Genomic DNA, 60,948 nt, shown 5'->3' with positions numbered 1-60,948 from the left:
GCTTACAAAGTAGTTTCTGTACTTTTAACATGAGATTTTCAGAGTTACTGTAATTATTTTCACGTTCCGTGAAATTTCCGTGAAATTTGGTGTTGTGAAATTAAGATCCACGTGAAATTTTCCTTTTTTTAGCGTGAAAAAACACTAAGCCTAGTTATTTTTCTTAAAAACGAAAGCATCATTCAATAATCGATTTCATTCATCAATGTTTATAAAACGCACAACCCTTCTACAACAACCAACAGCCAACATCCGTCCGTTTCGCGTCTAAACCCATTCAGGTGCATGCACCTTGTGTTTACGTTGTTCTCCATCCACGACGCTGTCTACACACTGGAAACACGCGCCATCGTTTTCGCCATTCTCGCGTCTACAAAACTTGTCTAGATCAACCCATCGTCTGCGTTTCGTATATTCCACATTTCGAACAGTTTCCTCTCTGTGCTTTCACGAACACTTGCTTACTTTGCGCTGTGTAAGTATCATTCAGACACACTTGTTTACACCCCGCGCAACACCAATACTCCCAGCAAAGAAACATGTCGGTATAACAGTTTTGTTTACCATCGGAACTTCGGCTCACCGGTTTCGAATCGTCGTTTCCATTCAGTCGCACTTCGGACGTGTTCGCGCTAGGATCGATTCTGTCCCAACTCCACGCTCGGTCGGTTTATTCATCCCAAAAGTAGAGTCGTAAAGTCGGTTGTTTGGGCGCGCGTTTCGGGTATCCTTACGGGGAGCAGACTAGGCCTCAGAACTAGAGAGAGTTGGGGGATAAATTTGCAAGTTATTGCGCGTTTTGACAGTCGCCGCAGTGTTCGTCGCCGTTGTCAAGGTAGCGCGGCGCGTGGATGCTGTGTTGGGGCTGAATTTGGATCAATCGCGTGGCGATGCTGCGGTCGTAACCAAGCGACGACCAAGAGAGTTGGGGAGAACAGAAGAAAACGTTGAAGCGTTGAGATGGAGAAAGTGCCGGAGACCGGCTTTTCTGGCTTTGGCGACGGCAGAAGGTGGAGGTAGAAGTGGAGTTGTGAGTGGAGAAGAAGTGCGAAACGGCTTAACGGAGTTGGAGTTTTGAGAAGGGGAAGAATAAGGGAAGCATAAGCGATTCAGGAGAACAGAATCGCATCACAGTGCAGAATTGGTGCAAGGAAGAAGGAGGTGAGAAGGAGAAGGTTTCTGTAGGAGCATTGAAGAGGAAGTGTCGGTAGTTGATGTAGTCGTGTGGAAGTGTCTCGGTGATTTGTGGATGTACCCAGAAGAGGAGAAAGAAGTGAATGCAAAAAGAGCGTTATTGTTTATGGCCCCTCGATTATTGGCCTCTTTTGTGTGTCGGTGAAATGAAGTAATTCGCAGAGCATCGTGTGCGTACGTGTCGGTGTGCACACCTTGTATAATGAAGCTAGTGAAAACAGCAAGTGCAGAAGATAATAACGTCGTGGGTGAAGAAGTACAAGCAGCTACGAAGCGGTGAAGAACCCCCCAAAATGGCAAAGTGGAGTTCCATTGTGTTGGTGGTGTTGAGCTATGCAAATGTCGGATTATCCATACAGGACCAGCAGCAGCTACCCCAGCATGACCCCTACTCCGAAACGTCCGGGCTGGTTCCGGAAGAGTTCCAGCACCACAATCGCTGCGAACCCATCACAATCCCGTTCTGTACGGACATCCAGTACAACAAGACCATCATGCCGAACCTGCTCGGCCACCACAAGCAGGAAGAGGCCGCCCTCGAGGTTCACCAGTTCATCCCCCTCGTCAAGATCGACTGCAGTCCGGACCTCAAGTTCTTCCTCTGTTCCCTGTACGCCCCGGTCTGCACGATCCTCAGCTACCCAATCCCACCCTGTCGATCGCTCTGCGAGTCAGCCCGTGTCTGCGAATCGATCATGCGAACGTTCGACTTCCAGTGGCCGGAGAACCTCGAGTGCTCCAAGTTCCCCCTGGACGGCAAAGAGTTGTGCGTCTCGCAGAACAATTCCTCCGAGACGACGCCGATTCCGCCGGGGGCGCTGCAGACCACCAAGCCGAGGGCGCCTCCACGGAATACGCCACCGGCCGTGCTGAAGCACGACCTGGGCTTTGTCTGTCCGGTGCAGCTGAAGGCACCGGCCATCATGGGATACTCGCTGACGGTGGGAGGAAAGGTGAGTGTGCAAGAAGAGTTCTTGTAGTTCAATCACGTACCACACGTTACAGCCAAGCAGGACAGAACAAACGGACGAGACAGTTTTGTGGAAACGATGACGATGGGACAGTTGATGGGTTTTGAAAAGTGAGCAAGTCTGCAAGTTTGTCAATTGATTCGGGTAGTTTAGTTTAGAAGAGACAACACAAGCGGAAAGATCTGGCTGATTGTAGGGTAGGGTAGTCATCAATGAGACACTTTTGGTTTTCAACTTTCAACGATTTTTCTATTTTTTTCATTAGCATGTTTTAATGAGCTTTTTGTTGCATTTTCTTTCTTTTAATGTGTTCTAACATTGACCAAAATATGAGATCGATCCGACATCTACAGCCAGAGTTATTCAGCTGTCTCATTGTAGACGCACTTGGCAGGAACAATGAGACAGCTGGGGAACAATGAGACACTCTACGAAAATCAACATTTTTCTAGCAAAACATCATGTTTTTGTATTGTTCCATTGCAGGTGACTTGCCTTGAAGATTTTAGAGCAATTTTGCCAACATGAAACTTTTAATAACAATAGTTACACTAAAAAGTATTGAAATTTTGTATAATCCATATATTAATACCAAATAACTTAGTATTTTTGGTTAAATGAAGTTTAAACTCTATAAATATGCCCAAAATCTCTTTTAATTCATGTTTTGAAAGATTTCCATCGATTTTGAAAAGTTTATTGAAGAAAAATTAAAGTGTCTCATTGTTCCCCATGGGCTGAAATGAGTGGGGAACAATGAGACAGTCCTGGATTCTGGGTATATTCTAAATTTTGGCCATATCTAATGAAAGGACATTGTAGCCCAACTTAATCCCTATGGAACGTCGAAAGAAATTTGAAGAAATATAAGTTTTGGTGTAAATGGCAGTCTACGAGCGAAAAAGTATTTTTTGTCCATAATTTACTTTTACACCCCATAATCAAACATTTATGAATTACTTTTCAAGGGATCGTCCATAACCAAAGCCACTAATATGGCAGACGTGTATCCAGTAGACACACCTTTCCCCCAAATATGAGCCTGATTGGTTGAAAGTACGACTTGTGAGAGCCATTTTATCATTGTTCCCCGTGTCTCATTGATGACTACTCTACCCTAACAAATCAAGTGAACGTTTTTAAATTCTCGCCAAAAATTTTATGATTGCAACAAAATGTTTATTTGGGTTTACATAAAAAAAACTGTTTAAACCTATCAAGAATCTTGATTATTCATGTTTCAAAAAATAATTCAAATTCATAATTGTAATTAAAGAATCGGAAGTCCTCTTTTTATGTTTGTTTACTTAAAATTCAAATCATGTTTATTCCTTTATGAAAAAATCCTGGAGTTTTTTTTTGTTTTTTTGTAAAAAATCAATAAACGATTTAGAAAACATTCAACAAGCAAAACATACATAAAATTGTTAATTGGGCTTTTTCTTAAAGTCCAGATTTTTACCTTGAGTTATTGCTTTGAATTTATTTTCCACAAAACGCTCAGATTCAATCGAAATCTGTCAGTATGGATTGTATAATGGCTCTGGTTGTTGTTATATAGCAATTGTCCACCAAAACCGGAAAGATGTTGACACAAAAATTGTACGTAAACATTCGAAAATCTGTAACTTATGAAGGAATTTTCTGATCGCTTTGGTGCCTTCGGCAAAGTTGTAGGTTTTGATGAGAATCATTAAAAAATAGGTAATGTAATTTTTGTCGTTTTTAAAATTTACTTTTTTTGCGAAAAAAATAATTTCCAGAAAAAAGCAGTTTTTTTTTTAATATTCGCGTTTTTGAACCTCTGGTTTCTAAAAAACAAAGAATAAAAAAACACGAAAATTGAATGATCTTTTTGAAAAAAATATTTTGAAAATTTTGGAATTAAGACTAATATTGAATATTTTGCTCATTTGAATAGTTAGTATGTTTGAAAAGGTGTAAAATTTTGCAATATATTTATTTACTTTCAGATTGCAAGTTTAATTTCACATTAAATAAAATAAATCAAGAAAATGAATTTGATCTTGAAAATCCTTTTTTCATCGCAATTTGGTCAAAGATTCTTTGCCTTTTCTAGAATTTTCTGATGAGATTATGTCCTCTTAAACATAAAAAAGAAAACAAGTTTCTTTGAAAATCAGTTTGTAGTGACAAAACATTATTCTGTAAATCAGCAAAAAAAATGTTTTTCTATTTTATGGATTTTTTTAGTGTAGAACACTCGATATTCTAAACTCCTTCAAACTGTAAAGATTTTAGAATTTTCAGATGTCATTTTGTAAGGCTTCTTTGGGCATACGGAAGGCACTCAACAAGTTTCAGTCTGAATAAAAAAATACAAAATTAAAAAAAAATCAAAAAGGCTAAGGTCCGAAAAATTTAATTCTTCCTTTAAAAATGAGTAAATTTACTTCTTTTCCGCTGTGATAATTTTTTTAACAAAAATGGGTGTTATATTACTTTATGAAAGAGGAACAATTTACCCTTTCAAAATTAACACAGTTTTTACTGTCCAAATTAGGTAGATATTAATCATGCTTTAAAAAAAAAATTATATTTTGTCAGAATTTTTGTAAGAAATAAAACAAAAACTTTAAAAACTTATTTTTATTTTTTTTCAATCAAAATAAAAATACGGCGCACTTTTGTTAGAAAATTTGAATAAAAATCCAAATAAATGTTAACATTTCAGAAATCAAAATTCATTTTGAAATATAACAAAAAATTGTGGATTTGTGTTTCACCAATTTCTGATGAATATTACCATCATATTTTTTTTCTGCGTAGATCATTAAATTTTAACTAGTGGAAAAAAATAATTTACTGAACTAATTGAACATTTTCACGTTATTGCAATTTTGCAGTTAATTTATAATTTTATTAAATAGTCTGCTTTTCCATGAATAGTTTTATTTTGCTTTAAATCGATCATTTTTGAACAGCATGAAACCTATTCTTTAAGTTCAAATTTGGTGCAGATTGTTTTTTTCTCCATCCTTCTAGAGATTTAGAGTTCAATAAAAAAAAACAATGCATATTATACAAATGTTTTCAATACTGTGACTGTGACTCAAAAAAAAAAAATCAAACCATCCACAGTAACGACCCCCGGGTCTTTTGTGGTCTCTATTGCAAGTTTCTGCTCGAACCTAGGAGTCCGAAGGCTTGAATGGGGAGAGCACCCAAACCTCTTTTACTCCAAGGAACCTTCCACCCCAGTGTTTGAACTGACGACCTTTGGATTGTGAGTCCAACCGCCGCCAGCGATTCCACCGGAGTAGGCTTGGTTTGGTGTGTTGTTTGTACTCATGGCATGGAGATGACTCCTACACCTGGAATGACTTAACGGCCTAACAACCAAGGCCGGGACCGACATTTTACTTCCTCATCCGATGGAAGGTGACTGTGTGACTTTGAAAACATTATTACAAAGTAAAAAAATGTGTAAATTTTGAAGCTGTTATTTTCAAAGGTTGAATATTACCTCTTTTAAGATTCTTTAGAACAATGGTAAAATTACACACTTTTCTGACATAAAAGATGTACCCCTTCTGAAATGTTGTATTACTATGATTTTTTTTAATGTGTAGCTTAATAAGGTTTAATTTGTAATGATCCACACAACATAGATTATACACGGAAAAATTCAATGCCGATCTTGGATGTTCTTATTTTTCATTTCTCAGGAAGTAGAGTTCAAAATATTTAAAGGAAAAAGTTTTCAATCTATTTTATCCCGTTTAGAAATAAATAAACATGTACGATTAACAATTTACAAACCATTTAAAAAAAACTGTTCGATTAAATATTTACAAAAAAATCATTTGCATGATTTTCATTTAAAATTGAAGAATTGAATAACAACACTTCTTTTATTATTCAACTATTTTTTCACCATGATATCCAACAAACCATACAATAGAAGAATGACTTGCCCTTAAACAACGATTCTAGCTTCCCCACCAAAAGGTGGGTCTGACGTTCAACCCCCAGTTTCGCGCACCGTATGGTTTGGTGGGCGGACATGTGCTAAAGCCCTCCCTCCCTTTGGCCATAAAACCGACAGACAGCTCAACTTTTTGTTGCAAAAAAAACGGTTACGGATGAGTTCCGAACCTTGGTTGGTTTGACCGGCATGTGGCGTACAGAATGCCGGTGTGTTACCCGCGACTCTGAGTAAAATTGACGTCGCTCAACCCATGAAATGGTGCGGTGAACCAAACAGGTCTGAAGGATATGAGCTTCTGTCAATCAAGAGTGAGGTTAAATGGGGGTTGGACTGACTTCAGGGAGCTTGCTTGAAGTTCGCTTCAAGTTCTTTAAGAATTTCTTAAAAACACTAAACAGCAAAACAGTGTCAAACAAATTGATTTACAGTCCAAATTGGGCAATAAATTTTAACCTTAACGACCCTTCGCAGTAATCCACTCCCAACACTTAACTCAGTTACCCCTGAAAAAAAATCCTTTCAAAACAACAAAAAGGCACTAAATTTTCACCTGTTCAAGCTTCCAGCTAGACCTAGTGCCCTATAACACTACTCGACAAAACAAAACTTGTGTCAAGGGATTGACGATATCTCATCGGTTCCTCAGAGAAAAGGCATCCCCGAATCCGATGCAATCGACAGAATTTGATTTTATGTCCACGCGGACTGACGAGAAGCTGGTAAATTTTTTAACATAAAAAAATCGAACAATTTAAAAAAAAACTTGCGTCTCCTCCCAACTATATGAGCCATCTACAAAAATATGGAGGCGCCTGGTGCATAGCCATTTCCTTTAAGCACAACGGAAACAACCAATACAAATGTATAAAAAAGTTGTCAAGTTCGGGGGGTCCACAGCTAGCATTTTTTGTACGATTATAAAAATAAATATTAAAAGTTTAAAATTAAAATATTTGAAAAACATTTTTTTTTAATATATTTGTTTACTAAAATTTTATGTTTCTCAAAGGTCTATGGGTACTTCGGGATGTCCATGGTCATCCAAGGACTCCCTGGAGTTAAGATCTACGAGTCTACCGCCGTAACAAGCAAGAGGTCGTCGGATTTTGACCCCGGATCATGTGCGTATAGCACCAGTGGATATGGTAGACTACTATATGAATGTAATGGGATGTCCATGGTCATCCAAGGACTCCCTGGAGTTAAGATCTACGAGTCTACCGCCGTAACAAGCAAGAGGTCGTCGGATTTTGACCCCGGATCATGTGCGTATAGCATCAGTGGATATGGTAGACTACTATATGAATGTAATGGGATGTCCATGGTCATCCAAGGACTCCCTGGAGTTAAGATCTACGAGTCTACCGCCGTAACAAGCAAGAGGTCGTCGGATTTTGACCCCGGATCATGTGCGTATAGCATCAGTGGATATGGTAGACTACTATATGAATGTAATGGGATGTACATGGTCATCCAAGGACTCCCTGGAGTTAAGATCTACGAGTCTACCGCCGTAACAAGCAAGAGGTCGTCGGATTTTGACCCCGGATCATGTGCGTATAGCATCAGTGGATATGGTAGACTACTATATGAATGTAATGGGATGTACATGGTCATCCAAGGACTCCCTGGAGTTAAGATCTACGAGTCTACCGCCGTAACAAGCAAGAGGTCGTCGGATTTTGACCCCGGATCATGTGCGTATAGCATCAGTGGATATGGTAGACTACTATATGAATGTAATGGGATGTACATGGTCATCCAAGGACTCCCTGGAGTTAAGATCTACGAGTCTACCGCCGTAACAAGCAAGAGGTCGTCGGATTTTGACCCCGGATCATGTGCGTATAGCATCAGTGGATATGGTAGACTACTATATGAATATAATGGGATGTCCATGGTCATCCAAGGACTCCCTGGAGTTAAGATCTACGAGTCTAGCGCCGTAACAAGCAAGAGGTCGTCGGATTTTGACCCCGGATCATGTGCGTATAGCACCAGTGGATATGGTAGACTACTATATGAATGTAATGGGATGTCCATGGTCATCTAAGCACTCCCTGGAGTTAAGATCTACGAGTCTACCGCCGTAACAAGCAAGAGGTCGTCGGATTTTGACCCCGGATTATGTGCGTATAGCATCAGTGGATATGGTAGACTACTATATGAATGTAATGGGATGTACATGGTCATCCAAGGACTCCCTGGAGTTAAGATCTACGAGTCTACCGCCGTAACAAGCAAGAGGTCGTCGGATTTTGACCCCGGATCATGTGCGTATAGCACCAGTGGATATGGTAGACTACTATATGAATGTAATGGGATGTCCATGGTCATCCAAGGACTCCCTGGAGTTAAGATCTACGAGTCTATCGCCGTAACAAGCAAGAGGTCGTCGGATTTTGACCCCGGATCATGTGCGTATAGCATCAGTGGATATGGTAGACTACTATATGAATGTAATGGAATGTCCATGGTCATCCAAGGACTCCCTGGAGTTAAGATCTACGAGTCTACCGCCGTAACAAGCAAGAGGTCGTCGGATTTTGACCCCGGATCATGTGCTTATAGCACCAGTGGATATGGTAGACTACTATATGAATGTAATGGGATGTACATGGTCATCCAAGGACTCCCTGGAGTTAAGATCTACGAGTCTACCGCCGTAACAAGCAAGAGGTCGTCGGATTTTGACCCCGGATCATGTGCGTATAGCACCAGTGGATATGGTAGACGACGACCTCTTGCTTGTTACGGCGGTAGACTCGTAGATCTTAACTCCAGGAAGTCCTTGGATGACCATGGACATCCCATTACATTCATATAGTAGTCTACCATATCCACTGGTGCTATACGCACATGATCCGGGGTCAAAATCCGACGACCTCTTGCTTGTTACGGCGCTAGACTCGTAGATCTTAACTCCAGGGAGTCCTTGGATGACCATGGACATCCCATTATATTCATATAGTAGTCTACCATATCCACTGGTGCTATACGCACATGATCCGGGGTCAAAATCCGACGACCTCTTGCTTGTTACGGCGGTAGACTCGTAGATCTTAACTCCAGGGAGTCCTTGGATGACCATGGACATTCCATTACATTCATATAGTAGTCTACCATATCCACTGATGCTATACGCACATGATCCGGGGTCAAAATCCGACGACCTCTTGCTTGTTACGGCGATAGACTCGTAGATCTTAACTCCAGGGAGTCCTTGGATGACCATGGACATCCCATTACATTCATATAGTAGTCTACCATATCCACTGGTGCTATACGCACATGATCCGGGGTCAAAATCCGACGACCTCTTGCTTGTTACGGCGGTAGACTCGTAGATCTTAACTCCAGGGAGTCCTTGGATGACCATGTACATCCCATTACATTCATATAGTAGTCTACCATATCCACTGATGCTATACGCACATAATCCGGGGTCAAAATCCGACGACCTCTTGCTTGTTACGGCGGTAGACTCGTAGATCTTAACTCCAGGGAGTGCTTAGATGACCATGTACATCCCATTACATTCATATAGTAGTCTACCATATCCACTGGTGCTATACGCACATGATCCGGGGTCAAAATCCGACGACCTCTTGCTTGTTACGGCGCTAGACTCGTAGATCTTAACTCCAGGGAGTCCTTGGATGACCATGGACATCCCATTATATTCATATAGTAGTCTACCATATCCACTGATGCTATACGCACATGATCCGGGGTCAAAATCCGACGACCTCTTGCTTGTTACGGCGGTAGACTCGTAGATCTTAACTCCAGGGAGTCCTTGGATGACCATGGACATCCCATTACATTCATATAGTAGTCTACCATATCCACTGGTGCTATACGCACATGATCCGGGGTCAAAATCCGACGACCTCTTGCTTGTTACGGCGCTAGACTCGTAGATCTTAACTCCAGGGAGTCCTTAGATGACCATGTACATCCCATTACATTCATATAGTAGTCTACCATATCCACTGCTGCTATACGCACATGATCCGGGGTCAAAAGCCGATGACCTCTTGTTTGTTACGGCGGTAGACTCGTAGATCTTAACTCCAGGGAGTCCTTGGATGACCATGGACATCCCATTACATTCATATAGTAGTCTACCATATCCACTGGTGCTATACGCACATGATCCGGGGTCAAAATCCGACGACCTCTTGCTTGTTACGGCGCTAGACTCGTAGATCTTAACTCCAGGGAGTCCTTGGATGACCATGGACATCCCATTATATTCATATAGTAGTCTACCATATCCACTGGTGCTATACGCACATGATCCGGGGTCAAAATCCGACGACCTCTTGCTTGTTACGGCGGTAGACTCGTAGATCTTAACTCCAGGGAGTCCTTGGATGACCATGGACATCCCATTACATTCATATAGTAGTCTACCATATCCACTGATGCTATACGCACATGATCCGGGGTCAAAATCCGACGACCTCTTGCTTGTTACGGCGATAGACTCGTAGATCTTAACTCCAGGGAGTCCTTGGATGACCATGGACATCCCGAAGTACCCATAGACCTTTGAGAAACATAAAATTTTAGTAAACAAATATATTAAAAAAAAATGTTTTTCAAATATTTTAATTTTAAACTTTTAATATTTATTTTTATAATCGTACAAAAAATGCTAGCTGTGGACCCCCCGAACTTGACAACTTTTTTATACATTTGTATTGGTTGTTTCCGTTGTGCTTAAAAGAAATGGCTATGCACCAGGCGCCTCCATATTTTTGTAGATGGCTCATATAGTTGGGAGGAGACGCAAGTTTTTTTTAAATTGTTCGATTTTTTTATGTTAAAAAATTTACCAGCTTCTTGTCAGTCCGCGTGGACATAAAATCAAATTCTGTCGATTGCATCGGATTCGGGGATGCCTTTTCTCTGAGGAACCGATGAGATATCGTCAATCCCTTGACACAAGTTTTGTTTTGTCGAGTAGTGTAATCAACCATTTTGACCATGTCGTAAATATGGTCTAGAATTCGCACTAGGATTGCCCCCAATTTAGAGCGAAGGTTGTTAGCCCAGGCAGGAACCCGGGAAATTAATTGCCATAATTTATGGAAGGGATGCTCTGGCAAGACGGAGGAAGAAGTAGAAACGAGCGTAGAATTGGGACCCTAATCAATCCTACCTCAAAAAATGGGATCAACGGATGTTACCTGGATTGTGGAAAGGTTTCTGGTTGCTGTCTAGAAATAATTGGAAATTGGAGTCCTTCAGCTTTGGAATTCTGAAATATATGGCATTTCAAATGATGCTTCTCGATTTTAATGGGATCTCCTGAATTGATTTTGGGTTTAATTTTGTTTTACGATTTAAAAAAAAAAATTATAAGTTTATCAAAAAAATCTCAAAACTTAACTAAAACAACCATCTTTATCATTTCACTCTCTTTCGACCCCGTTGAAACGAGACCGCCTCGCCAAATCGAGCTGCAACAACATAACATTTAAATCGAACTGCGTCGAACTATTGGTAGGCGTGAGCGCTAGTTTTATATGTCAATTAAACGAGGCCAATAAAACAATTACCAACAACAGACTGGTTTTCGCGATGAATGAACGCCTCCGCACGTAGGCCCGTGTACGAACCTATATTTAACTCGAGTGTTTTTTTTTCTTGTTTGGTTTTGCCGCAGTGGAGCACTTTTCAGTTCATTGATCGACCTACTCACTCGAAATAGAAATGAGTGTGTGTTTGTACTAAATTAAGCTATTTGCATTTGAAAGTGAAACTTATGTCGTTGATTAGTTGATGATGATTTTGATTCTGAATTATATCATGGAAAGAGATTATCTAGTTTATCACGATTAAAAGTAGACCCACTTTACTCATGGTGCCGCCTGTCCGGTCCTGGTAGAATTGGTTTTAATTCCCTTTAATCAATTTATAAGCAACCTGGGCTGGACAATCATCACACATGCATGACGAAATCCAGTCTGCAACCCGCTAAGATCACCATCTCCATGCGAATGCGAATGCGAATGCGAATTAAAAGTAGACCCACTTTACTTAAATTCTAGTTTGTAATTGCTTTTTTATTCATATTTAATATCAAACGCATGTATAAAGTTAAAGCTTGCTTGTACCGTAAACCGGAAGACGCATTTTTTGCGTCAAATTGCTAAAATTGCTGCTATATTTTTTAGGAAAAAAAAATGTTTTTATTTAGTCAACTAAGTTTATGAGCTTTTTCATCAAAATGTATTTAAATGTATAGTAAAATTAAGTTAGAATTTACCAAACAATCTTTAAATCTAGTTTATCGATTAAAAATGTTTTTTTTTAATGAATTCGAAGAAAGAATCAAAAGTTTTCACATGTTGTATGAAATTTGTTTTACCGAAACTGTCTACAAATCAGAATATTTTTTTTATAATGTGTAAAAAATGTGTGTTTGTGTGTGTGTGTGTGTGTGTGTGTGTGTGTGTGTGTGTGTGTGTGTGTGTGTGTGTGTGTGTGTGTGTGTGTGTGTGTGTGTGTGTGTGTGTGTGTGTGTGTGTGTGTGTGTGTGTGTGTGTGTGTGTGTGTGTGTGTGTGTGTGTGTGAAACCAACCAAACGGGACCACGCGGCCGCTTCTTACGAATTGAGTTGTTTCCATGTATTTTTGGATCTACACACAAAAAAATATTTCCGAATGTTACATCATTTATGATGTAACACTTTTGCACGTCATTAAACATTCAAATTTAAGTGCAATTTTATGTAAATTTGCAACAAATTATACGTAAAAACATGATTTTACGTGTGATTCAACCGTTTACGTCGAATCTCAAGTTTACATCAACTGAGTTTACATGTGATTCATTTTTTCCGTGTCGAGTAAATTCACATATTTTTTTCTGTGTACATTCTATACATGCAAATAACTCGCATAGGCATTTGGAAGGTGTGAGCTCTGCCGAGCTTCGGTGACCCATTTCTAAGCTGGCTAGCCGAGCGCGAGGTTCTTCAGCTTTATCGACAAGCCCCGCCCTGAAGAACGTTTGGACCAATCGGATTCAAATGTTATTTTGAACTTCCGAACCCTTGTCAAATGGACAAGGACCCAGCGCGTATATAGTTGATAGTAACAGTATTATTCCTAATTCCAGTCATAGTAAGCCACGGCCGTTCCTATTTTATAATGTGTAAAAAAATACATCAAAATTATTTTTTTAAGACTAATTCAAGAAGTCCAAAGTCCAAAAATGCATTCCGTTTGTTGATTCCAACACATTTTCGTTGAGAAAATCATCACAATTATAGAATATGAAAATAATTCTAGGAATCAACTTTTTCTTTAGGTTTAAGATTTTTCTGGCAATTGAAGAGTATTAGTGATATACAGTTCAGACACGATTATCCGAACTTTCATTTAACCGAAGTTCGATTAGTTGTGTATGGGGCTTCGGATAATCGAATCAAGAACAATTTGTGTTTCCTATTTTTTTTTTCTTTGTTTTAACATAAAATTCGAGTTCTGCGATCCTATTTTTGTCAAATTTGAATGGCTGACTATTAAATTTAAAAATGCATTTTTTCAATACAGTTCAGACTCGATTATACGAAACCTCGATTATCCGAAATTCGATTATCTGAAGGTTTGTATGTTTAACATATGGGTAATTCTCTACCAACTCACACGAAATCGGGAAAAGTTGCCCCGACCCCTCTTCGATTTGCGTGAAACTTTGTCCTAAAGGGTAACTTTTGTCCCTGATCACGAATCTGAGGTCCGTTTTTTGATATCTCGTGAAGGAGGGGCGGTACGACCCCTTCCATTTTTTAACATGCGAAAAAAGGGGCGTTTTTCAATAATTTGCAGCCTGAAACGGTGACGAGATAAAAATTTGGTGTCAAAGAGAATTTTATGTAAAATTAGACGCTCGATTTGATGGCGTACTCAGAGTTCCGAAAAAACGTATTTTTCATCGAAAAAAAACACAAAAAAAGTTTTAAAAATTCTCTCATTTTCCGTTACTTGACTGTAAAAAATTTGGAACATGTCATTTTATGGGAAATTTAATGTACTTTTCGAATCTACATTGTCCCAGAAGGGTCATTTTTTCATTTAGAACAAAATTTTTCATTTTAAAATTTCGTGTTTTTTCTAAGTTTGCAGGGCTATTTTTTAGAGTGTAATAATGTTCTACAAAGTTGTAGAGCAGACAATTACAAAAATTTTGATATATAGACATAAGGGGTTTGCTTGTAAACATCACGAGTGATCGCGATTTTACGAAAAAAAAGTTTTGAAAAAGTTACTTTTTGTGTTTCTGTTTGTTTCGTCGTCCGTGTCTGTCGCGGTGACCATGAACGGCCATGATCGATGACGACCAACTAAAAAAATGATTCTTCAACGAATTTCCACAATAATATTATCAAAGTTAAATAAAAAATGTAATGAAAATCATTTGTTTAGTGTATTTTAGATACTTTCCCAAGATTTTTTTTAAATTTAAAACATTGCTAAATAAACTCGTATTTTGAATATTTCAGCCCAAAAGCTGACAACTTGTCCACTAACACATGTTTTAAAAGTGAGAATAGAAATTGATTAAGAATTGATTGATGTTTGACAATGTTATAAAATTCGATAAAAATATGAATCAAAATAGGGGTACATTTTTTTTACATTAGATCATATCATAAAATTTAGACATAGATACCAAATCCCCCAAAAAGAAAACCTTGGGCAAGTTGTAAATTTCTGAATTATTCCATAATTTTTATTTCGGTGGCAAACCTTAAAATTTAAATGAATATAACATAATGCAATATATCTTTATAAGAAATTAGGAGTTGATTAACATCCTTGCTTATTCAAAAACATTTTTGTGAAATTTCAATTTATGTTACGGATTTGAATTAAGAAAAAGTCAAAGATTTTGTAAATGGAGAAATTGGATTTTATGATGTCAAATTGTTTGAAATACATTTGTTTAAATCCAAATCTCGCACTCAAAATTACTTTTCATTGCAAATTTTCAAGAAAAAGCTAATCATTCCTTAAACTTAAACCCAGGCTTAAAAATAAATCGACTGCTTCCATTAACACCGATTTACACCTTCTTTTCGCCAATGGCATTCCGTAAATCAAGAAAAGCAGAGCATCGTCTTCTTTTTTTTTGTGCTTCAAATAACACAAACCGAACAGTGCAAATTTCGTTCGTTCCTTTGCTTGTTCGTTTCATTTTTACAACCGGTCATAAATTATTGCAACCGGGGCTGGCAACAATAAAAGAAGACGAAGTCAGCACCAGAATTCACCCCCGGGTAGAGGGGTTCCCCAGTGAGAATATTCTCTTGGTTGGAAAGGAGAGTATTTTTTAAGGGAAATTAGTTATTTTTTGCAGTAAATGCTTAAAACCAAAAATTCTTGGAAAAAGGACCAACTCTCTACCTCTCAGCAGGGTTCCCAACGCACTTGCTCTGACCGGTTCTAAAAGTAATTAAATTTCTGCTGCATCATCAGAGCTGAATGGAAGAAAAATCTCCCAGCGAGGAGGGAGCGCGTTTCCAAAGTAATTAAAACGTCAACCCTAATTCATTGCCCTGGACGATTATCGCCAAGGACACTCCGCACTGCACTGCTCTGTTTTGGTTGGGAGTTGAAATTTCAAGTTCAAATGATCTGGAAATGAACGAGATTCCATCTTTTGAAGGATAAATGGTGATGATGTTTCTAAATTGTCCCATAAATGTCAAACCAGGGGCTAGTTATTGGTGCACTTCTTCGAAGGGACAGATTTTATCACGATTTTGAGTTTGAAAAATGGAGATCTCAATTGAAAGGGACACAATTTGGAACGGTCATAAAGTGGGAAGTTTATGAGTTTGAAGGTCTGTTTCGATTTTGTTTGACCACCTGCTAGGGAAGTCAATTAAAGAATTCGATTGAAGAGATGATCAAAATGAAGGGCAATGGTTACTTATATTGCTTTTTTTCTGAGCAGATGAAATGCACTATTGCAAGATTTGGTTAAAACAGGATTTTCAGCGATTTTTAAAGTTTGGAGTCAAAAAGGCAAAAGGACCGACTCGATTCGAAATCGTTGAACTACGTCAAGTGAAACCCCTTCCAAGAATTTGCGTTTAAAAAAAACCCCCGATTCCTAACTCACTCTCACTCAATTATTCCGAACCAAGCACGCATTAGTCTCGCCTCCTCCTTCAGAGCCAGCGTCGATTCTCGCATCTTCTAACCTCATCTCGAATAAATCTATTTTCGACGGCGGGTTTCTTCGGTTCTTGCTTGATTTGAAATCGAAACGTCCGCCGTTTATTTTTGCCCATTTCGTGTTTTCCGAACGTTTGCTTTTGAAATATTACCCTCCTCGAGAGAGTCAGGTTCTGACAAAAAATAATTCTGGAGGCGTGTCCCGCCGCCGGAAAGAATGTATCTTCGAAAATTAAGTGAATCGAGTTTTTTTTTTGACTGGAAGTTCCTTGCCTCTTTCGTGCAGACTCGTCGAACTCGACTCAGTCAAAAATGATGACTTCAAGGATTGGTCATGTTTTTTTCGTCAGTTAATTATACGAAGATGAGTTCGTGGTTTGGGAGATGTTCTGTGCCTTGTAACGCTTAAAATTAATTAACCAACTTTTGAATTAGTTTCAAATAATTAAAAGTACCCGTCGGCGGTGACCTCGACGTTCGAGACAAAGTTCTAGTTCAAATATGTTCGTTCGCATCATTAGAAAATATTAACCAAAAGAGAAGACCAGATAATGATGGGAAAGGGGACAAACTTCACCGCAGAAGATGACCGACTTTTTTCCTCCAAACTTGTACGGGCAATCAACTCAAGTGCAGGGAAAACACTCGAAAATGAACCTGGTAACTTTATCCCGAAAAAAAACCGAAGGTAAATTAAATTCCGGGAGCTCTTTCTTGAGGGAGAGAAAAAAAATAACATCATGCGGCAGATTATGTACACCTGCCGGCAATATTTTATGCCTTTTTGAAGAAGACATCGCCGCTGGTTTATGCTTATGTTTCGCTTTTTTTCCTTTCCAACATTTTCGTTCGACATTTTCCTAAGAGTCATCCCCCACAGCTTTGCGAGAAAGCAGAAAAAGCTTGACAAAGGATTCGTTGCTCGATGTTCTTCGAAGCCAGCACCACAGTTGGACAGTTTAGACGCGGCTAAGAAGGTTGAAAAATTGGCCCAGCAATAAAGATAAGGATGTCAGCTCCGGTTAACATGGTTGCTTCATTTCCGAAGAAGTTTACTCACAAACGGCTCAACTTGTTGGAGGAGGAAGAAAAAAGATAAATTTTCCTACTTGTGCCTTCAAGGTGACGGAGCCGTGGGGGACGGTTTAATCCACCCTCGCGAGTGGGGTTAGATTGAGCTTCATTTCAATGCTTCAGGGAAAATTGTAAGGTTTGATTACCGAGAAAAAATAATGGTTCTTTTAAACAAAAAACTAACCTAATCCACCTATGTGGTTGATGCCTTCCTCACTTTCTACCAAAAATGGGTAATATGAGTGGTTTGGACACACATTTCAGCTTTTTTAAGTTCCAGAAAAAAAAAACAGATATAACTTATGTGGTAATAACTCGAGACAGGGTTGCCAGATCTTCAATGTGTTGGACTCATTGGAAAGATTTTTCAATTATCTAACCAACGATGGGTCGGATGATGGATCCGGACATCGTTTACGTGCATATAATTGAGATCCAGATATTTGCGAAAACACGTTTTTATACATAACTTTTGAACTACTTATCGAAACTTCAAACAATTCAATAGCGATGTATGGGACCTTAAACCAAGTCGAATGCAACTGGTTTGATCAAAATCGGTTCAGTCAGTGCTGAAAAAACTCAGTGAGAATTTTGGTCACATACATACATACACACACACACACACACACACACACACACACACACACACGCACACACACACACACACACACACACACACACACACACACACATACACACAGACATTTGTTCAGTTCTCGATTCTGAGTCGATATGTATACATGCAGGCGGGTCTAGGAGCTTTTAATAAAAAGTTCATTTTCAGAGCAAGATTATAGCTTACCTCAGTAAGGAAGGCAAAAATTAAATCTGCTTTTAAAATAAATCAAATAAAAGTAAGAGTATTACAAAAGAAGAAAATTCAATCGTTAGTTGTTCTTAGTTTTAAATTTTGAGACAACATAATGAAACCAAAGCCAAAATCGATTTTCCTTAAAAAAAAACTATTTGAACGTAATAAGAATCAAAAATTTCTAAAAACTCATCACATCCCAAACGCGCGAGCTGTCAGAACTTGTTCAATCTCTCACTCTTTTCCTTCCCCATGGCAGCTGTCATCGTTTGTCTCGACCGAGTCAATCCATTTTTCGTCGACAAACTTTTCGCACAAGCAAAGCCAACTTTGCATGAAATTTGCCATCCTCCCCATCGTCAAATCACTGCCAAACTTGCTCCTTTTGGAATTTCGCAAAAAAAAAAACGTGTCAGAAAAACATCCCGCAAAGAAAAGGAAAAGCAAATTTCCTACATTTTACGCCATTTTTCTTTTCTTTTCAAAAATAATGCTTCCCGCTAAATTGAAGCTCGTTGCAGCGGGCCGCAATTGGCCAGCACCGAGAGTTCATTCACTTCTCGGCTCAATCTTTGAGCAAACATAACATTATGTGCTTCTTTTAAGCAAATTTCCTTCCCTCCCCGACGACTTCAGGCGGCGGTAATTTCCATCGATTCATTTTCAATGTTCCGCAAAGTGTGCATTACACAAAAGATCGAGCGCCCAATCGAGCCCCATCGTGAACCTGCTCGCACAGGCTAATTACTATAGAAAAAAAGCACTTTTCACTGAGTTGAAGAGGGGGAAATGGGGTGGGGGATATGCAAAAAGAAACAGAAAACTTCAAAATGCGCATTTGCACAGTATCAATTTTTGGTTTTCTTCTATAAAAATACAGTTTTTTACTGCTAGTTAAAATGTTTGTTTTAATATAAAATGGTTCTTGATTCAAACTTTTAGAACTTCTGCTCAATTTCTTCACCATACCCGGTTAAAAATGTGTTCTTGAAATCATGAATTTCGATTGATGATTTCGTAAATAATTGGATTCTTGATTTCGCAAAACTTTTCACGATTTCATGAATTTTATTCATGAAATCGTGAATAAAAATTCATGAATTTATGAATGTTATTCATTAATAAAATATTTGTACGAACATTCATGAATTTTCGTTCATGGAATCATGAATATCACTTTTCATGATGTCATGGCTGATTTTCATGAATTTATGACTAAACTTCATGAAAGTAAAATTAATTTCTGATGGGAACATGTTGAGGGAGCCCAACTCTATCATACCTTGATGAAACTGAAGCGTTTACTTACATCAACTTGGGTTGCTAATTGAAAAGGTTTAATTTTCCGATTTATATCGTGAAAATTATTCAAAATTATTTGACGGATCGTACTCTGCAGGTATGTTATCAGAATAGCAAATCTGATCAACTACCTGTACGTGCTGGCGTCCCTCAAGGAAGCATTTTGGGTCCAATTTTATACAATATTTTTACTTCTGACTTGCCTGATTTGCCCCCAGGATGTCAGAAATCACTTTTTGCTGATGACACAAGCATCTCCGCCAAAGGCAGAAGCCTTCGTGCCATCACAAGAAGATTACAAAAAAGCTTGGATATTTTCAATTCTTATTTGAAAGAATGGAAAATTACTCCAAATGCTGCAAAAACTCAACTTATAATTTTCCCTCACAAACCAAGGGCTGATTTTCTTAAACCAAAAAGTCATCACATTATAAAGATGAATGAGGTAAATTTAAAGTGGGAGGATCAAGTGAAATATCTTGGACTTGGTTTTGACAAAAACCTTACTTACAAGGATCACATTGAAAGTATCCAGGTTAAATGTAACAAATATATTAAATGTTTGTATCCACTTATAAACAGGAATTCTAGACTTTGTCTCAAGAATAAACTGTTAATTTATAAACAAATTTTCAGACCTGCCATGCTTTATGCTGTGCCGATCTGGACAAGCTGTTGCTTAACCAGGAAGAAAAAACTTCAGAGGATTCAGAACAAAATTCTGAAAATGATTCTGAAACTTCCTCCCTGGTTCAGCACCAGTGAACTTCATCAATTAGCCGAAGTTTACACTTTGGATGTTATGTCCAATAAGATAATTGATGCATTTCGACAAAAATCATTGCAGTCTTCAGCTTTTCCCTTTTTTACATATTGGACCTCCTACATTTGAAATCATTGAATAGCGAAAGCTACAATATTTCATGAATAAATTAAAGTTGCTAGTATTTAAAATTGAGGTGAAAAGTCATCGTTTGTGATTGGACACTCAATAATATTTTAACTGAATGAATGTACATGGAAAAGAAATTTGAATAAATATATTAAAAAAAAAAAAAAAAAAAACTTGGGTTGCTAAGAAAAGCTCATCGATATTAGTAGGTATTATTCAACTTAATTCAATCAACCAAGCCTCCCCATATATTTCAGCTAAATTGTTCAACTTTTCCCCCCATCTAATCGCAAATCACCTTGTCAAACGTGCCAAAACCTGAACACCATCAATCAACCAGTGCGCGCGGTGTTGTTCATTAGGCTTTCAACGCACCCCTCGCTCCCCTTGCTAGCCTCACTAGCCAGCGACAGATTGGCCCGACTAATAGCCTATCATTAGCATAATACCAACATTCAATTTTTCCTAATTTTCCACACAGCAGCCTCCTCACTGGTGGTGGAAAGCCGACCACACACGACGGTAGTGCGAAAGGTGTCCACCCCTGAAGCCACTCTCCTAAAGGCTCGACTCATTAGCTGGCAGTGGTTGACAGACTTCGGCCCACGCTCAAATTATGGTGAAACACACGCCGTTTGATAATTATCTCAATTCGCCAAACTGGACTGCGCTGCCAATTTGGAGTGGCATTTGCGAAACTTGTTCCTCTGACATTTCTCAGTTGAAAATTGGGTTGAAGGCTAGCCTTAATCAAGTTTAGCGCTAACATAATTGGAAAGGTTTGGCAGGGTGGTGATGCTGGTTTTTATTAGAGGGGAACCTGATTTTGGGTTTGAAGTGAGTGATTTCAAGAATTTTGTTCATGTCTACCTAAATCAACGTAACTAATCACCATCTTAAGCAAATCGCTTTAACGCATCCACCAACTGCTCCCAACTTTACCCGTAAAGCCTTCACAGAAGCTTTTAGGCTAAATATCCGGTCCAGGCCATCGATCCATCCATTTCACCTAACCTCACCTAACGGATCTCGGCTTCCGGATGGTGCGCTGGTAGAGGCCAGGCTCACTTTCCTCAACGATCGTGTGCGCCCCATCAAACACGCGCGTGCGCTCTTCTGTTTTACGACCTGTAAAAGTGGCTACCGGTTGTATGGTTTGTGGGATCAGACTGTAAAAGGTCTTTTGCGGAAAAGTGGTGGCTCCAGAGAAGAATTGAGTTGAATACTTTTTTAGAACAAATATTCAAGTTTCGACTAAGGTACAGTATCTCATTATGTCAAGGTTAATTCACCTTGCAATAATGCACCTACTTGTCGACTTTCAAGATTGAACTCGAAGCCTCAGAATGGTGTATTGTGTTATGAATTTTAAATGGCGCAGCAAGCTATTTCCATCTACCATGAACTCGATGCTGATAATTTCATCTGGTCATATATCTAGATGCCAGCAATTCTCTCGGCTCGTCTTAAGTAACATGTAGGTATGCTAATAAATCATGACTTGGCCTCAGCAGCCTTCCTGCAGTGAGTTACCACTCTGGATGGGTTTTGGTTTCTGTCTCAGGTCAAATGTATGTCCCTTCGACTCTAGCCAAAGTCCAGGGGGGAGAGGGTGGTTAGAATATAAAAATTGAAATCAGAAGCCATGGTACTAACATTTGAACGAAAAAAGTACTTTAAAATGCATTTTACGCATGCCCGGTTGTTATGCAATCATTAATTCTTTTGCAGTACTGTACAACGGAATTTCACAAAAATTGTAAATATTTTTAAACGAAGTAAGGCCGTTGCAAATATTTCTCAAAGTTTATGTCGCCCCTCCTTTAAAATTGGTCTGAAAAATCAGGGGACAAAAAAAATATTTTTTCCAAAAAACTTCAAAATTTCCATGAAAATAGAAGTCTAATCAACTGAAAACAATCTGATATGCAATTTTCTGCATTGATAATCATATTTAGCATGTTGTGGCTTGTTTAAAAATGTTTTGAATTGTTATGAAATTTCAATGTACAGCACCGCAAAAATATATTTTTTCGCAAAATATAAAATTTTGGTCAATACTTAGATATTTTTGAAACTCATGATGGAAAACAACTGGACAGGTGTATAATTTCTTTAAAACACTTTTTTCATTAAAATGTTGAAACAATGGCTCGTAATTTCAATTTTTATACTTTATAAAAATATTTGCAACGGCCTTATACGAAAGAAATTTATATTTTTTCAAGCAGCAATGATTGTTTAAACCATATTTTTTTTGTTTTGGAAGGCACGAAAAGCCATATTTTGAGTATAAAAACTGACGTTCGACAATGATTTTTGTGATTTTTTTTTACAAAATCCGTATATTTTTTAATTTTTCGATATGTTTTAGGGAACCAAAACCGAAAACTTTCTTTTTTTGGGAAGAATAGAAACTTCACCTTAAAAATTGGCTTGATTTTTAACGTGAAAACTTCCATACTTGTCATGATTTTTCGTTCAGAGATATAATTTTTTTTATTTTCTCTAAAAGAGCACTCAGCTAGCAGAACATAAACATAGAAATATGTACCCTCCCTGTAACGGCTTATGAATTGATCTCAGTTGAAAGATTCTCCAAATCTCTGAATTGCAAATATAACATCCTGGAGCAGAACTGTTAAATTCTTATAAACACTAATTGAATTGAAATTAAATTGAGAAAATTAGTTTTTTTAGTGTCATCGAATTAGACCTTATTTTTCAAAAAACAATTCTAGATAACTTTTTCAAAACAACTAATGCGCCATGTTGATAGATCCTATAGGACCTATTGAACGCAAGAATTCTTCGTTAGATTCTAATTAAAAAAACAAAACTTTTGTAAACCTTTACGATCCCTCCGAAAAAATATTTTCCAAATATAAAAATCTAGCCGATTACTTAAAGATCAATTTATGCTGTTAAAAATAAAAAATAGGGATTCTGAAAAAAATCAGGAAAACTGTAAATTAAAAAAATCTGATTTTTCTTTGTACCTATACTTTTCTAAATAGTCCTCATCATTCTAGCCGAAGACACCAAATCAATCAGAATATGTTGTGAAATGTTTTAGATTTTTAAGTATTTACGTATATTTACAATGACACACAATGGGTTCTTTGCTCAGAGGGAAAAGTTACACAAAGTTTTAGCCAAATGATAAAAAAAAAACAAACCAAAACAATTTCCGGAATTCCAGAAAGATTTTTATTAGATAATTAAAAAATGCCTACCATTTTTATCAATTGATTGTCGAGAGCGATAGTAACATCAACATTAAATTTTGCTATTAAATAGATTGGAAAAGTTGTTAAAATAACCATCACAATCATAAAAAACATGCATTTTTATTACGAAAATGTTATTAACGTGTGTTTGGGTTCAAGCAAAAATCATATCAGTCTGATAACCGTTATTATATTCTCAGATTTGTTTTAATATTGAAAATATTCAAAATTAAATATTCCCAAGCTTGAAAATAAATTATTACTGTAGTTGAATAACTATAATGGAGCAGAAAAAAAAAAGAAATTGAAATACTTTTTTTGTTTTTGTTTTTTTTTCTGGAATAAAAGTAATTTAAATCAAAGGTTTCCAGCAAGGCCTCAGACTGGCAAGTAATTAATAATTACTTTGATTTTAAGCTGGTAATTAGGTAATTCATTAATTACTTAGTAATTCATGGTTATTAGAGTAATTTAAAGTAATTATTTGGTAATTAAAGTAATTTTGAGTAATTAAAGTAATCTTTTTTATATTGTACTTCTTCAACGAAACTTTTTGATTTTTTTGATATAATCTATTAGAACAGTATTTCTTTTTCATTTCAAATCAGAGTGTCACACAAATATTGAAAAAAGACTGGTTCTGTATGTAGAAGGCCTTATTCACCATAGTTCTCTCCTAAAATTTATTTTCAACATGTTGTTTAGCGAAGCTGATTAACAACAAAAGGCAACGCCATGATATATTACCCAGTGAAAAATGTTTCATGAATCCAAAATCTATTTATTTTTAATAAATAATTGTAAAAATCCAGAGTTTTTTCTTTAAAGGACCTATAAGTTATTGTCTTTCATATGTTTATAAGGCTCAATAAAAAAAGTCGAGAAATATGATTTTTTTGCAAGAACTACATTAGAGTTGGTTATTTTTTTATGTTTTTTCCTTCTAATAGACAGTCAAAATTATTTGAAGTTTATGTGGATCAAATATTTAAAACCAAAATTTACTTAATTATCATTGATAAAAGCAAAGTTTTCAAGTGAAAGCCATTTAAAAATCAATAAAAATAAAAATAAGTTTTTCTAATATATTTTTCAGCTAACTACAGCAGTTGACAGTCCTGTAATATCTCTTTTTTAAGAGCTGAACTATTTTCTTGAAACATTTCCAAATATTTCTGAGACAAATGTTTCATTGTTAAAAATCAAACTCAGTGAAATTAGAATTGACTAATCAGATGGCGAAATTAAATCCAATGTAAATGACAAATTACACATTATCCGTATTTTTGGTAACGGATTTTTTTAATATACTTGAGAAAAAAACAAACGAAATAATGTCAAACCAATGTTCGAAAAACATTTTAAAACATAACGTTATTTTGAAGAATTTCACAGTTTTCATAAAGAGCCGCTGCAAATATTTTTCAAAGTTTATGTTTGGCTCGAAAATCTGGGGGCCTTTTTTCAAACAACTTTAAACAACAATATTTCAATGGCATTCGACTTGCCAAGTTTCAGCACCCTCTAGTGGGAGAAAATTTTCAATGTGTAAACATGAAACTATTGTGAAATATTCTGCTATTTTCAATAAAAATTATACAAAAAAAAATCACAATATGCAGATTGGCACAAACAAATATAAAAACGCATAATTTAAGACATGAACAAAATCATACTGTTTGTACTTTGCTTGATATTAAGTGTTTTTATTTTATTTCATTGAATTTATTTTTGAAAGAGCTATCGAATGAGCTATTAATAAATATTCCAGATTATTACTGTAGAAATAAATAGTTAAATCTATTTAATATTAAATAAAATAATTTTTCATCATAGTGAAAAGTAATAAAGTAATTAATGTAATTAATTAATTTGGACCAGTATTTTGAGTAATTAATTGGCAGACTGGCAAGTAATAAACGCTTTTGGAAACCCTTGATTTAAATTTAATTTTATTTTTTTGTGTGTTTTTGAATATTGAAGGCGGTTTCAAAAGCACTCAAAAGGCAAAAAACTGAAAATTCAGGTTATATGGAGCAATTCCAGCTCAAATCAGGAATTTTTCTGGTACTTTTATACCCGACCCTCTCCGATTTCAATGAAACTTTTCAGACATGTTATCTTAGGCCTATATAAGTCATTTTTGTGTATATGGAGCCAGTTGCACTCGATAATGGCATTTGAGAAGGGCGTAAGGGTTTTAAATATTTTTGTATTTTGTAAATTAAATATTGCTATATCTCTAAGCCGTTACATCGTATCGAAAAGTGGTCAAAGACAAACTTGTAGGAAATTAGACGGGATTTTGGAAAAAATACACTGAAACAAAAATACACGCCAATTCTATGGGGTTTTTCATTTTTTAAGTTTAAAAGTTAAATTTTAAGGGTATGTCACGATTTTTTTTCGCTCAAAATTTTTGTGAAAATAGCCTAAAATGTGACAAAAAGACTCACAAAAAATGCAGGATGGTATGTCCCTCCTAAAATATACAAAAATCATTTAATAAAACTGTTTTTTTAAGTGGTCTAATCGTCAAAATTTTCAAAAAACCGATAGTGGGAATCGATTCCTCAGACAATTTTACATAAAAGTCTCCATATTGACCATTGCACAGTGGTCCAGATCGCAAAATTAAGTGGAAAATGGATTTTCCGAAAAATGGTGACGTTTTGGAGCTTTGGTGTCTTCAGAAGAGTTGTTGCAAATGGAAAGGGGCAACTTTTGGTTTGGTTCAAAATTAGGGTGGTTCACGATTAGGGTGATTTTGAAAATCTTACTTTTCAGGAATATTTTTGGGAATTTTTTTGTCTTCTAAAAAGTTGATGGGCTTGCCAATCCAAGCAACTTTGTCGAAGACACCAAAATTTTATCTCGTAATCTACGCCTTCTATGACCAAATTTATAAAAAGCATCTGAGCAAACCTTCAAAAATCAGTTTTTTGAACGTGGCAATTCAGGGTTAACTTTTAGAGAAAAGTGATATTCGGAGCACTTTTAGAGCTCTACAAAACAAACATTTTCATTTTTTGACATGTCAATTTGGACTTAAGGGTCAAAAGTTACAGCCATTTTAAGGTAAAAAAGATGCAAATTTAAAACTTAAATATCTCAAAATGGCGCAAGCCAAATTTTAAGCACTAGGTTGCATTTGAAAGAAGAGATCTAGCACTACAAACGCTGAAAAAATCTCAGGGGTGTTTTTCTTTAAACTTGAGATATCTTCATTTGAAAAAGTCTAATTTTCAAGGGAAAACCATATGGGACCACCCTAACGAAATTCGAAAATTGTCCAAATATATGTTTTTCCATGTAATTTTGCCCGCTGAATCTGAATCTGCCCTCAGAATTGAGCCAAAATGTCAACAAATCGATTTTTGGTCATATTTTGGGTTCCATGTAAAATTATCATTTAAACCCAAAATATGACCAAAAATCGATTTGTTGACATTTTGGCTCAATTCTGAGGGCAGATTCAGATTTAGCGGGCAAAATTACATGGAAAAACATATATTTGGACAATTTTCGAATTTCGTTAGGGTGGTCCCATATGGTTTTCCCTTGAAAATTAGACTTTTTCAAATGAAGATATCTCAAGTTTAAAGAAAAACACCCCTGAGATTTTTTCAGCGTTTGTAGTGCTAGATCTCTTCTTTCAAATGCAACCTAGTGCTCAAAATTTGGCTTGCGCCATTTTGAGATATTTAAGTTTTAAATTTGCATCTTTTTTACCTTAAAATGGCTGTAACTTTTGACCCTTAAGTCCAAATTGACATGTCAAAAAATGAAAATGTTTGTTTTGTAGAGCTCTAAAAGTGCTCCGAATATCACTTTTCTCTAAAAGTTAACCCTGAATTGCCACGTTCAAAAAACTGATTTTTGAAGGTTTGCTCAGATGCTTTTTATAAATTTGGTCATAGAAGGCGTAGATTACGAGATAAAATTTTGGTGTCTTCGACAAAGTTGCTTGGATTGGCAAGCCCATCAACTTTTTAGAAGACAAAAAAATTCCCAAAAATATTCCTGAAAAGTAAGATTTTCAAAATCACCCTAATCGTGAACCACCCTAATTTTGAACCAAACCAAAAGTTGCCCCTTTCCATTTGCAACAACTCTTCTGAAGACACCAAAGCTCCAAAACGTCACCATTTTTCGGAAAATCCATTTTCCACTTAATTTTGCGATCTGGACCACTGTGCATTGTCCTAAGTCCAATCCTTGTGAAGATACAGCGGTTTTAAAAATAAAAATGTTGAAAAAATAGGTTTTTAGTGGTTTTTGGCAATTTCTATATGACAGACTTGATTTTTCAGTCTCGAATATATTTTTACCGGAAAGCTCGTTCAATTTCCCATAAGTTTGCCTTTGACCACATTTCAATTGGATGTATGGGCTTACAGATATAAGCGTAATTACATTACGTATAACAGAAAACAGAATATTTTTTTCAGTGTGGTAGAAACCTGGATTGTAAATAAGCTTTCGTAAATATTTAAACGAGTCAAATTAAAAAGTTTTCATAGGCAAACGTATGGGAAATTGGACGAGCTTCCCGGTAAAAATATTCACGAGACTTAAAACTCAAGTCTTTTATATAGAAATTGACAAAAAAACACTGAAAACTCTATTTTTTCAACATTTTTATTTTTAAAACAGCTGTATCTTCAAAAGGATTGGGCTTAGGACAATGGTCAATATGAAGACATTTATGTAAAATTGTCTGAGGAATCGATTCCCACTATCGGTTTTTGAAAAATTTGACGTATAGACCACTTTTCAAAAAAGAACAGTTTTAGTAAATGATTTTTGTATTTTTTAGGAGAGACATACCATCCTGCATTTTTCGTGAGTCTTTTTGTCACATTTTAGGCTATTTTCACAAAAAATTTGAGCGAAAAAAAATCGTGACATCACCTTAAAATATAACTTTTAAACTTAAAAATTGAAAAATCCCAAAGAATTGGCGTGTATTTTTGTTTCAATGTATTTTTTTCAAAAAGCCCGTCAAATTTCCTACAAGTTTGTCTTTGACCACTTTTTGATACGATGTATCGGCTTAGAGATATAGCAATATTTAATTTACAAAATACAAAAATATTTAAAACCATTACGCCCTTCTCAAATGTCATTATCGAGTGCAACTGGCTCCATATACACAAAAATGGCTTAGGCCTAAGATAACATGTCTGAAAAGTTTCATTGAAATCGGAGAGGGTCGGGTAAAAAAGTACCAGAAAAATTCCTGATTTGAGCTGGAATTGCTCTATGACCTTTTCTCAAAAGCAAGCCTCTGATTTTTAAGAAAGCAGAGTTTTTTTCATGACATGTTGTCATTCAAAACTTTACCATAAAATTTTTAAGTATTTTAACCAAAGATGAAAAAAGTTAACAATGCACAAAAACATGGGCAAAATTAAGGGCAAAAAACTTTTTTTACTGTTACCCTACAACAAACAAGGGGTACTTCCAAGAAAATGATTGATCAATTGCCCCGTCGACCATAAACCAAATTTGTCACCCCGCGGGGTCTCCATTTATGAGAGTTGAGCTGAGGCAACAACTTCCAAACTTGCTTCGGCCCAAAAAGCATGATTGACAATCCCCTCGGGGTATCAATTCCATTTGTAACGTCTTACAGTGCAAGAGGACTGGCCGGTTTTGATCGACTGTGCCATGTGGTGTGGTGGCCCTAATTAATTGCGACTGCTCACGTGACTTTTAAGCTGCGTGAACCTGTTTGCCACTGGCTGCCAGTTTGTGAACACAGATGGGATGGTTCGATTATGACTTTTATTGAGAAAGTATTGATGGACAAGCTGGATTCCCGTCAGCGTGAAATTGGATTTTTGCCGAAATGGCAACAGTCTCTGCGCAGTCAGAGGTGGTCCTTAATAATATTGTTGGTTGGTCCTTTTTAATAAATTAAAAAAATATACACTGTAAAGAATTTTGATTTTTTTTTTCTTTAGATTGAATTGAAATATGTTCATCACAATTTTCGAAGGTGTTTAACTTGACTGACCTTAAAACAGCTGCTCCCAAAAAAACATAATTAAAATATCCACCCTTCTTTGCATCAAAACTAACTTTTTTCACCTGCTTCCCTCTCTTCCTTATTCCAGGTCACCAAAGACTGCGGAGCACCGTGCAACTCGATGTTCTTTTCGGAGAACGAGCGGACCGTCCTAAAGTACTGGGTCGGCTCGTGGGCAGCCGTCTGCGTGGCAAGCTGTCTGTTCACGGTAAGTGACTTCGGCCGGAGTTGGACCTCTAACCTGACATGTGGGGTTCCAGAAAATGAGGGTCGTCACGTTTGGGAAATTTATTTGGAACATATGGGTTATAGAACTTGCTTTTAATTTAAAAGACTGATGATAAAAAATCTAAATAACACATTTTAAGCAATATTAAAAGTAGCACAAAAGTATTGGAGATTGTTTCTTCTACCTCAAAATATTTCTAATTAGAACTGGAAACAAAACTAGAGGTACCTTTATAATGAATTGTATTACCAATCTATTAATATAAAACCAACAGAAGAATCAGACTCTCAGAAGTTCATAACAATCGCTTCTGCGTTAACATTTCATCCAAAAATGTCCCCCACAAATCAAGAATCCATCAACGCAGAATGCGTCACATCCGTCAAAACCATCAACTACTCGTACTCGTGGTGCATCAACGACTTCAGCGATTGGTGCGCCCTGTCCGGCGAAGTTCCAGAATCGGCCACCTTCAGCTCGAACGACGGCGAAGAACTCGAGTGGCAGCTGTACTTCCGACCCCAGTCCCTGTCCAGTCGGCCGCATTCGGCGTTGATGCTCTGGTTGACCAAATCTGCCTCCAAGAAGGTGCAGGTCGATTTTAAACTTTCTTTGCTGGATGGCGAAAGCAAGTTGATTGGGTCAAGATCTACGAAGCACTTGTTCACACACGAGCGATGTGGATTCGGGTGGGATGGGTTCATAGAACGGAAGAGGTTGATGAAGAGAGTTCGGGTTTTCGATAAACTGATCATAACCTGTGATATTCGAGCAAAGGTCAAAATCGAAAATGAATTGTCGATCACGTACAACACGACCACCGTTTCGGACAGTCTCAAAACAGATTTGTTCAACTTGCTGGACGACGAAAAGCTCAGCGATGTGACGTTCATGATCCGAGGTCAGGACTTCCCAGCTCACAAGTGCATCCTGGCAGCACGAAGTCCCGTTTTCGCCGCCATGTTCAGTCATTCAATGCAAGAAACGATAGACAGCACCGTCAACATCCCCGATGTAGATCCAGCAGTGTTCAAGGAGCTCCTCCGGTTTATTTACACCGACCAGGTCAACGACCTGGACACCATGGCCGATCGGTTGTACGCGGCAGCTGACAAGTACGATATCACCGCGTTGAGGAGCCACTGTCGGAAAATGATTCTGAAGAAGCTGTCCATCGAAACCGCTGGGGACGCGTTGAAGTTGGCTGATTTGCACTGCGATCGGGATATGAAGGCGCGCGTGTTGCAGTTTCTTCGAAGTCGGGACGCGATTGGAGTTACGGGGACGATCGGTTGGCAGGAGATGGTCGCGACACATCCACATCTGGAGGAGGAAGCGTTCAAAATTATGGCGGATTCTTCTGCGAAAGGGAAGAAACGTTCGTCGGTTGTGTGGAGGTTTGGAAGGGCTTTGCTAAGAACTTTCAAAGTGACTAAAAGTTCTTAGATTTTGATAGAATTGTAGATATTGTTAAAATAAAAATAGATTTTTAAATTTAGAATTCGTTATCTTTCATATTCGCCACTTATTCCAAATCTGCCAAAATGATCAAATTACAACGATCGCGATCGATTTCAAAACGCCAAAACCGGCTCCCGGAACAGTGTTTCCGTCTGCTACCTCCGCCTGAAAAGCTGAAACTTACCTGAATATGTGCTGAAGCTCGTGCTAACCAGCTCTCTGAGCATATCGTCATTTCTCATGGTTGATATACACTGAAAAGAAGTTTAAAAAAAATCAAAAATAAGAAAACACATGAAAATCTTGAAAGTTTTGAAAAAAAAAAATGAAAAATATAAAAAATCATGCCAAATATAAAAAACACGATAAACACAAAAACATGAAAAACATGAAAAAAAATTAAGAACATGAAAAACTTTTAAAAAAAACTGAAAAACTTGAAAAACTTGAAAAACTTGAAAAACTTGAAAAACTTGAAAAACTTGAAAAACTTGAAAAACTTGAAAAACTTGAAAAACTTGAAAAACTTGAAAAACTTGAAAAACTTGAAAAACTTGAAAAACTTGAAAAACTTGAAAAACTTGAAAAACTTGAAAAACTTGAAAAACTTGAAAAACTTGAAAAACTTGAAAAACTTGAAAAACTTGAAAAACTTGAAAAACTTGAAAAACTTGAAAAACTTGAAAAACTTGAAAAACTTGAAAAACTTGAAAAACTTGAAAAACTTGAAAAACTTGAAAAACTTGAAAAACTTGAAAAACTTGAAAAACTTGAAAAACTTGAAAAACTTGAAAAACTTGAAAAACTTGAAAAAGTTTTTAAAGTTTTTAAAGTTTTTAAAGTTTTTAAAGTTTTTAAAGTTTTTAAAGTTTTTAAAGTTTTTAAAGTTTTTAAAGTTTTTAAAGTTTTTAAAGTTTTTAAAGTTTTTAAAGTTTTTAAAGTTTTTAAAGTTTTTAAAGTTTTTAAAGTTTTTAAAGTTTTTAAAGTTTTTAAAGTTTTTAAAGTTTTTAAAGTTTTTAAAGTTTTTAAAGTTTTTAAAGTTTTTAAAGTTTTTAAAGTTTTTAAAGTTTTGAAAGTTTTGAAAGTTTTGAAAGTTTTGAAAGTTTTGAAAGTTTTGAAAGTTTTGAAAGTTTTGAAAGTTTTGAAAGTTTTTAAAGTTTTTAAAGTTTTTAAAGTTTTTAAAGTTTTTAAAGTTTTTAAAGTTTTTAAAGTTTTTAAAGTTTTTAAAGTTTTTAAAGTTTTTAAAGTTTTTAAAGTTTTTAAAGTTTTTAAAGTTTTTTAAGTTTTTAAAGTTTTTAAAGTTTTTAAAGTTTTTAAAGTTTTTAAAGTTTTTAAAGTTTTTAAAGTTTTTAAAGTTTTGAAAGTTTTTAAAGTTTTTAAAGTTTTTAAAGTTTTTAAAGTTTTTAAAGTTTTTAAAGTTTTTAAAGTTTTTAAAGTTTTTAAAGTTTTTAAAGTTTTTAAAGTTTTTAAAGTTTTTAAAGTTTTTAAAGTTTTTAAAGTTTTTAAAGTTTTTAAAGTTTTTAAAGTTTTTAAAGTTTTTAAAGTTTTTAAAGTTTTTAAAGTTTTTAAAGTTTTTAAAGTTTTTAAAGTTTTTAAAGTTTTTAAAGTTTTTAAAGTTTTTAAAGTTTTTAAAGTTTTTAAAGTTTTTAAAGTTTTTAAAGTTTTTAAAGTTTTTAAAGTTTTTAAAGTTTTTAAAGTTTTTAAAGTTTTTAAAGTTTTTAAAGTTTTTAAAGTTTTTAAAGTTTTTAAAGTTTTTAAAGTTTTTAAAGTTTTTAAAGTTTTTAAAGTTTTTAAAGTTTTTAAAGTTTTTAAAGTTTTTAAAGTTTTTAAAGTTTTTAAAGTTTTTAAAGTTTTTAAAGTTTTTAAAGTTTTTAAAGTTTTTAAAGTTTTTAAAGTTTTTAAAGTTTTTAAAGTTTTTCAAGTTTTTCAAGTTTTTAAAGTTTTTCAAGTTTTTCAAGTTTTTCAAGTTTTTCAAGTTTTTCAAGTTTTTCAAGTTTTTCAAGTTTTTCAAGTTTTTCAAGTTTTTCAAGTTTTTCAAGTTTTTCAAGTTTTTCAAGTTTTTCAAGTTTTTCAAGTTTTTCAAGTTTTTCAAGTTTTTCAAGTTTTTCAAGTTTTTCAAGTTTTTCAAGTTTTTCAAGTTTTTCAAGTTTTTCAAGTTTTTCAAGTTTTTCAAGTTTTTCAAGTTTTTCAAGTTTTTCAAGTTTTTCAAGTTTTTCAAGTTTTTCAAGTTTTTCAAGTTTTTCAAGTTTTTCAAGTTTTTCAAGTTTTTTAAGTTTTTCAAGTTTTTCAAGTTTTTCAAGTTCTTCAAGTTTTTCAAGTTTTTCAAGTTTTTCAAGTTTTCCAAGTTTTTCAAGTATTTAAATTTTTCAAATGTTTCATGTTTTTCATGTTTTTCATTTTTTTCTCATGTTTTTCAAGTTTTGCAAGTTTTTCGTAACACGAAAAACATGAAAAAAAAAGAAAAAAAATTACAAACACGTAAAACACGGAAAACATGAAAAAAGGAAAACATAAAATACGTGAAAAACATGAAAAACTTGAAAACCGAAACGAAGAAACTGAAATTTATGATTCATGTTCATGGGTTTTATTTTGTACGTGTTCTTCAATTTTTAACCTTTATATTTTATTTGGTTATAATCATAATTTAAACAATTATTAATTTTAAACCTTTCCGTGTACGGTTCGTGAAGTGGTGGCCAACAAGTCGTTGTCTAATCGACACACGAATTAAACCAATCGTCAGAGTCTACGATGATCCACGCAAAGGTGGAACGGAAGTTCAAATGACCGTTGGTGAGCGACCACGTTTGAGTCTCTTGGTCAGGCTGGTTGAAGAAGACTTGGCCACCACAAGCTGATGACCACGGTACGGCTTCTTCGTTGAGGTTGGAGAACCTGTAGAAGATTTCAGCGTTGCTCTGATCCAGGAGCTCTCCCCCAAGAGAACGGTTTGTGGTGAAACTGGAGCAGCAGTTTGCTCGTTTGCTTTCGTACCGTTCCTCGAAACCATTTCTTCGCGTTCTTCAGGGCATGTCCCAGAATATCCGCTCATGAATATAGCAGTTCATTAAGGCTGGTGTGGAGTGGCGGTTCTGCAAATTTACGACCAAGGACCAGCCTTTCAACAGAATCGCCCGGTGCACTTCTTGGGCAAACCTTATTTGTACGGTGCAGATCCCGCCTCGCAGATCTGCCCTTAACTTTGTACCAATTTGCATCGTCGCGCTGGACCATTTAGCGGGGTAAATGAAAGCTCACGAGTCTCACGAATCAAGATGTGAAATTTATGATCGAATTTAAACGTTTCGCGGCGATTGATGGGATCCCTTGTGGCGAATGTCACCCCGAGCAATAAACTGGCCAACTTTATTTAAATTTTCTTCTTTTTTCTTTCTTCTAGGTGCTCACCTTCCTGATCGATTCGTCCCGGTTCAGGTACCCGGAACGGCCGATCGTGTTTCTGGCGATCTGCTACCTGATCGTGGGCTGTGCGTACGTGGCCGGGCTGGGCGCGGGCGATTCCGTGGCCTGTAGGGAAGCTTTTCAGCCCCAGATCAAGATCGGGCGGATGCAGATGCTATCGACGATTACGCAGGTAGGTTTTGAGTGGGGCTTGATTTTTTTACTAAGAATATTTAGTCAAAAATGTTAAACTAAAATATTTCAGACTTCACTCAGTTTCTTTACTAACCTGACAAGCAAATATTATACCTCACATCAGTCACTAATGTTCTCCCCATTTGTTTACTCTTCCCCCCACTCTAATGCCAATATTTACTCACTTTTTTAATGTTTCTTTTCATCTCTCCCTCTCTCTCTCTCTTTCCACACAGGGTCACCGGCAGTCCACTTCCTGCACGGTGCTCTTCATGGCGCTGTACTTTTGCAGTATGGCCGCCTTTGGGTGGTGGGCCTGTCTGGCCCTCGCTTGGTTCCTGGCCGCCGGCCTCAAGTGGGGCCACGAAGCCATCGAGAACCGGTCCCATCTGTTCCACCTGGTGGCGTGGGCCATCCCGGCCGTGCAGACGATTTTCGTGCTGGCGCTGGGGAAAGTTGAAGGTAAGTTCTGGATTGCGAGGATTATTGTATTTTTGCATAAATTTACAAAATTTAAAAATGTTAAAGAATTATATCCTACCCTCACGGAGAAAAAAGAGTTCCCAAAATCGTGAACAAGCGTTCATGAAATTCGGAACCACGAACAAAGTGTTCAAATTCCATGGTACGATTTTGAAAAACGTACCATGAAATTTGAACACATTGTTCGTGGTTCCGAATTTCATGAACGCTTGTTCACGATTTTGAGAACTCTTTTTTCTCCGTGCTAGTAAAACCCATCAATGCCAAGTTGCCAAGGTTGCGAAGGGCAAAAAGCAATTTATGATGGACTTTACTACACGCAACAGAACGGTGAGTGCTTCGGTCTCGCCGGCATGTAGTGTTGAATTATGTATGGTAATGAAGTCTAAGCTCTTGTATGACACCTGTGAAACAAAATGTGTCTGCCGGGGTGGAATACGGACTGTTGGGAAGGAAATCCTGAGGGTGAACTTTATTAGAGTTTATCACGCAAAGTTGGAGATCGATAGTGAGTTGCTTTGGAGAATTTGAAAGTTGTGCGTCGCGGGCAACACGCCGGATTTTCGTTGCCGTTTCCGTCTTTGTTTCCCCCCCCGATTGTGTGTGTATTTCGACCCGGACGATTTCGCGATGTTGACAGTTGCTTTGGAGAATTTGAACGTTGTGCGTCGCGGGTAACATGCCGGATTTTCGTTGCCGTTTCCGTCTTTGTTTTCCCCCCGATTGTGTGTGTATTTCGACCCGGACGATTCCGCGATGTTGACAGTTGCTTTGGAGAATTTGAACGTTGTGCGTCGCGGGCAACACGCCGGATTTTCGTTGCCGTTTCCGTCTTTGTTTTCCCCCCGATTGTGTGTGTATTTCGACCCGGACGATTCCGCGATTTTGACAGTTGCTTTGGAGAATTTGAACGTTGTGCGTCGCGGGCAACACGCCGGATTTTCGTTGCCGTTTCCGTCTTTGTTTTCCCCCCGATTGTGTGTGTATTTCGACCCGGACGATTCCGCGATGTTGACAGTTGCTTTGGAGAATTTGAACGTTGTGCGTCGCGGGCAACACGCCGGATTTTCGTTGCCGTTTCCGTCTTTGTTTTCCCCCCGATTGTGTGTGTATTTCGACCCGGACGATTCCGCGATGTTGACAGTTGCTTTGGAGAATTTGAATGTTGTGCGTCGCGGGCAACACGCCGGATTTTCGTTGCCGTTTCCGTCTTTGTTTTCCCCCCGATTGTGTGTGTTTTTCGGTCCGGGCGGTTTCGCGTTTTCGCATTTTAGTTGGTTTTATCTTTCCACAGCCGGCTGTCTAAGATTGAATCATTTATGCTAAACTCAACACCAAATAACCGGGAATAGTCTCATCCGCATACTCCGACTGTTTGCCTTGAGAATGCATAATACATCACACCATTAAACAAAATTTATTGATTATTGGGTCGCATCATCATCCTCTATGTTGAATCCTGGCCATTACCCTTACCCACTAACAAAATCCCAAGTAGAAGTAGTTTTCCGGCACACGTGGGGGTGTGGATATCGTATAGAACCCACCCTTTGTAGCAACCTGTGCAAACTAACATTCCCGTCCCAATCCCCCGAGATCTACAAACTGACATGGCGGGCGCCGTTGGTGGCCAACGACTGTTACCTATTTGCTCCAGATCTAGTTTTATTGATCTTGATGTTTTATCTTTTCAGCGCATTCATACATGCTGTTGATAAGGGAAACACCATTAGATCGTTCAAGCGTATGGTCGGTTGTTTTGATAGGATATTACGGTCCTGTTCAGCAACGGAGAAGGACAACCATGGGTGGTCTCTCATGCTCATGCTCATGCTCATGCTCAAGTTGGAGATCGATAGTTTGATGGAGAATTTGTATGTAGCTGTTATGAAGAGTACATCAAAAAAATGTTGAGCAAATAAAAATAAGAAATTGTCAATTTGAAATCGCAGAAAATGCGATGTAGAACGATTGTTGCTATTAAAAATAATAAAAATTATTAAAATATTAATCAAGAAATATTTACCGTTGAAAATTGAATGTTTTGAGATTTGGATGAAAAATAAAACAAAATTTCTGGCACGATTCTTCCAAGTCCCACTAGCAACCGGTTCTGTCTGATAAGATTAATCGCTGTGGCACAGAACTTGATAAAACTGAGGGGATGTGACCGAGCTGTCATCACGGGTTCCTTTTACGGGGAATGGAATCCGACCAGAGAGCCCAGAGTGACTGTGGTGACCACGAGGTCATTTGTATCAATTACATACGCGGGATAGCTGCTCGGTCGGGGACCATGCAGGTGATTCGATAACATTGTTGCCCCAACGACGACCAGGTTCAGCGCAGTGGCAGATATCGCAATTTACATGCTAATTAGCGAGGGACGCGAGGGATGCCCGGTGGTTAGTCGAACCGGTATCAGCTATTAAATCGTTTTTGTGAAGTATGTATTTTGCTGAGGGTATTATTTTTCAAAAAGCATTAATTCATTCATGTTGAAAGAGTGGTTCTTATATTCTGAACTGAACAGAAATAACATCATAATAGCGTACAATTTGTTCCTTGTTCCAGATGTTTTGATGAATACTTCCCTTTTTGAAAAACTGGTTCCACCTTATTCATCTGCCCTTAATTTCGACGCAGTTTCCGGACTGTTGATCAATTATGCACAGAGTTCAGCTCACAGAGTCCATTGTAAAGCGGCAAAGGAGCTTGGGGATGAAAGAAGCGCCGAACAATGCGAAGCGAATTACTCGAAAATGGAGTTATCTCAACCATATACCTGAACCAGAAAACGCAGGACATGCCGCAAAAGGGGCCCCCGGAAGGATGGTAATGAACTAATAAAAAGTGTGAAAAGGTGGCCCATCAAGCTTACGAGTCCCAAGGTAGGACTTTTCACGATTATTACGAGATTTATCACTCTGTTTTGGTTGCTTCAGGGATTCGGCCATAACTTCCTGCGTCTGTGAGTAGTGCTAATGCATTACCGGTCCAAGAGTCATTTATGAATAATGCGGTCATAAAATGGACGAGGTTTTTATCCATGGAAGCGATGGAAAAAAAATATTGACCGAATCCAATCCCTTTGAGACGGATTTTTGAAGAGCCTTTGATAAACGATCGACGGTGACGCCAACGAGAGTGTTAAGAAAACCTTTTAGAGCTTTAAACCAGTTGTTGTTTGATTTGATGTTCCTTTTTAATGACAAATTCATGTTTGAGCTTGAATTGCAAGTTACCTAAGTCAAGCTATAATAAAAAATTAATTTCATGAATTAATATTTATAATAATCTTTAGAATATGTTTGCTTAGTAACCAATTTAAAAAAAAATGTTAGTGCCATCCTCACCTTACTGCGTAACCATTCGTAAATTGAACTTCATAATTCGGCCTCCTAGACCCACCTTCAAGTATTCATATCGAATCGGAATCAAATTCTGTGCAAATTTCTGTGCGTGTGTATGTCTGTAAGTCTGTGCACCGAAAAATGCACTCAATTATCTCCGGACTGACTGAACCCTATCAATCAATAACCCTATTAAAAGTTATGCCCACTTAAATGTTGATTATACACTTTTTTGAAGCCAGATCTCAGGTATTTCGAGGGAAATGATGTCCGGATCAATCATTTGAACCGTCGTTGGATGGGTAATCTGAAGACTTTATATGTCAGGGTGTAAAGTGATTTTCTTGAATAGAAGAAAATCCATTACAAAACCAATCGTCCCCAAAATTTGAGGAGTTGGAAAAAGGAAATAGAAAATTGATGTTCTGGTAAAGACAATTTTGTAAATGCAACCTAAAATACCATATGATTGTTAGGAAGGCATCAACCACCTTTTGTTACTTAATCTTCTTCGTAAAAGCCTTGCAACCACACAATACTAAAGTTCTGGCTGACGCGTAATTAGTAAAGACGCTATACATTTGAGTGCTGCCACCTATGAGAAATTCAATCAACCACTGAAAGCACTGCAGTGTTTGTGTGTGTGTGCATTTGGGTGCCCAGAATATGGGGCTTTTTTGAAAACCTCGCTCCACAAGCTGATTATTATTCTTTGAGTTATTTAAGGACTCTGGGTCAAATATGACCAACATTTGTTCTTACCGTTTTTGCTGAAGGGTGCGGAAGTAGTTCCATCTAAATATTCTCAAAAATGAAATTCTTATTGGAAATTTGATAATCTACAACTTTGGCAGCTGTCCATACAAAATTTATATGTGTAAATTCAAAAATCTGTATCTTTTGAAGGAATTTTTTGATCGATTTGGTGTCTTCGACAAAGTTGTAGGTATGGATATGGACTACACTGAACAAAAATGATACACGGTAAAAAAGTTAGGTGATTTTTAATTTAATTTTTTGTCACTTAAACTTGATTTGCAAAAAACACTATTTTTATTTTTTTTATTTTTTGATATGTTTTAGAGGACATAAAATGCCAACTTTTCAGAAATGTCCAGGTTGTGCAAAAAATCATTGACCAAGTTATGACTTTTTTAATCAATACTAATTTTTTCAAAAAATCGAAATTTTGGTCGCAAAAATTTGTCAACTTCATTTTTCGATGTAAAATCAAATGTGCAATCAAAAAGTACCTTAGTGAATTTTTGGTGAAGTGCACCGTTTTCAACTTAAATCCATATTTAGGTGACTTTTTTGAAAATAGTCGAAGTTTTTCATTTTTTTAAATTAGTGCACATGTTTGCCCACTTTTGAAAAAAATATTTTTGAAGAGCTGAAAAAATTCTCTATATTTTGCTTCTTCGAGCTTTGTTGATACGACCTTTAGTTGCTGAGATATTGCAATGCAAAAGTTTGAAAACAGGAAAATTGATGTTTTCTAAGTCTCATCCTAACAGCCCACCATTTTTCAATGTTGATATCTCAGCAACAAATGGTCCGAAATTCAATGCTAAAATATGAAACATTTGTGAAATTTTCCGATCATTTCGAAAACAATATTTTCAAATTTTTCAAATAAAGACTTACATTTCAAAAGGGCCAAACATTCAATATTACGCCCTTGCAACCAAAATTTCGATTTTTTTTAAATCAGTATTGATAAAAAAATTCATAACTCGGTCAATGATTTTTTGCACAACCTGGAAATTTCTGAAAAGTTGGCATTTTATGTCCTCTAAAACATATCATAAAATAAAAAAATTAAAAATAGTGTTTTTTTGCAAATCAAGTTTTAGTAATAAAAAGTTAAATAAAAAAATCACCAAATTTTTTTTACCGTGTATCTTTTTGTTCAGTGTAGTCCATATCCATACCTACAACTTTGCCCAAGATACCAAATCGATCAAAAAATTCCTTCAAAAGATACAGATTTTTGAATTTTCATACATCATTTTTGTATGGACAGCTGCCAAATTTATATGGAAAATTATATGGACAAACTAATGATGCAAAATGGCTTCTTTGGGCATACCGAAGGCATCAAAAAAGTTTCAGTTGGATTAAAAAATACAAAAAAAAATCGAATGACCGAAATCCTTGAGAACTGCTCAGCTGTAAAACTCGACCCTGAAAAGTTATCAGCGATTTGAAAATGTAATTTTTGAATGAAAAACATTTGTTTCACCACCTATAGGCTCTAGTATCAATGGGTCAATCTCAACCAATTTCTCTCAAAATTTACACAGATGCTTGAAATAACCCAAAAAAAAAGTTTGCCGCTTATGGAGCAGGGGGTCATACTTTTTTCCACGCGATTATCTCAGAACTGGTTGAACCGATTTTGACCGGATTAGTCTCATTCGGTCCGTTTTGGGGTCTAGTAAGACCCTATTGAAATTTATTCAGTTTTGTGAAGTATAACATCTCAATATGCTAAAAAAAAGTTAATCTTAGTTTTCATGCCCGTTTATGGTCACCCGCGACAGACACGGACGACGAAACAAAGAGAAACGCAAAATGTAACTTTTCAAAACTTCTTTTCATACAATCCTGATAACTCGTGATGTTTATAAGCAAACCCTTTATGTTTATATATATATATCAAAATTTTTTGTAACTGTCTGCTCTACAACTTTGTTGAACATTGTTACACTCTTAAATCAACCCTGCAAAGTTAGAAAAAAACATGAAATTTTAAAATGCAAAATTTTGTTCTAAATAACCCTTCTGAGTCAATGAAGATTCGAAAAGTACATTAAATTTCCTTAAAATGACATGTTCCAAATTGTTTTACAGTCGAGTAATGGAAAATGGCAGACTTTTTAGTATTTTTTTCGATGAAAAATACGTTTTTTTCGGAATTCTGAGTACGCCATCAAATCGGGCGTTTAATTTTACTTATAAGTCCCTTTGACACCAAATTTCTATCCCATCACCGCACAGTGGGAAAAAAGGGCCCAAAAAATTACCGCAACATGATTTCGCGCAAACCATCGATTTCTATACACCAAAAGCTTCGTTTTTACACCAGGAACAATAATCCGGTGAAAAACCGCACTGCACGGACCGGATCCGGATTTTTGGAAAAAGTATCTGATTTATCCAATTGTGAACTGATACGCTTTCTTCTATTATAAATAGTCATACAAAACAATCATATATCCCACTGCGCACCGTTTCAGGCTGCACATTATTGAAAAACACCTCTTTTTCCGCGTGTTCAAAAATGGGAGGGGTCGTACTGCCCCTCTGTCACGAGATATCAAAAAACGGACCTTGGATTCGCGTTCAGGGACAAAAGTTACCTCTTAAGACAAAGTTTCACGCAAATTGAAGAGGGGTCGGGGCATCTGCAGTGTGAGTTGGCGGAGAATTACCCTTATTGAACATGATTTTTGCATCCATAAATCCCTCAGGTCATTTCAGTTTGTTTTGGTTTTTTGACGTTTGTCTTTTTAACTGGGCTACGGCCCAGTTATCGAGCGCCCAGTTAAAAAGCAGCCCAGATACCGAACAATTATTGTACTGTTATAATTTTAATCATAAATATAACTGGTTCGTAAAGAAATTGCAATTTTTAGTCACTTTATCACTAATATATAAAACTCGATTTAAAAACTACAGATCAATCATGTTTCTAGAAGATTACTAATAATCGTCATGTATTTTTTTCTCTTCCTCCCTCCCCCCCAGGTGACGTCCTGTCCGGCGTTTGCTTCGTCGGCCAGCTGGACAGCCGCTCGCTCGGCATGTTCCTGCTGATCCCGTTGTGCGTGTACCTCTCGCTGGGGGCCATTTTCCTGCTGGCCGGGTTCGTGTCCCTGTTCCGCATCCGGACCGTCATGAAGCACGACGGAACGCGCACCGACAAGCTCGAGCGGCTCATGCTCCGGATCGGCTTCTTCAGCGGCCTGTTTATCCTACCGGCGCTCGGCTATCTGGGCTGCCTGTTCTACGAGTACTACAACTTTGACGACTGGATGATCCAGTGGAACCGGCAGATGTGTCGGATCTTTTCGATTCCCTGCCCGGCCACCAAGTATAACGCCCAGATGGTGCCGGAGGAGGACCGGCCCATCTTTCACATCTACATGGCCAAGTACGTGTGCTCGATGCTGGTCGGGGTCACCTCGAGTGTGTGGCTTTGGTCCGGGAAGACCGTGGTCAGCTGGAAGCAGTTTGCGGAACGACTGCAGGGCAAGGACAGCCGGAGTCGGGGGGCGTACGTTTAGACGAGGGAAAGAAAGAAAGTCACTCCAGCACCACCACCACAACCACCAAGGAACCGTATAGATTTCTAACCCTAACTTTTTAGTGCGAGTTTTAGTCCACTTTTCGAACGCCTTTTTGTAGACTTCGTGGACGGGCGGTGGCGAATCTCAGCTTTAAGGAAATTACGCGAAAGGTAAACGTTAACTCGTAGAAGCGAATAATCAAAAACGTTTGAAAATGATTCGATAGGAATCTGAATCGTGAAATTTGTCGATATTGTAGAAAATCGTTGATACTAAGTAGAGACTGTCCTATAAAATAACGTAAGTTTCGAAAACAGTAGTTTTATTCAAATAACCACGCTGTGGGGTGGATCAGAGCAGTAGAGTGGTGATTTTTAAGTTGAAAAAAAAACAACATTATTGCATGTTTTAGACTGACTCTAGGTTGATGCAAATTGGGTTTTTCTAAAAAAAAATCTAAATTTTCACATTTTTGACAACGAAAAAAACAATTACCTGTTTTTAGATGATTTCTTTTTTCAACTGGTCCTGTAAATTTAATTTTAAGGTTCAAAACTTTATGGTTGAATATTCCCTTTTAATGTTATTTAACCTGAAATAATGTGTAAAAAAAATAAATTTATCAAAAAGTTATGCAAAATGTACAAGTTCTTGATGTGAAATTAAAGAATGTGTAATTTTCATGAGGAATTGGTGCAATATTCATCGTTTTTTTTTATTACTTTTTTACACATTATCAAAATTTAAATTTACCCAAAAAAAACTTTTTTGAACTAAAAAATGCTAACTAGGATAATAAACGCGACTTATAAAATTGTTATCAGTTGATTTTAGTTCAACTTTCAGTGCCATCACCCTGTTTTAGACCACACTAATTTGGGGTACGACATAAATGTTGAATGATATTTGCAAAAGTCTTATGTCTGCATTGAGTAATAAATTCTAAGAAGTTTCCATCTTAGAATATGGACAGATTTTGTGTCCGATAAAAATGGTAATATTTCCTCAAAATATGTAATTTTACAATTATTATATGTAATTCAACATTTCCATATGAATTGAGCTAAAGCAAAAATAAAAAGATGTCACACCATGCAAGGTTACACAGTAAAATGTGTAAGTTTGGAAGATTTAATTTTGAAATGTTGAATATAACTTCTATAATGATGTAATTTTACCTCAATTTAGACTGAAAAAGTGACGTTTCATCAAAAAGAAGCAAAATTACACATTTTCAGAGGTAAAATTTTACATTTTTTTTTTGACATAAAAGATGTTCCATTTTCCAGATGTAATATTACTATGTTTTTTTTTTTGCTGTGTACAGCTTCTATAACTAATAATTACACTTTGATCATTCTGTTTTGAAAAAATGTGCAATTGATTGTCAATAATTCAGACGGTTGTTTCTAACAATTGTAGTGTTTAATTTTTAATCGCTTTTTACAGCAAAAAGTTAAAAAAATGTATTACTTTTAAGATGACATTTTATCTTTATTTATGTTCAAAATGTGAAATAACTCCGAAAAAAGTGGTAAATTTTCAAATTTGTAAAGCTGACGATACATTTGGAAAAGCTGGGTATTAACGCTTTTTCGATGTAATTTAACTTCAATTTATGTGGAATATGTAAAATTACATATTGAAAGATGTTTATTTACACATTACCTTACTTTTACAAAATTTGAATGAACTTGTTTTCTGGAAAAAATCTGTCGACACGCTCATTTTTAAATGTCAAATTGATATGGTTTTTTTTGTCATTTTAAAAATACTTTCATGTTGAGCTCAACATGTAAAATTGGTAATCAACAAGTATAAATCCATCTAAAATGGGTAACACCATAAATTAAAAATCAAATAAACTTTGAAGGTTTTAAAACAAAGATGTACACAGAAAATAAAGTTCTATATGGCTGTTCAAATTTGGATGCATCAAAATCACTTCTTTCTAGGTTTTATGAAGAAAATGTTTTTGTTCACAGCACAATTTATATATTGTTGATACATCTGAAAATGTTGATTTAATAGCGGAAAACGGCAAAAGTGATGAGAATTGGTCGAACGACTTAAAATGATTCAATTGGGCATATTTCCTCTACCATGACCTATTCTTACTGTGTATCTCTGATCATGGTTGAAGTTCAATAAGTTTAATAAATTAAATTAGTGTTATGTTACATTTACATCATTGTAATGTAACACATGAAAATTGTTTTTTTGTTCCTGAAACATTGCGTTATTTTTCTTCAGAAAGTAACAACTGTAGAACTTATATTAAAAAGATAAAAAAATGATCACATTGACTCTGAAAATTATAACATATTTTATGTCAAAAAATTGTGTAATTTTACCTTTGAAAACGTGTAAATTTACCACTGTGAGTAAAAGGTAATAAAAATCATGGATATAAAACATCTGAAAACGTGAACTTTTTTGTGTCAAACCAAAACAATATAAGTATTTATACAAAAAAACAATTTTCATGTTACATTACATTGATGTAAATGTAGCATGACACTAATTTAATTTATTAAACTTATTGAACTTCAAACATAATCAGAGATACACAGTAAGAATTTGTCATGGTAGAGGAAATATGCCCAATTGAATCATTCTAAGTTGTTTGACCAATTCTCATCACTTTTGCCGTTTTCCGCTATTAAATCAACATTTTCAGATGTATCAACAATGGAGAGTTGCTTGCTCACTTTTGTTTGAGCTATTTATTACTTTGGAACAGTTAAAAACACTTTTTGAAAGCTGTAATTCATGATCAAAGTGTTGATAGGCCGATAATAGAAATAGGCTGAGAAAGGGTATAGTTCCCCTAATATTACATCTGGGAAGGGGTACATTTTTTATGTCAGAAAAAATGTGTAATTTTACCTCTGAAAATGTGTAATTTAACAACTTTTCACTTTTTCAGTCTAAATTTGGGTAAAATTACATCATAAAAGAGGTAATATTCAACCTTACGAAATAACACCATACAAATTAACACATTTTTTTACTGTGTATTATCACACATATTCTGATGTAAAATTATACACATTTTCTAGAAAAAATGTTTATTTTTTTGAAATCATCATTAAAATTATAATAAAAAAAAACATTTTGCATTTTTGTTCCATGATCATCATATTTCAATATTCAAAAAGTCATCAGATAAAAATAATTTTTCCTTCAAATTGTTGTAAATCACCAACTCCACTCCTCAATCCATCCCATACACTTGAATAAACGTTGCCAAATATATGTGTGCGTTACAAGCGCGTTAGAGTTCAGCAATTTTCTGTTGAGTTTTTACTAGCACACAAACCACAAACCTTTTAAGTTTTCTGTACCATATACTCACACTTAATTTGCGTAAGCTAGAATTTTAAGGACCAACACTCTTAGTCATCAGTTCACAAATAAGTTGTTGTTTCACAAATTTTAGAATAGGTTTATTTTACCGTAGGTAAGCTTTCTCCCACTTAGTTAAGGCAATTGAACTGTGTCATATAATAATAGACTGCGACGGGAAAAAGTGAAGAGAGAAGATTAATCTTTAGAAGCGCGATTTTTCTCTTAAATAAGTTGAAACGTGATTGTATAAAGTGTATCTGTAATTAAAAGTTCTTTTTATATGACCCCTCGGCTAAGATTTTACCGCAAAACTAGTTGATTAGAGCACCAGAGAAGAAAAAAAAACATTGCGAAATTATACATCGTTGGACTTAATCGAGAGAGAGAAGGAAAAAAAATCAGAACAAACCCACAAGAAATAAATAAACATTTTTAAATGACCTAAGAACTGGTTCACTTAATTGTTCATCACTTCCCGTTTCTTCCTAAACTGGTTAGTAGGCATTGAAGAGCGGGTCAGATCACATGACGCGTCCAGGTTGCCCATTGTTTTCAAATATGTTTGCGGCCGCAAACGGTAAAATGTAAACAACAGTTGGAGCAACAAACAACAAGCAGGTAAGAACTTGCCTCACTGCATATAGCCGATATCGATAACGTGTTTTAGTTATTTGCTTTTGTTGTTGGAGGAAACGTTTTAGAATTTGTTTGAAAATTCACGATCTTCAACATGTAAAATCGAAAGAAAATATTTTATCAACAACCTCCTAATTACTAATAACAACATTGTTCGATTATCACTGCTAGGTGAATTCCGTTTCTTCAACCTATGCTCAACCGTAATGATAATGATGCTGGAGGCAGCAGCTCTCCTCTTCAACTCAACCACCATCCTAACCTAGGTTTATGTTTTCTTCCGGAGAATCAGCGATTATCAGCTCTTTGGCTTTGGCGGCGGGCGCAGTTTCAATGGGTTTCGATCGGTCGGCGGCCGGAAAAACTAGTTTGCTGTTTTTTTTTCGCTTCAGTTTTCTTATTCTGCACAGGTTGGTTTCTTTTTTACCTCCTCGGAACAAAACATGGTTGGTGTTCGATTTTGCGTAAAGGTTTCATTGGGAAGGGGGAACAGTTTTGAAAAATGGAGCTGGATCAGTTGTTTTGTTTTTTTTAACGTTGTAACAACTAGAAATTTGGCAATGAGATGATTTCAATATGAATTTTTAAATATCTTCTATGTTTGATTGGTATTTGAAATATTTTAATTCTTTTTAACCAATTTTATGAACTTGAAGAATTCAAACTATCATCACAATATCACAAATACAGAACAGCTCAAAAATAAAATTTGACAGTTTGTGAAGCTTTACGGTAAATCAATTTAAAAGAAGAACTTTCATTAACAAAAAATGTTTAAAAATCGAGAAAAGATGTATTGATTCAACAAAATGAATTTAAAAGTTTTAGTCGATATTGTTTTTTGTCCATATTTCGATTCTACAGTTAAATAAATAAATATACATATCGTCGTTACTTAATCCACCAGATTGGTGTCTACCTTTGATAGGTTTGTCATATTTCAACCTTTTGTACTTATTGAAAAGGTCTGATTGCACCTCCAACGATGAGTCGCATCCATCTGGTCATCATTTTCATCAACATATTTAAGATCCACCGCCAAGAATTGTGTCATTAACACTTCAGTAATCATAACTTTTGATAGAGTTGTCGGATCTTCAATATTTTGGACGCGTTGGAAAAGTTTTTTACTGGTTCATCCAACAACGTTTTTATCAAAATATCTGAGATTCGGCCTCAATAACACTTAAGTGCTTATAAAAAAGTATTCGGATCAGGTTTGAAAATAACAAAATCCTTATTCTTTTTTGTTTGGCCATAAAGGGTGACATACGCCGTGTGAGGGTAGTCCGAAAAATTGCCATTTTTGTCGATTTTCGTAAAAACCACATTTTCAAAATCGAAACTCCCGCCATTTCAACCGATTTTAGCTGTCTTGGATGAAAATGAAAGCTGATTAGTTAGCCTTTCCAGGAAAAATTGTTCGAAGACCAAACAATTCAACCTAACACTTTAAAAGGACGTATGAAACTTTAAAATTTCGTTTTTATGGTGTCTGGACCAAAGAAAATATTTTTATCGGATTTCTCGGACAATTTTAGTGAAAAAAGTTGCAAAAATCGACGAAAATTGTTCGGACCAGAGAACCTTCGTGGGGAATGGCTGATGCTGATATGCTATACTTATATGTTTAAAAATTAATTGTTTTGTTCCTATATCTTCAGCAAAACTTGAATAAAATGAAAATTAGCTTAGTTCTCCCAATTTTCGCCAATCGATTTTTCTTTGTATTATAGAAATTATTTTTAATAAAAAAATAGTAAATTTCTCATACGTTTTTTCGAGCTTGAAAATCAACCCAAGAGTTTTCGAGGTATTCAATGTCTCCCAAAAAAGGCGGAAGGACTTTTTCGCAGAAAAAAACCGTTTTCTCGACATTTTGAAAAAAATAAAAACATTTTTTTCAAAAAAATAAACCTCCAGATATTAACAAATCTGTCGAAATCTGTGAAAATCTGACATAGATAATCGAAAATCTTATTTTCTGGCAGGCACTTGGAAAATCTGGCATTCCCAAATTTATCTGGCGACCTGGCAACCTACCCTCCAGAACTAGTTTTTGCATAATCATGCACTATGGCTTAAAAGATGTCCCTTAAACATATCAAAAATTTCTAAAATAAAAAAAAATCTAATATTTAGAATTCAACTTTTGATGATAAAAGTTAAACAGATTGTTTTCTACGTTTTTTTTTTGAAAAGTTCTTATCATAACCGGCAACTTTGCCGAAGACACTAAATCGACCAGAAAATTGTTTTTCAAGATAAAAATTTTCATAATCGCATCAAAAACCCGTATTTTAATCTTCAAAACTTTATTGGAATTATACATTCAATCAACTGAAAACAATTTTAAATGATTATGATGGTTAAACAAGTTTAAAAAATTGTGAAATTTCGATGTACAGTACTGTGGAAAGTTCTTTTTTTTTTCGCCAAAAAATACAATGAGTTATTGAAAACTTATGATTAACAAAAAATTACTGCCTTTAACAACATATCTGCGTATTCATTGAAATGCTGATTCTACGGCCAGAATCAAGGGACAAAAATTTTAGAAAATATTTCCAATGGCATAATGAACTGAATGAAATTTAAACTTTTATTTTTAGATTTTTCGACATTTTATTTTTTGGAATTCTTTCATTCGATTAAACTTTTCAGGGGGCTTCCATCCGAACAAACAATCCATTTTACATCATTGGTTTGTCCATTCTAGTCTCCATACATGTTTGGCAGCTTTGATATTTTTGTTCCTAAGAAACATTTCCTCAAATAAAAACGATAAATATAATTAACGTTTTCCGTGTCCCCAATGGCACTCAATTTTCAAATTTTGATATCTAAGTAATGGTACGAATTTCATTATCCGATTTTCATTATCGAGAAATCAATCAATCGTGAAATAACGTGATCGCTCGAAAAAAAATATTTTGAAAATTTGAAAACTTCAAAAGGGCGAAATATTGAATTTAGTTTTTATTACATAAAAAAATATCTTTTTCTGGTTTTTGTGGAGAATCACCTATAAGGCCGATGCAAATATTTAAAAAAGTTTTTGTCCCTCGGCCCTGGCCGAGGTCAAGGGGGGGGGGGGAAATAAATAAAAAAATAAAAATTTAAATAACAAGCCATAGTCTTCACATTTAAATGAAAAAAAGTGTTTTAAAATGCATTTTACACTAGATCAGTTGTTTTGCAATCATTAGTTTTCAAAAAATCTAAGATCTGACAAAATCAAAAATTGTATCGAAAAAAAAGATTTTGCATCGAAAATTTTCAAAAAACCTTAAGATTTTTTAATAAACCCAAACATGCTAAAAATGATTTTAAACGCAGGAGAATGTATTTTAATTTGATTTCAGCTGGTTGCACTTGAATTTTCATTGAAATTTTGAAGTTTATTGTAAAAATATTTTTTTTGCCCCCTGATTTTTCGGGCCAATTTTGAAGGGGGGTGTGACAAAAACTTTTAAAAATATTTGTACCAGCCTAATAAAAAAAACTCAAAAATAAGGTTAATTCAGTTTTATTTGACATGAAATCATTCATTTTAGCCGAAGTTATGTTATGTTAGTTATATTTTGTTTTTTTTTTTTTATGTTAGGCTCTGAAAAGAAATAGATAATTTTCATTTTTTATGGTTTTAATTATGACGCTAACCAAACAAAATATTTGAGAAATTTTTCATGCTGTCGTTGTAAATTTTTAATTTAGAATAAGAACAAATTTTCGTTCGAAATAAATACCATTTTTCCATGACATCTCAGTGATACACGGTAGTATTATCATTGTTATTTTGATGTATTATTTGGGATTTTGTTTTTTTTTGTTGTTTTTTTATGTGATTTTATTCATGCAAATAATACATTTCTTATTACACTCGATTATCCCAAATCCTTAGCAAAATTTCACTTTGAATAATCGAATCACTAGAAAAATATTTTTTTCGTTGTCAAATTCTTAAGTAATTTTGACCAGAGAGAAGTGAATAATCTTTGGTATGATCCTCAAACTACACCCAAACGGCGTTCGCATGATTTTGATGCATAGCGGCATGGAAGTATATCAGAATCTGCATGAAAACTGTCCTCATGCATTTTTTTGCGATATAGAGGTATGACATTACCGACAATTATCGACAATACCGACAGCTTTTTGGTTGTATTTTACAAAAAAAAAACCCTTAACAGAACGAGGATTGAACCACCAACATTTTGGTTATTGATCCGACACGCTACCACCGCGCCATGGACGCTTGTTGAAATGTCAGTGAAAGAGCACCAACATATTCTTCTCTTTGGATTGTTGCTCGGGGACGGGCCAGCTTTATATGTGTTGGTGAGAACTGCAAATCGCTGAAATATTTACACGCGGGCAAATATAATCTACGGGCTTGCTGCAAAAAATGTTATAAAATATGACATTTTCTGCAGCAAATCCTCTGTTGCAGATGTTAAGATATATTTTTCCTTTGGGTGTACGCTAAAGTTATTTTAAAATGGCCAATATGGCGGTGACGAAACATTGAAAATTTATTATTTTATCATTTGATATTGAATCAATTAATTCAAATTTGACTAAAATGGGGTCGTTGAATTTGATGTTTAAAATAAGACAAATAAAAAAAAAACAAAAAAAAAACATATTTTTTCGTGATTCGATTATCCGATTATCCCATACAAATCTTCGAATAGTCGTACTTCGGATCATCGAACTTCACTATTTTTATCAAGCTTGAACGTATTTGAAAACCCTCACCAAAATTGGAAAAACTTTGACGAGATCAAATTTTGAATAAAAATATGCCCATTTGCGCTACACCCAGTGGAAACTTTTCTCAATCAAACAATGGATTGCACCAATCAAATCTTTGATCCAATTTTTTTAAAATCACTTTTCATCACTTTTTATTTAGAACTGCACTACACAATGCTGCATTACGTATCAGGGCGTCATCCATAAAGTATGTCACGCTAAAATCGGCCAAAATCAACCCACTCTCCCCCCTATGTCACACTTTGTCACGCTGGCTCCAACCCCCCTTCAAAAAGTACGTCACATTCTGTTGACTCCTCCCCCCCCCCCTCCATATTAATTTTTTTGAATAATTATTACATGATTTATAAATAGGATTGTTTATAAATTCGGAGTTCAATCGAGAAAGTTTTTAGTTTTTTACAGGTTGTGTTTAGATTTTTATTTTTATTTTGTTGAATGTTGTAGTGATAGAAATCACCATCAATAGTTTTTATTAATTTAATGATTTAAGCATATCAAATCTATCATCGAAAACTCTGTGTCTTAAAGCCTTGTGTCGTGTTTGATTTATAAGTAAATTTTATCACAAAAACTATTTTTAGATATATTCTTTGACTGAATTTTCAGTATTCAGGAAATAGTCTAGCGTGACGTCACGGTCTCACGGACCCCCTTGTCACACTTTGTCACGCTTGCGACATCCCCCCCTCCCCCTTGAAGCGTGACGTACTTTATGGATGACGCCTCATATATTTTGCTTCTCTTCTTCAGCTAAACAGATTCATTGTTTTATCATTTGTTATTTTTGTTGAACTCAAAACTATTTCAAAATATCACACATAAATCACATAAAATTTTGACACAATTTGTTCCCAAAAAATCAATTCAATAAAACTCAATGAAACTAAAACAATCTTCCAATGAAGTTACCGAGCATCTTTCGTTTCAAAGATTCCCGGCCCCGAAGGTGGTTTTCGCTCGAAATTTGTGTCCGCCTGACTTACGTGACTCTGATTATCTTGATGCCCTCGGCACGGATTGTGGCCACCGCACAAGGGATGCAGAGATGCATGTTTTATTCTGCGCGTGCATTCTTTCCGGATTTTTTGGAAGCCTGCTTTCCATACGATTGGTCGAAATAAGTTTATTTTCGTGTTTCGATTTTTTGCCTCAACTTTTTTTTTTTGAATGCAGTTCTCTCCACCTCCGCACGGTCGTTGAATTTTGCCAATTTCGTTTCCTCACGTGACGGGCTTACTCTTTGTGGTCAATAAATTTGCTCGGGGCTCTCTTCAGGCCCGGTGATGGCAATCGACAATTGGGCAGGGAAAATTTGAATACCAAAGGCGCACGGACGTCGTCTCCGACTGTTTTCGGCACGAACGGTCACAGACTCCTCAAGATTTATCTCCCGGCGAAACATGACGTGAGTGCATAACCGTAACCACGTTATCGAAGAGGTTGGTGGGATGAAATTTGCACTGATCGTTTTCATTGCAAGTGCGTAGTACAAGATTACTGGATTGTTGAATAGATATTGGATAAAAAACCTCCTCTGTCATTGGGTCAGGAAGGTTATTAATGAAACTTATTCCTGTTTGAATTCTTCATATTGGAATCTTTTTAAATTAAAAAAAAATATATTGTTTGTAATTGATCAAAAATTGAAAAATATTTGGTATGATCCAAGGCATTACACTTCTGTTGCATCTTCCCAAAAGAAAAAAAAAAAGTAATAATTTAAATTTATTTTCTATTGGCACAAATGGTTTTCCCCTGAGGATAAAAAATCGTTAAAATATAATTATTATCATTCACCGCGCTGCTGTTTGGGCCGTGTTCGAATTTTATCTGCAGTATTTTGGTGGCCGCCATTGAGAATCCGCCCCAAACCCATTCATGGAAATATAACAGTGCAGCAGCAGGTTGAAACACTAATTGATTGTTTGCTCCCGGTGTGTGTTTGTGTTTGTCCGCTCTTCCCTGCCATGATCGGCGGCGAAGGTTTTTGTTTTCCGGGCTTCATTTATCTACGGTTTGTGGAAATGAATTTAAATAAATGCAGCCGAGCTCATTATCGAGAATAAATCATTATTTTATTTCGGGGAGTTTGAAGAACCGGTTTCAAAGGAAAATCAGCGGTGTGGAGTTAATTGAATTTTTGGGGTTATTAATTTTAATTATTTTTAAAGATATGAACCATGACTGACAAATTAACCCACAAATGAACAACTTGATAAATACAATGTCACATTTATCCAATATTCTTCAAAACATGATCTGCTCATATTTGCTAAACCCGTCATAAGTTAAGGCATAAAACGACGCTTACAACTCATTTCAAACCTGATCCCCCTGTTTTAGTTCATCACAAGTGATACCGGAGCTCCTTCGAATACCTCCCATCGCGCGTAACGCCAAACCGCCGCCGCAACGGATCATCCCATCAGCTTAAAACATCCCGCCCGGTCGTAAACTTTCCAATTTGCAGTCGATTTCCATCCAGTGCAGTGCAACATAATCCAGTTTGCCCGCAACCCGACTCGCAATTATTCGCCACACAAATGGGTACATCTAATAATTGTCCGGTGCGGTGTACGGTGCCCATAAAGTTGGATAATTTATGGCAATAATTAAATCCAGACGCTAATCCAACCTCGGTGTAAAGAGAAAGAGCGACTTGAACTAGGGACTTGGGCGACACTTTTTGAGAACCTGTTGCACACGCACTCAACCTGTGGTTCTTGGTTCAAGGCACTAATTGAAGTGTCGGGTATAGAGAGCTTCGTGTACTTTGGGTTTGAACATGCAATCAGTACACTCTCTTGGGGCAGTGGTTTCCAAACTGTTGCCAGTAAGATATGATCGTGTTATCTTGTTAAGTACGCCATTTTGCGTAGCCTTCAATATATCACCATTTTTTTTTTGCTGATTTGATACACAGAAAATAATGTGTAATGTCTAATACTCAATTATTTTCCAAAATTTTGCGTTACGTAATAAAAGAATGCTCCCTAAAAATATTTGTTTCCTTAAGTTTCATATCTTTTTTCCAATCTGTGGCCTAAAAATTATTTTAAAGTAACCCTCAAACTGACCAATTTGTCAAGATAGGAAATTTATACGTAACTATAAATCTACATGATTTACAACACATTCAACCAGCTAAATAAAAAAAAAGTTGTATCTTTTTCCCTTTGAGTTATTATTATTAATTTTTCTTATGGGTTTGATAAGGAAAATGCATTTCTAGTTTCCCCTTCAAAACTACCTACAAATAGGGGACATCAATAATCAAAATAAATGATTATTGCAAAAAAATAAAATTTTCATAGAAAATGCTTGACATTGTATTTTATTAAGTAACTATAAATTGATTAACCGTGTTCAATAATCAGGCCTTTTGCATCGATATTTCTTTTGCTTATATTTTTGAGTTTTGAAAACTACAAGTACCCTCAAAAATTTTTTTGGGTTCATCCCCTAAAGTACTTAACTCATTTTAATATTTGCGTTAATCTAATCTAATCTAATCTAATCAGACCCTAGCGCAGCCAATCTTTCGAAGGGATCCTGGAGAGTGCCTTAGGTTAGATGACGCCTAGCACTCTTCTTTTCATTTATTAACATTTGTAGTGCGCCATTGCATTGAAATGCATTGAAACATCACAAGCGTTAAAGCGGCCAGGCCTACTGCGTAAAGCCGTATCGCAGAGATGACTCGTAATTGGGTTGAGTTTGAGCACTGAGTGTTCGAACAACAACACAATTCTGAATCGACAGGGGAGGAAGAAGCGTGGGGACACACCACCATACGCTCCGAGATTTTGGTTGTATTCGTTGGGAGCACCATGCTAAGAAGGTTTGGTACTCCGGGACTCTCTGGGATGGGAAATTGTATTTCCACGAATGCCCTGGACACTATTTGCCGTGGTTATAGCGCCACAACTCGCTCTCTGTAACAGTATTCCTAATTCCAGTCCACGCTCACCAAGTCGTCATGGCTTAGTGGTTAGCATTTTGCTTACCAACCCAAAGGACGGGGGATCGAACCCCACCCCGAGCGACTTTGATTTTTCGTTCATATTCATCATTTCAAATTTATGAGTTCTTAACTTTCTCGTTGGGAGCAGATGGGCATCGAACCCAGAACCATTTGCTTACAAAGCGAACACCGTAACCAGTCAGCCACGGCCGCTCCTCATAACTCATTTTAATATTTGCGTTAGTTTATTTACTGTTCAAGTGTCTACCACACTGAAAAAAATATTCTATTTTCAGTTCTGAGCAATATATTTAAGCTTATATCTGTTTGCCCATACATCCAATTGAAAAGTTGTCAGAGGCAAACTGATGGGAAATTGGACGAGCTTTCCGGTAAAAATATTTTCGAGACGGAAAAATCAAGTCTGTCATAAAGAAATTGCCAAAAACCACAAAAAAAACCTATTTTTTCAACATTTTAATTTTTTTTAAACGCTGTGTCTTTCCAAGGATTGGACATAGGACAATGGTCAATATGGAGACTTTTATGTGAAATTGTCTGGCAAATCGATTTCCACTATCGGTTTTTGAAAATTTTGACGTTTTGACCACTCAAAACAGTTTTTGTAAAGGATTTTGTATTTTTAGGAGAGACATACCATCCTGCATTTTTCGTGAGTCTTTTTGTTACATTTTAGGCTATTTCCTTAAAAACTTTGAACGAAACAAAAAACGTAGTATCACCTTCAAATTCAACTTTTTAATTTTAAAATTGAAAAATCTCATAGAAGTGGCGTGTATTTTTCATTCAGTGTATTTTTTTTTTCAGAAAGCCCGTCCAATTTCCAACAAGTTTTTCTGTGACCACAGTTATTTTTAAATTGCAAAATACAAACATATTTAAATAACTTACGCCCTTCTCAAATGTTATTTTCGATTACTATCGGCTCCATATACACAAAAATGGCTCATATAGGCCTAGGATAGCATGTCTACAAAGTTTCATTGAAGTCGGAGAGGGTCGGATACAAAAGTACCAGAAAAATGTCTGATTTGAGCTGTAGTTGCTCGTATACAACATTATTGACAGTAATGTTTGTTTATTTTTATAGTCAGATTATTACTGAATTGGGTCCATAAGGTCGACATTTTTTTGGGATAAGATAACAACAACTTCCACGGTTGCTGTGCACTATTAACGGAGCACATCAACAAGAGCTTTTGCACCATGATTTTTGTTACGGACATATTAGTAGGTAACTTCAAAACTGCGGGAACTATCGATATAATTTTAAATTCATCCGCTAGATTGCAGTCTACTAAATAGTTAACAACTTAATTTAACAATTTTTACAATCTAATTGTTGCAGGATTGGGTTTGTAAGTTTGACAATTTTGGAATTAGAAGACGAAAACTATGAAAGGGTTGCTGTGCACCTTTAACGCTATTTTTAGAATTCCAAATGAAATGAGGACTTTTAAAGCTTCAAACACATTTTGAATGTTGGGACTACACATTGAAAAAAAAACTATTTATGGTTTTTTGAGGAAAGTTGTCAGCATATTTTTTGAGTGCTAATGAAAATTGTTACGAAATAACGATTATGGTCTGTTCCAAAGATTATGATTTGGCTTAGTGATTTTTTACGCTTGAAAATTGTGAATTTCATGGGGACCTTAATTTCAAAAGTGTGAAAAATGTTAAAATAATGCGTAAAAATTCGAAAATCTCATGTTACAAGTACAGAATTTATTTTTTTCAACTTCCTCGGAAACCATTCACACAAATAGTCAAATATCGTGATAATTAGACAGGCCTCAGAATAAACTAAAATGTTCTTAAAAGGTTGCATAAAAGATCAAAACAAAATCTTGAACAAACCAAGCTTAAATCCTTTAATTTCTTTTAAAAATATACCTTTCAAATAAATGGTAGTTTAACTGTTGTTACAATCTATGTAAATTTTTATAAATTTATTTAGTTTCCTGAGAAAAACTGATTAACTTGATAATCGAAATAGCAATCATTTTTTTCAATATTTTATCTACTCTAATGGAATTAAATTTGTCGTTCTATATTCTTGCTCCTCTAATGATATATCAACTCAAGGAAAGACTACTGAATCTTACTTCTACATGAATAAATTTAGAAATCAATTAACTAAAACTAAGTCAATTCAATTTATAAACAAATGTGCTTTCTTTCAAAAACATTTTCAAATATATTTGTTTAGAATATGTTTTTTACTTTGACTGATTTTTGTTAACATCATTTCAGAATCGCAGCATCCACTTCTCAGTAATATTTTTTTTATTTTAGTATAGGTTTGGCTAACAATTCTTCAAATGGTTCAATTTATCATTTTTCGGAAATCAATTCTTTGAAATAAAGAATTTATAGATGACCTATTTAAAATGTTGTTATTTTAAAGAATTGATTTCCGAAAAATGATAAGTTTCACGGTAATCTTTAAATGTCACGAATTTTACGCTGTCCGTGAAATCGTGTATATTCACTAACCCTAATTATGATTATTTTATGCTGAAATACTGGTGAAAAATTACCACATCAGCACGTTTTCATCACAATCGGAAATCGATTTTATTTATATTTTTTTTTTATTTGGTTCAAACTGAGGTGAGGTTCTTCCCTATGTTCAAAGAAGTCATTTTGTGTAATAAATTCATCCAAACTATAAAATTTTGACAGGTTTCTTTTGAAGGAACTTTCTGATCGACTTGGTGTCTTCGGCAAAGTTCTATCTAGTGATGAGGACTTTAAAAAATAGGTTCCCAGTCAAAAGGCCGATTTTTATTTTTTCACAAAAAATCAATCACTAAAATCCTTTTTTATATATATTTTTTTATTTTTTCATATGTTCAATATGATTTAAAAAAATGTGTTGCTTGGCAAAAATAGAAAATTTTGTTAAATTTTTTGTTACTCCAGTTTTTCATAAAAAATCAAATTTGTAATTGAAAAGTTCTTTACCGAGTTTTTGATAAAGTGCACTGTTAACAAGTTAATGCCACTAAAAGTTTAATTTTAACTGAAAAAATGTTTTTTTTTTCATTTTTTTAAATCGTGTTATATTTTTTTACAAGAACTTCAGAAAGTTTCAAATTAAATTGCTTAAAATATAAAATATAAAAATATTTCCTTGATTATAAGATTTTTTCTAAAAAATTAGTTTGGCTTTAGATTTTTTTTAGTTCGTTTTTTTTACTAACAGATTAGAACTTTAAATTTAAGTTTTACAAGCTCGAAATCTACTATCTCAGCTTGATTACGTCGAAACTTTTACCTGTTTGCGAACCACTGCCCTAATAGAGTCTCTCTCTCTCTCTAGCTCCAGTGCTCCCAACCCAGGGTCAAACGTATTTGCTACACGAGAGTCGTTGTAGCAAACCCCGTAGCCGTTATGGTGTTATTGGGATTAACTCGCATGGTTCGGCTGCTCCCAGGATCATGTTACTACCAGATGAAGCGGGCGCTCTCTCTCTCTCTCTGCAGTCCGTCCGACTAAGCATAACGTTTTAATTAGCTATCGAGCTCCAAGATATGCAGAGTTGGACGGTTGGAAGGAAGTTTGTACAAGTTTTTAATCACCTGGAGCTCACCTTTGCCAGCGCCAAGACCCTCGGCATCCGTCACAGAAGCGCTCATAATCGTAACTTGGGTGTGTTCATGGGGATCGGGAGGCGGGAAGTTTGCGTTTTCAATTTTCCATAAAAACTAACCGGCGTCGGTTTCTTGTGTGAAGTTGGGTTGGGTTGGGAGAGGCACTTTTTTGTCACACTTCTTGGCAAAGGTGGCCAAGTCATTTGCATGTCTTTACTGGCGGTGCCAGGCAAACGATATTGGAAAGAAACTGATGGAGTTGATGGTTCAAGGAGCGCACGGCTTTGACAAACTGTGCATTTTTATGAGCGATTGGAATGAGCCTCAATACCTTTGCTGGGGAGAACAGGTCGTCTTTCAATAAATACGCAAATGAATAACACAGATCAACAACATTTTTTTAAATTTTGAAATAAATTAATTTTTTGAAAAAAAATTTCAAGCAGGATTTCTTCAACTGAAATATTTTTTTTGAACCAATTTTTGTCAACCTGTGTAATAATTTGTCGTGAGACTGCCATTCAATCGCTGCGCCATATTATTGTATGCAAATGTTATACCAACCAAGAACGTCACAAAGAACCAAGAATTATGAAGTGATTCAGTTTCCTTTCCTCGAAGTATATCGAGAACCACACCGAGACACCGCCGAAGAATCGTTCTTCTGTGGTTTACCTCATTGTCACCTCAATGCAGTCTGCATACTCGCGACTTGAAACTTAATTTATGTCTTGAGTAGAATTTTTTAGAACTTTGAAACGTGACGTTATTCCTAAGTTGAAAATTCCTCATTTCCTCTAGCAACTTATAAATCTCCCCGCATAACTAGGTAATTTCGACTTCCCCCCTTTGGGCAATAGACGAAAAACGACGAACCTGACTAACGACCAGCGGACAAAACCCGAAGGAATGTTAATTAGTGCGTTTGACGTTGGTGAAAAAGAATGCTTATCTCTAGAAACCTAGCCGCTTAATCCGTGCCTCGAACTATTCCCCACCTAGCTTGATTTAATTTTCGGTTGAAATTGTTAATGCAGCGTTCGTTATGTGGTCGTTAACCAGCTTTTTTTTTTCAAAGTGGGACACTTTGCGCTTTAATCGCTCTAACTGATTCCAAATTACTAAATGTTTTCCGCAGAAAAAAAAATAATCAACCGCCGACCTTCAATGAACCTTCGCTCGTTTGAGCTCATCATGGTTTCGAAATTTATCACCCCGGCCTAACGAGCCTCAGCCAAAAAGTTAATTCATTCACATATCTCATCCTAATGAGATTAGCCATTTGGGCGAGCGTGCGGCTAGTTGTGGCTAGCAAAAGTTGGAGGTGTGGGAAGGGAATGCTGGTGGGTGTGTGGAGGAGGATGTAGTGGTGATACTCGGGAAGATCTCCCCGAAAATGATCTTCATTCAGATGTTGAGGTTTGTTGAGGGGATCGCGACGGAGTTCTAGTTCATCATTCTCATCAAGAGACGGTCTTTGGATATGTTTGGAGATCAGTTACCGGAAT

At 35.9% G+C, this 60,948-nt stretch overlaps 2 protein-coding genes across 2 annotated transcripts; both read left to right on the top strand.

Annotated features, from left to right (window-relative positions):
* Positions 1-561: 561 nt before the first annotated feature.
* On the top strand, positions 562-46,878 carry LOC120414050 (frizzled-like). The gene is made up of 5 exons (XM_039575069.2): positions 562-2,147; positions 29,754-29,873; positions 34,759-34,953; positions 35,192-35,417; positions 42,545-46,878. Exons 1-5 carry the CDS (start codon positions 1,488-1,490, stop codon positions 43,081-43,083), a joined length of 1,740 nt encoding a protein of 579 aa, XP_039431003.1. The 5' UTR covers positions 562-1,487; the 3' UTR covers positions 43,084-46,878.
* LOC120414051 (speckle-type POZ protein-like) lies at positions 29,882-31,573 on the top strand. The gene has a single exon (XM_039575070.2). The coding sequence runs from the start codon at positions 30,228-30,230 to the stop codon at positions 31,338-31,340; it is 1,113 nt and encodes a 370-aa protein (XP_039431004.1). The 5' UTR covers positions 29,882-30,227; the 3' UTR covers positions 31,341-31,573.
* Positions 46,879-60,948: the final 14,070 nt, after the last annotated feature.

Source organism: Culex pipiens, chromosome 2 (assembly GCF_016801865.2).
Source record: "Culex pipiens pallens isolate TS chromosome 2, TS_CPP_V2, whole genome shotgun sequence".
In the NCBI taxonomy this organism is placed as follows: Eukaryota; Metazoa; Arthropoda; class Insecta; order Diptera; family Culicidae; genus Culex; species Culex pipiens.
Note: the sequence above shows the minus strand (reverse complement) of the source record. Positions and strands in the feature narration are given on the sequence as shown.

What these genes read in the sequence shown, in the direction of transcription:
- LOC120414050 (XM_039575069.2), top strand. Translation starts at nt 1,488, where the DNA reads ATGGCAAAGTGGAGTTCCATTGTGTTGGTGGTGTTGAGCTATGCAAAT. An exon ending in TGCTATCGACGATTACGCAG is followed by an intron (nt 34,954 to 35,191) that starts GTAGGTTTTGAG and finishes CTTTCCACACAG; the next exon opens with GGTCACCGGCAGTCCACTTC. An exon ending in GGCGCTGGGGAAAGTTGAAG is followed by an intron (nt 35,418 to 42,544) that starts GTAAGTTCTGGA and finishes CCTCCCCCCCAG; the next exon opens with GTGACGTCCTGTCCGGCGTT.
- LOC120414051 (XM_039575070.2), top strand. Translation starts at nt 30,228, where the DNA reads ATGTCCCCCACAAATCAAGAATCCATCAACGCAGAATGCGTCACATCC.